We start from the raw sequence: 72,089 nt of genomic DNA on the forward strand, positions 1-72,089 counted from the left end.
AGTTTACAATGATCAGACCTGAGGGTCTCTTTGGAAATATATGGGCGCACAGATGACTTGAATTTAAGATCAATTAGTTTTGAAGACCAATTAGTTGACATATAAAGTTTGAATTATTTATTATATTTTGATTATTTTGTTAAAATAATGCAACATTTCTACAATAACATAGAACATCCATACAGGGCAGGGTAAAAGTAGGTTTACAGTTGTGAGTACGTGAAACACAGAGTTTATTCTTATATTATTATTTACTGATTATTAAATTATTTTCCATATGAACAACTGTGAACCTACTTTTGTCCCACCATGTATATGACTACTGCAATTAATTAGTTACATTTATTTTTCTTTTATAACTTATATTTTAAAAGTATATATCTCTCTCTGATATACATAGTGCATATTTCCCTTTCATAGAGTGAAATATTTTACAAATATTTTCTATATTCTTGCTTATTTACTATAGGTATTATAGAAAGGTGGGAGCAATCCTGAAGCAAAAAGACCACTAAAAGAGAATTTATAAAATACTTCTCTGAAAATCTGTATAAACTAGGAACTGAATGAGTGAAAGTTTTTTTCAAGCAAGAAATCAAGTGTAGCCCAATATAAAAGATATAAATCCAGGCTGTGCCAGCAATTCTAAAGGTTGTTGAGTAAATATTAATAACAATGCTGAATCAAAGAAACAAAATAAATTGAAAATAGAGAAGGAAGCAGAATAAACAGGAATATACATATGGGTTTGCACCATTGTTTTTCACTTTCCGATCACGCTCCTATATACCTGAGGTTGTATCAACTACATTCTTGGTGGGACAGAACTAAGAAATCTTTTCTAGGTATTATTTTTCTTAGGAATATATGTGTGGAGGGAATGGGTTGGAGTAGAACTAGATATTTCAAAAGAGAATGTCTAAACGTAGGACAAGCATGAAGACCCATGGTAATTCAGGGATTTTATTTGATGGAATCCTGGGAACCAATCTATTCATAAACACACAATAACAATGTTATGTATTAAGGGTTTCTTAAAAGTTATTTAAGAGATCATCTTGGCATTTCTTCCACATCCCCATTCCCATTAGACTTAGTTTTCCAGTGAGTAAATAAAACCAATGAGGTCTGGGAGAATTTTCCGAGATCCCAGGAATAATTAGCTGTACATCTGCACTGGAATTCATTTCTCCTGCCCACCCTGCAGTTCCTTAGAGGATTTCAGAACTCCCCCAAACCCTGTATGAATTCTATTCATTTGGGAACTTTTTCAGCTCTTGAAATCAACCCAGGTCTGAACTGTCTTCAAAGCCATCACCATTCAGCAGATTCCCCAGCAATCGGGAAAGCACCTGGGGGATCCCCAGTGTCACACAATCATATAAGTGGTTTGGAAACGTGCTTTAATGAGGTGTTTGTCCCATGGGAAAAAGAAAGGCTTGACTCTAATTAAAGTTGAAGCCAATGTATTCTCTTTTTTTTTTTTGCAGTTTCATTTAAAGATGATTAGAGGATGTCTTCTCAGTTATAAAAGCTGCATGACTACGCATTTAGACAAAATTCAGGCAGAATTTGCAATACTAATAATATGTACCATACAAGTGTTATGGACATCTATATTTTACTTGGTGAGGAGAGTGTTCTCAAAAAGTTTTAGTGTTGGCAGAAACTCATGGATTCCAAATTTATCAAATTACTAGAATTTGAATTCTAAAAACCAAACCGCTGAGTTGCTGTAATAGATGAGAAGTCGTTGTTAAAAGCTCATTTGAGAAAGTCTCTCCCATTGAAGTGGAAGCTTGGGCTGTGCAAATGTACAAAAGTATTTATTTGAATCTCTTGCACGGCTTCAAATTTACCCCAGCAATGGCTTTAGGAAGCTGTATTATGCCAGAGCTAAAGGCAATTTCAAGATAATTAATTCAAAAGTTTTAAAATCACTTCTATCTTTAGACACTGCTATGCTTGTAAAATATTTTCCTCTGGAACTAGCAGCCCCCTTTTCATACTGATGTGAACATTAGTAATAATTAAAATGTATCCCATTCTAGCAAATCTAGGTCTTCAGTTATATCTTCCTTATATTATGAAAGACACTTTCAATTTTATTATTGAAAAAAAAGAAGAAAAAAAGCTCAAGAGAGTGTCTAATTATCATACAAGTAATTTTACTAGATTAATATCAGTCTCATGCCAATTCTGTGATTCTGAACTCCATGAAGTATCTAGGCCAATCCTAACTCTTCTCTAAGTATCACTACTAAAGTATCCAACATAAATGGACAGATATGTACTTGTAAAGATTTTATGAAATAATAGTCAGTCTCAACAGATAATTTATCACAAACAATGCTCAATCAACTGAGCCACCCACCCAGGGTCAATGCTATGCTTATGACTTTAGATAATAGGCTTTTCAGATACAGAATAAACAGTATGATTTTTAAATGATAAATTTTAAAATAATTAAAAGAAGTAATAAGATAAAATTTTAAGATCACTAGGCTGATTTCTATAAATGAAGCTAAATTAACTATATATATTTTTTTAAAATGATGTCACTGAATATATTAGTTAAGGCTTAATTGGTAGAGCAAATATGATTAACGATAAATAGAAATTTGTTACAGGAAATGAGTATTACAAATATGGGAGATGCTAGGGAAGTAAAGTCGAGAGATTGATGTATAATGAGAGAAGTATTAGATTAGATAGATTCCCAAAACACCCAAAGCCCTGAGGATAATTTACTATGGTATCTACAAAAGAGTACATGTTTATAGGAATGTAAAAACCCATGAAATCTATTATGTTTCATTTCTATCTGATATCATAAAATAGCATTCCATACATACTAATAATGGAAAGCATATTAATAACAATACCTTAATACTGAGAGCACTCTGCTATTTTCTCATTTTGACTTACTCTAAGTATAAAGTATTAGCAACCACAAGGAGTGATTCCCTCAGTTCTACAGTCTCACTTCAAACCCAGAATATTAATACCATGGTATTCTGATAATAATTCCTTCAGAAGTATCATCTATAACAAGAAGATTGATAAAATAAACTCAAGCAAAAAACTAAATGAATTAAAATAGGCTAAAAGAATACATGATTATGTGACTTATAAATAAAATTAAATATATCTTATTAACTAGCATTTGTCACAGCAAAAAATATTGAAGAGTATGAAATTTTATTAGCAACAGCAAGCAATATTATTCTATTTAGGTATATACTTCATGAGACTGGATTAGGAGAAATGAAGAAAGTTACAAATGCTCATAGAAAATCCTATATAAATAAAGAGCTAATATGCTAATTAGACTGGATGGTGGAATGTGCTTCTGGAATGACCTTCCGGAATGATCAGTGGGTGGGAGGCAGGGCTGCGGGCCACTCCTCCCTCCCTGAGCACCTTGCACAAATTTCATGCACCAGACCTCTAGTTTCAATTGTTTAAATCAGGAAAGCAGTAGAAAGGACTATTATTATGGTTTGTCATGTTAAAAGGTTAATTTCTTAGCTAGAAATACTAATTGTTATGGAAATATCTGATCTTGCCAAGTTAATTTATAAATTTAACATATTTCAACTTGAAATTCCAACAGAATTTAAATAAATTATATAAAATATTTCTAAAATCCATAAGGAGATATATGCAGGCAAGAATATTAAGTTTTATTCTGAAGGCAAACAGAACTACTAGATTGGAGAAAGGAAGTTAGAAGTGATGAAGCAAATGCAGCCTACCTCATATTATGATCTATTTTAAATATTTAAAATCAAATCATGTCATGTCAATAGAGAAATAAAGGTCAATGAAAAAAAGTTGTGAGTTTATGAACAGACACTAGTTTTGATAATTTTTAGCAAGTCATGAGTAAATTTTGAAAATATAGCAAATAATAAGTAAATTATGAAAAGAATCAAAATACATCCTATAAGAAAACCCTGAGAGTAGTATAAGGAAAAATACATATATTAAACTACAAATATGTGTAAAGAGGAGATGAAATTTTTTAAAAGTTAAAAACTCAAATGACAGAACAAAGAGATTATAATATATCTTACCTTGCTGAAGAAACAGAAACTAAGTAAAACAACTGATTGAAGAACGTCCAATGTATATTTTTCAACTTCCTTAAAGCAAAAAGAATATCTTAGTTAGCTTGACCAAAGCCTTGGGGTTATATATGTGTATATGTATAGGTATATGTATATATGAAAATATATAATTATATGTTATACTATCTCTAATAATAAAAGCATAATATGCTAATTAGACTGGACAGCCAAACGACCTTCCAACATCATTCCGGATGAAGCCGCAGAGGTGGGGGCCAAGGCAGAGGCAGTTAGGGGCAAGCAGGCCATCAGGCCAGCAGTTAGGGGTGATCAGATAGGCAGGCAGAATGGTTAGGGGCAATCAGGCAGGCAGGAAAGTAGGTGAGCGATTAGAAGCCAGCAGTCCCAGATTGCAAGAGAGTACAGGCTGGGCTGAGAGCCCCCCACCCCTGTGCAAGAATTTCGTGCACTGGGCCTCTTGTATATTATATTGAGAAACCACTCAGGAAGAAGAATGTAACAGTAAATGTCACTGCACAAATTTTCAAAGACAAATTAAATATTAGAATAATGAAAAGCTTTTTGAAAGGGTATTCTCATTTTAAGTAATCATTAGACCATTTTTGAAGGCCTCAATACTTTTTGAGGGAAACATAGCTATGGGAAGTCCTCTATGAGCCATACTATTGGGGGTAATAATGAGCAGATGGCTTGATAAAGCTAGCCAAATTCGAAGTGAAATGCAGTGTGGGGGGTGATACGATGTCCTGATTAGACATTTATAAGAGCTCAATATTGTAGTGCCAGTGACAAAGCATTTTAAATCAGGAACATGATATGTGAGAAACAGGTAGATGTATGGCCATGAGTGCAATATATCTCAGTATTTCCACTCTTTATTTTATAAAACATACTCATTGTGCAGTTGTCAAGTGTGGAAAGTGTTGAGTACCACACAATATGTCTTTAATTCTACAAATGTGCGTACACTGTATAAACAGATCTCTGTAAAGGTACCTATGATGGACTTTTAATTCCACATCTTTCCAATATAGATGAGTTAACATTACTGTGGAAACTTTAACTTTGAAATTTCCTGACTCTTTTATGCTTAATTCCTGAACGCTAATGTCCCAGTACCAGATCTGAATGACTATACATTATGGATATTTCTATCTGCTCAAGATGTTTCTAGAATGTAACATTTAACATTCTAAAAAATATAATGGAGGTGGAAGAGGCAAAAAAAAAAAAAAAGAAGAAGAAGAAACAATAAGAATCTGTTCTGTTGATTGGCAGCAGATCTCTTTAACTGTTGGATGAGAATGTGAAAAGGAATCAACACCCACAGCAGTGACAGAAGGTGGTGTAGTGACAGAAAATTAATGATTATATATGTAAAATGTGTGAAAAGACCTCAGATTGTGGAGAAAATGTCCAAATGATTCAACTTGCTAATAACTGAGATAATAATACAAAACTTCATACTAATAAGCTTTCCCTGCCTTAAAGCAAAGCGAAAAATGCCTTTGGCGATCATTAATATGCACATAAAAACAGCTGCCAGGATGAGGCATGATGCTGAAGGCTGTTATGCAGGGTAATTTCTGAAATATCACAGTGCCCACCTCATGGAGGATTTAGCCTAAGCAACTCCATGTGGAGGTGCCCACATGTGGACACAAATGCTGCTTGTGTTCTGCTTAATTGTTTAAACCAGGAAAGTGGTAGAAAGGACTATTATTATGGTTTGTCATGTTTATAAGAAAACCTCATGTTTGGAAACTGGTGGCTCATTGGAAACATTATATTTTTAACAACTGAGGCTCATAAGAGTTCACCTTGACCCTAATCAGGGCCTTGGAGGGATCCTAGAAAAGACAACATACATGATAACTGACACCATTTATATGGTTTGATGATACCAGTGGGGGCTCCCTGGCTCTCATTTGCCCAACTGCTCATCTTAGTACTGGACACCTTTCCTCCTTCTTCCAGTCTTGCATGTTCAATCTGCACATGTCATTTCCATCTCTCTAATCATCATGCAAATGAAGAGGAAAACTTGAACGGGCATCTCAGAGCAAGGAGCATGTGTCTTAGGGTTCAGTTTCCCCAAGTTATTGATGTGAAAGGAACATACTTATTCTTAAAACTTATTCATAATTTAAAAAATATATATATATATTTTAATTTTCCTTAAGCCTGATTCCTGGCTTTAGTAAGAATATAATTTTTAATGAAAAAACAAAAAGAGTGTGTGTGCTTGTGGGTATGTGTGTGCTGCATTCCAGTGAATTAAATGAGTTTTCAAACATTGAAAACTCTTGACAGTAAGTTCTAATAAGGAACTTTAGAATCTATTTTGTTCAAGTGGAATAAATAATTGCTGAATTTTATCACTAAATCTGCCTTAGGCACCAAAAGAGAAGTGTCTTGATTTAAAAGTATATTATTTTAGTTATTATCACCATATAAATTGTTGTTGAAGATACTGGGCTCACAACTATAAACAGAAATACAGGCTGACATCCTTTGCCACTATAGACTTAAATCACCCAAGGAAAAAACTATAGAATGCATGAACACATATTGATAACTGACTATATATTCTCCCCAAACAAAATAGTGAAGCAGGCAATAAATACTTGTTGTGTCCCCTCCCACTCTCTTTGGATGTCACCTTTCCCTTCATATATTCCAGACTCCTAGTTGCCTAGTGACAGCTTCCCCCCATTGCTTCCCTGGCACAGCTCTAGGAGACCCCTAGAGTCTACTTAGGAAGGTTTAGCAACACCATGGAACAGAAAATAAATAAATAAAATAGAACAAAAAAGAACAGAATAATTAGACAAGAAGAGAAAGAGACAACTTCATTTTTATCCATCATCCCATTCCCCAAGCCAACACTGTTCAGCACCAAGAAGAAACTTCCTAGCTAGAGAGAGGTTCTCTCTCTCAGAAAAGAAGAGCAGGATGAGCAACCAGCTTCTGCACCCTTAGTGGGACTCTGCACAAAGGCCCCAATTTGATTTCACCCCACACAGATGGGCAAAGCTCATACACCGAACCAGCTTGCACAAGGGAGAAAAGCAAAGGCTATTACTAGCAGACATGCAGCATGAGTGATTGCACTTCATAGACACCTGCTCTTCAGACAACCTCATACGACTTTGCCACTGATGAAGCCAACAGCTAGCACTTAGCACCATGGACTCCAATAAATCTCACCAGCATGGGCCATCACTGACCCCAGCTGCCTGAGGCCCTCCCCACCCCAGGACCAGTGCGGAGCCTCACTTGCAGCCACCAGCTCAGGCAACTGCAGCCATGCAAGCACAAGACATCAGCCTGGGCCACCTCAGAGCTGACCTCTACCACCTTGTCCATGCTTAGGGCCGACTCCCCTTCCAGCTGTGCAACTACATGCCACTGACCTGATGCCTGTCATCAGCCTCCACTATAGCGCACATGCACAGAGGGGAGGATGCAGCCATGGGTAAGCACATCAGTAGCTGGGCCCTCCACAATGACTTACAGATAAAATCAGGCTCTGCATTGTATCACTGTCCAGCACCACCACACTAATCTGTAGCTCGTCCTCCCCAACTGTGCACGTATACACATATCTCCAGATACGATGCTGACTTACAAGGAAGAGTGTCATAAGCAATGGAGGAAACAACACATAGTAAGTTTAGTGTGTATTTTCCATAAGTGAATTGTGGGGAATTTTGTTCTGCTGACAGCCTGCTTTGCAATGTTTCTGGACTCTCTCAAAAGGAGGCTTAGAAAAGCCTGCAATAGTGCTGATATGCAGTGAACAATGCATGAATTTTTATTGGCTGTTGTTCCCAAAATAGAAATTGACAAATGTCTTGCTAGAGAAGATACCTAGTATATCTCCAGGTAACGGCCTTCAGATGCGCATGAGGCACTGGCCTTGGGAAAGGGTTCCAAGTGGTATGGCAACAGAAAAAATCCAGAAATCCAAACAGGCAAACCTTATAATAGGTCTTGAAATCCAATGAAAGATAGAATTTGCATTGACTATAACCACTATCCAGTCATTTTAAACACACATCCTCCCAACCTTATCTACAAATGGCAACCCGTACAATTTTGACTATTACATCATTCTGTAGTTATGTTTTATGTCTGGCTTCACTAAAAGAGATGCCTGAATTTACCTTTGAAGTTAGAAAATGTCCTGAGCCCTATAGATTATTTGCTGGAATTTGGCAAAGGTCCGGAATACTTATATTTTTCCAATATTAAAATACATTTAACTACCCAGCCCCCACTTATTTTGTGGTCCCAAGTGTAATTTCTGGCATTTCACCATACACATCACTAGCTACCAGCAATCTGGTTTCCTTTTTTCTTAAAATGTCTTCGGCATTTCAGCACTTGGTTTGTTTGCTATCCACAGGCCGACTGATCTCCACATGTGAACTGATACCGAACTGATACCGTAAGTCCCCCTCCAGGAAGAAGAATTAAATTCAGGAAGTTGGGACTGACAAGGGGAAGAGGCAAAGCATTTCTGATGACGTATCACTCCTCTGGGTAAGGAAATGTGTAGGCACGTCTGCAGATTTCTGTGTGCGTGGAAAAAGAATTGTTTTGTGCAAGATGTTTACTTGGCATGCAGAGGAAATATAATTCCAAAAAAAAGTAAGTAAATGTTGCAGACATTTGCAAATATTTGGATTTTGATTTAACCTTTCTAACACACTCTCTAAAGGCAAAACTTAGTTGAACTGGACTTGGTTTATGCACATTTCAAGTCATAAAACAACAACTGAAAACTACTAGTTTCATATTAAGATTATGAAAATAAACTTACACTGATGAAACCATTTAACTAAGTTTGGGCCAAGTTTGATGAAAGCTTTCCAAACATTTGTGAAGCTTTTTACAACCTTCCTTCCATGTGGGATCAGTAGTAAATCCAGATACCAGGGGCAGCTTTTCAAATAGATCTCAGACATAACAAGAACTGTCAGTGCTGCACTGGAATCATTAACTGTGCACCATCCCTGCCCACATCTACCAACGGCTTCCTCGCACGCTTGTGGTCACTGCATCCCCTCCTACTGCAGAGTACCTTCCCACCCCAATATACCCATCTGCCTTTTGTAAGTATATTGCGTTTCCTGTGAAATGAATCTGAAAGAATTAGAGCAGATCAAGGACATTTTTTTGGCTTTAGCTAGTCTACTATTTTTGTTCCCTCATGATTTGTTTTTTCAGGTATAGGAATAGAAAGAATATTGAATTCAGATTCAAAACCCCTATAGACCATAAAATAAATTATTTATAAATAATAATGACTGTCAATAACTTTGTGACAAGGAATGTGGCTAATAGTCTTGGGTTTTTAATATGATGCTTTGTAAACATAAGAACTCAGGGATATATGGAAAAAAATAGGTTTTATTTAGAAAATGGGTTCAAAAGTAGGTTTCCACCCACTTAATTGAAGGCTTGTAGATATCCACTGCATTAGCAGGAGAAAGATTCTGAGAATAAATGTATTGGGTTCAGGAGGAGGGTACCAGACTCACTGTGGATGAAGTCACGGGCATGGGCTGTGATACCAGTGGCAAGGGTGCCATGCAGCGGTCATCTCTGCCCGAGATAATGCTGGTTCCAGCTCTCACAGCCTCCGATTCGCTTACTCCTCTCTTCTAAATTATTTCTATCACCGAGGAAATAAGCCTATTCTTATTTTCACAGCTGGGGAAATTACTGTCAAAGTATATTTTGAAAGTTATAAAGTACCCCTTGTACCCCTTCTTAAATGGACTTTTAGTGATACTGTTTATACTTGAATAGAAGAGTGAACTGGTTGTAAAAAGTAAAAGAACAGAGGAATAAAAGGCTTTGCCAATACATGTGCTCAGATATTACTTGCAATTTCCATAATAAAAAGTAAGTTTCTTCCACAACAATTTAAACATGGGCCTGCTAAGTGAAACTATTTTTCATCTTGCTATAGCGGGCAGTTTGTCTAAGCAAGGAAAGTGGAATAAGGTCATTGAGAATAACTCATTGTAAAAAAATCTGCATCTTTTACTAAAGTCTTAACCTTGACTAATACGTGGGTATTTATTAAAGGATTTTGGCAGATTCCTAATAATATGGAGTTCTTAAGCCTCACGTTGAAAAAGACTGAATAAGAAGAAAAATGTATTCCTTGAAAATAATATTAACCAAAACATTAATCTTGATACTAATATAATAGTAACACTAGTAAGAGCTCATATTTACCACTTTCTTATGTTGTTGTGCTAACTGATTTACATGTATGAATTTATTTATTGCTCACAATAGCCTTAATATGTTTTATTATTATCATAATTTAAGATGGAGTAAATAATGTATCTGAGATCATTCACTGGCTGAGTTCATGATTCAAACACAGAACGCTGACCCTATGATGTCTTAAACTGGGAAGACACAGAAGAGTCACAGCAAGAGAAATGTTTCATATTTATATCTGACAAGCTCTTTATTAGGTCAGCACTGAAATAAGACACAAAATTGTGAAACTCGTGAATTTTGCTTTATTCCTTCTTTCAAGAATTTTTGTTGAATGCCTACACATGTTAGACTCTAAGACAGGTGCTACAGATACAAGATGGGAAAAGATACAAGAACCCACCTTGCACAGAATCTACAGTCTTGTCTGCTTCTGGGCACAGATGTTAAACTGAGACCTATGCAGATAAGGAACATTATAGTAACTATAATATGTAGACTATGGTATAAATAATATTCTTAAACTACACAAAAATTACAATTTAATGACCTTATGTTAATGCAGAAAAGAATGCACAAAAGTCACAAAAGCTTGCACCTGCACAGCTGGCTAACATTTTCTAATTGCAAGACATGTCAGGATACTAGGAAGAAGCAACTGGGATTCCATTGAAGGAAGCATAAATGAAAGGCAAACAGAGATACAGACAGCAAATGAACAGTCTAGGCTGTTGGTTCAGTCAACGCCTGAACTAAGTGATGTTCCTCCGGTAAGGTGAAGACAGTTATGGAGTTGCTGAGTTCTTAATCTTTCACTCCATTGGATTCTGTTGTAAACAATACCTGGTTGATATATCTCTCCTCTACCAACTTCAGGTGGGGAGCTTCTTATATACACATAATTCAATCACAAATAGCAATAACTGAAGATTAGAAAATGGGGTTTCTGCTCTTGCAGCTTAAGTAACATGGTTTGGGAAGCATTAAAAAGTCATTTCTATATTGAGGAATTTGCAATTTTAGTTGTAATATCGTGGTACTAACATGTTACAAATACTTGCTTTATCAGTGTCTCTAATACAGAAGTAAAAATGTCCATGCAATCTTCCAAGTCATGTAAATACTCATAGTTGTCATGAATGAACCTGGTTTGACAGAGTAGACCCTAAAAATGGTGGTAATACAGACACAGTTTAATGCATGTCTATCTTTCTCATTGGAACAGAATTTTGAGTTAGAAAAATAAATGTAGCAAGGATGATTTTTGGACACATACTGACTGGACCATAAATTAGTTTTCTTTCTTAGCTTTTCCATCCATGATCATTCATGGCATGTCATTCACTGGCACCGTGTTCAGTGACCCACAGCTAACCTTTGCCAAAGAGGCTTAGAGAACTCTCTCTTTTCCTTTGGGAAAATCAGAGGTCAGCTGAGAGATTGCTTTGGTAATAAAGAGTTAAAGGTCCCTTAGCCTAACCTCCTGAGGGATTACATACTTCCACTCAAAGCAGTCTATATGTTCACTTTACCAAAGTGTGCAGAAAGGACAACATCTGACCAGAAAGCACCCCATCCCACGGTTATAACCCATCCCCTCCCATTGCACTGAATGCCCTCTGCAGCCTGCGACCTGTCGAGGCTGAGGAGCAGCCTTGCTTCTTAAGAACCCAGTCTGCACAAATAGAATGTGAAAGCTGGCTGATGCGGAGTGTAAATCTCCATTTTAGCCCACCAAGACAACACCGTAACTCTGCCAAGTCTCAAAATCCCAAGCAGACCTAGGAGATGAGTAGAAATATAAATTGAAGCTCCTTCATGTTTAAGCTCTTTCCTTTATGGTTCTTATTCCCACAGATGGATTGAATTTTTACTATTGGGGAAGAACATTCTTTCTTAGAAACATACTCATGTAACAAAGTGCAAGTCCCATTTCTCCTTCATTTGCTCTTTGGGGCTTCTACGTATAGTCCACCGCCCTCTCTGAATCTGAATTTAGCCAATCTGTTCACTTGGGTAAGTTTGGGTTCCAGGAACACCAGGGGGCTCTTTGGCCTCGTGTTTACCTTTAAGGTCAAAGCTATGGAAAGCCTGTCACACAGCTTCTTCCTGAACATGTTGGCTCACTTATTTCAAGGGTTCCATATTCCCTGGGAAGTTGTTCTTTCCAAAGTCAATTTTAAGGTTAAGCAAATATTAGTGCATCTAGCAGTATGTCCCATGTGCTTCCTTTGATTTCTTTTACATGCAAAATCCTAAGACAGCGTCATAAGTGCTTTAGAGAAAAGTTACTCTGTACTTCTAAAAGCCAATTTTCCTTTTAGATATATTTGTTCACGTGCCAAGGTGAATGAATATTAAAGATGCATTCAGAAAACTGTAACTGATGAGAGCATAATCCTCGTGTGTTGTGTCCCTAGAAAACACTAATGTAAAGAATGGAAGCTCTAAATCTCTCAATCTCTCATTTTCTACATATTACATGCACACACATAAAAATAATTATAATTGCTTATAAAAACAGAAGACTATAGAATTCTTAACTATCCATTTTTAATTCTATCGGAATCTCTATGGTGCTTCAGTCCATGAACCTGGTTTGTCTGACTTCTAACCTGCATTTCGGGCAACTAGACCCTTTTCTTTTCTTTGACAAAAAGAGACTGATTATCTTATTTAGAGAAAAAGAGTTTTCTTTACTAAAAGCTAGTCCAAGCTTTATTTTAAAATATTGTCAAAATTGTCGCATCTTGAAGTTTCCAAAGAAATTATTTTATACGGAATAGTACTTAGCAATTCTAAACCATGAAGAATGCTACTTGTAACAGTGCAGACTTTACTTCCTATGGTAAACAGCTTTTTAGAGGATTATAAAGATCTACATACAGGGTATGGCAAAAGTAGGTTTACAGCTGTCAGTATGTGAAACAGTGCTTATTCTTATATTATTAATTATTGTATTATTTTCCATACAAACAACTGTAAACCTACTTTTGCCACACCCTGTACATATATAGATATATGGTTAGATATATGTACATAGAATATATTGATATATGGAGACATAAATGTATATATCTAATATGCCAGTATATCTGTATTATTAAAGCACACCTTTCTATAACTTTAATTTATACTTTAATAAACATGTATAGATCATTAGATGAATTTATACTAAATATTTTAGCACAATACATATTTCATAATATTTCTACACACAGAAGACAGCTGAAAATCTAAATGTTTTTAATTTTTAAAGTTAGATAACTTAGTTTCTCTTTCTTTTTTTGCTGATTTTAGAGAGAGGGAGAGGGAGAGAGAGAGAAACATTGACTTGTTGCTCCACTTACTTACGCATTAATTGGTTGATTCTTATATGTGCCCTGACAGGAGATTACACCTGCAACCTTGGCATGTGGGGACGACACTTTAACCACCTGGGCTACCCTGCAAGGGCCTACTTTAATGTCTTTATACTGCTATTCATTGACATGCACTTGGCATTCCTGGCTGCATTTACTAGTGCTATATTTTGAAATGGTATTACTCTTCTCTTCTTTATATTAAAAAAGTACCCGCCCTACATGTTTGCTGAAGGCCCCAAACTAGATACTAGTTGGGAAAGAAATCAGTAAGTTATCATGCTCAAAACAACCTTAGGTAATTTCATTAGTCACCTATAATATTTAGCAAACATCTCATATCTAATTTTTAAATTATGTTTACTTCCATTTTTCTCATTATTTCCTGAATCACTTTTTCATGATAGACATTTCCAAAGCATTGAAACATTTGCAAAGTAGTGCTTGATTGTACATTTTACAGCCAAAATGTTGGCTTAAACATATTTTATATACAAAGTAACAAAATGCAAGTTTTAATGCCAGTAAATAAGTTGTATGTGTATGTGATCTTGAAGGAAGATGAAAGAAAACTTACAGAAAGAGCTATGGATGCATGGACTCAAGTAAATGATTTTGACTGAATCCCGTGGAAGAGGCTGCTTCAGGGTCCTCACGGGCTTTCCCAATGAACAGGGGTTGTGTTTCTCAGGTAAATGCACTCACTGACCAGTCATCTCTTAATTTCCCCAAAGGTCACACTGCAGAGGACAGGCCTGAGCAGTCTGGAAGGTAGAATTGCTTATACAATTCATCTATCAGCACAGGAGTTTGGGGTGTAAGACCAAGCTAGACTTTGGTTGTGCTCTGTGAATAGGAATAAAATTCCTCTGCTACTGGTAGCGGTAAGCCAAGAGTCAGCTTTCCTTATGTTGCTTCCTAAAATTCCTCAGGCCAGGCCACGTTTTCATCATTTCCTCTTGCAGTAAGCCCTGCAATGTCATGCCTGAGGGTAAAAATGAGAAACACACTGATTAATTTGTTTACCTTTCCTCAACTTTTCTCCCAAGTTAATGACTCAAGTTAGTCCCATGCAAAATGCCCAATCAATCAAGTCTCTTTTTTGTTTTACTTTTTTTTCTATTGCATAACAAAATATTAAATGTTAAGATTTTTACATGAGTATATATTATTTTGAGCTTTTATGAGGCCATGAGTGAGGAAATTCAAATTTATGATTCCTTCAGGAAGCACAAGCTGGCTGTATGCGGACAACCCATATGTACCAGAACAGTTTCTGTATAAAGAGTCTTCGGAGACTCACTTATTTATGGTTTGGAAAATGCCAGAACAAACCCTTGTGCTAAAATGGCAGCCACAATTTTTTTGTTTTAATCATCATCATCAACAAAATATTTGTTCACTCTCTAAAACAGTTGGAATGCGATCCATTTCAGAACGAAGGTCAAGGTTGAGGACTATTATGATGAAAGGAGCTACTTATTGGTATTAGGTCATTTCATCTGGGGTGGTGATTAGTGTGCTAACCCGGATCTGTCATTGCCTGAACAAATCTCAAAAACAGAGAGCCAACACAAGGGCCTTGCCTACGAAGAACCATTACTCACTTGTGTTCCGGTCATGGATGTAAAGCCTCACAAAGTGTCTGCCCTCTCACCGTTTTTGATGAGATACACAGAATAAATGATTTCTCAGGTTCCTTCCTTCCTCCTCAGCTCAGTTGACTATTTTGCAGGTTTGCATCCTGTATAAGAGTCTATTTCAATACTTCCTATTTTGGATGCTGCTTGGTGTACATGGTGCTAACTTGACCTGCTGTGAGTCATATTTTCCAGATGGGCAGCTGTGAAGGGCTGGTGTTCTGGTTAGCCTCACCTTGGTGTCCCTGACACTATGAACAGTGACCTTATCACTTGAAGTAAGCTCAGGAAGATGAGGTCCTCATGAATTTGTGAAGCTTTTTCCAAGCCTTCTGAGTTCACCCCTCCTCTTTCACTGTTTAGTGCTCTGTCCTATCAAAACACATTTTCATGAAAAGATCTGGTTTACTCATTAAATTGTGATTTATACAGCATGGTGTGTTGTCATTCCCAGGTGCATGTGAATTTTAACCCCATACATGGTGTCTTAAATCAAAGGGATGACTCTTATAATTAACTTTAATAATTTATGGTCTCTGTGAGCAGGTGAGAGATGAATTTAAGAAGTTAGGAAGTGGGTTTCTCTTTAACCCCTGAGACCACATATTAATAGATGCTTACTCCAACTCAGCGATAATGACTATTTAGGCATCAAATCATTCACACCTTTTTTTCTATCTCTGTTATGGACATATAGAAATTTTTGCCTAGGATCTCAAAAGAGGTGATGACGGGGATTAGAGTTTTATATAACAGTCAAGTCAGAGGAAGCAGAAGGGCTGGATCCCAAATTTGAATCCGGGCCTAATGCCTTGGAGTTTTAAAATTCCCATGCTTCACCTAAAAAGAAAAAAAAATTCTAGATGTTTTCATGCTCCTTAGTCTCCAATTTCCCCCATTAATAAGAAATAGAAAGACATAAAACTTTAGGTGAATATCCATTCCCAGGGAGGCCCCCTGCTGGGTCCCTTTTCTGCTTGAATGACCAAGTAGAATAGCACAGAAGGGGATCATTTAAATTGGATGTTGTAGAGAGTTACAAATTCCAGGTATTAATTTGTTGCTCTTTCAATGAGTCTGTCTCTGAAATAGCTGAATAAAGGAATCAGAAGGGCTTCACCACCCATGGAACACTGCCCTCACTCTGTAAGTCTTCAGAGACAGAGGGGCTCCTATGGGTCGGACACTCTAGAGTTATAAAAAGCAACAGCATTGTCTGTGGCAAAAGCAATGAAACAGGACATGTTAGGAAGAGCCCTTGTAGATCTGATCCAAGGCATTCTTATCTGAATGCCTCCACTCCACAGGCAGAACTGGGAATCTAATTTTTACAAAAGGAAACTGAGTTGTCTAATTAAGAAAATCCCAGTAATGTCAGTACAGGGATGATGTCCAGTGCAGGGACTTTTGAATCAACAGCACCTCATGCCCATATAACCTATGTCAAAATCAGTCATCACCAGCTACTGGCTCTGTGACCAGGGGTTAGCCATGTGACAACCTATAGATACAACTTTCTGCATCACAAAATGGTGATAATAATGAATTTACCTACGTTATAGGGTGGTGGTGATAATTAAATGAGGTGCTATTTGAAAACTTCCTATCAAATTTTAAATGTTCAACACTATTCTTGTTGGTGCTGTTATTTTATAGTCCTTATCTCCAAAGGTAAAATAATGTCAGAATGCCACCCATCAACTGTTTTGAAGAAGAGAGATGAGATGAAGAGAAAGTAAAACATTTATTTCTGTGCTCACAAGGGTAAACACAAAGCTGTGTCATTAGTTCAAGTTGAAGCTAAGCCTGCTCCAGATTTCTCCACCTTTGAATGTTGAAACCATACTTGACTTTGGCATCAGGCAATGTCATTTAATATGTTCAGACATCCCTGCATGCCTTTAAGCATGCACTGTGTATTATTTTATGATGTTTGAGTTGGACTCGCACTTTCTGGGTACACGTATTTGTGTGTTTTTTCAGATTCTTGTGAAAAGCTGGAGGAACCTGTTTCCAATTTCATGACCGTTTATCACTAATCCAAAATGACTGCAGCGATGCCTACAGACCTACACACAGGAAGCTCTGAGAATTGGATTCATCATATATTTGCCCAGAAGCTCTGTTAAACCAGTTTTATGCTTATATAGCTGAAGGTGACAGTCTGTGGGAAAGCAGACGGCAGTATACTGAGCTACGGAATGGAAAAAAATCTTAATTTATTGAACACAACAGAAGATAAAGGACTAGTGATGTCGGTGCTTTCAAGAATTGTTTGATCACTTGAACACTTACTGTCTCTTTAAGTTTCTAATATTCTCTTTATAATCACCCTCAGCTGTAGTTTTCATTCATGAACAGATTTAATAGAAAGAAAGAAAGCCAAACCATGGTTTTCACTTGGGAGAGTTCTCTTAATCAGACATAAAGTGCACTTTTCCTGGAAAATCTTCAAACTGGTTTGAAAATATTGCAGCTGTGAAGTAATTAAGGTATTTGAAGTTTTTCAAGCAATTTGCATGAAAATAATCACAAGTGTCATACTTACCACTTAAAAGCAGCCTGTAGCATCCTGAAAGATCCCTCCTTAAAAAAAACACACAGAGATATCTGGCATAAGTCTATATGAATGATGCTTTATTTAAAGCACCTCATTTAAAAATTTAACTCAATAACTTAATATTAAATGTATTCTTCATTGATGTTATTTTTTTATTATTTCTTTATTGATTTCAGAGAGGAAGGGAGAAGGAGAGAGAGAGATAGAAACATCAATGATAAGAGGGAATCATTGATTGGCTGCCTCCTGCACACCCCACACTGGGATCGAGCCCGCAACCCAGGCATGTGCCCTTGGCTTGAACAGAACCTGGGCCCCTTCAGTCCACAGGCTGACGCCCTATCCACTGGGCCAACCCGGCTAGGGCTCATTGATGTTATTTTGCAAGTAATTTTATCTTCAGGTTCTTAAGGTCTATGATAACATACCTTTAATAACTTAGCTTTCTAAATGTAAGAATAGCATTCATACAAATATATTCATAGTAGCATTATGTGAAGTGGCTAATTTGGAAAGAATCAAATGAAACTATAGAAAAGAGTTGATAAAAATATAGTGCCTACATTCATTGGAAAACTATGTACTTGATAAAAAGTTTGTACAAAATAGACAACAAAAATACTTATCCTACAAGGACAATTGAAACACAATTTACAAGTTTTACACTATGATAAATATTTGCATTTAAAATTTAAAGAACTTCATTCAAATACTAGTCCTGTGGTAGAACTATAGCCTGACCATCTAATTCCCCTACTTAAAATGTTTCTATGTCATTCTATTTGTCCTAAAACAAACTATCACTATTCTTCCCTCATTCTCTAAACTCTGATCACATTGACATTCCATCAAGGTTTCCTCCTTGCTTCAAATATTCCATTTCAATGTCCTTTCTGCATATGGAATGCCTACTCCACTCCAACTGACCCTGATCTTCCTGAGCAGTTAACTTCTAAGAACTCTCAAATACCAGTTAACTTCATTCTTGTGGAAGCCTTTTCTAAATCAACTTGGGAGACAACATTCCCCTGGTATAGCCTCATGTCCCCTTGAAATTCACTTTCATGCCCCCTTTGACAATTTCAATTAATTATTTGGGTAAGTACTTAATGCTTCCCTCCCATAGTAGAACACATACCCAATTAGATCAGAGACATTATCGCTTGCTACCACTTAGAGTATCTGACATACAATTGGTACTCAGTTGGTACTCAACTATTATTTTTTTGGGTTTGACTACAGTTGTGCTTTTGGTAATGGCGAATTGGCTCATATCAAACAAACCCTCCCATAAAAGACATGATATGAACACTGAACAAAATATATATTTACACACACACACACACACACGGAGGCAAACAAGATTCTCCTGTTGACAACTTTTCTCCTGAGGGAAATTTCAGTCCCCACTGTAAAGGCCATATCTTTGAGAGAGGTCTGACCTTGAGGAACCAGAGGAAAGACGTCAGGGCTCCTAGAGCAGCAGCCAAGTGCAGGGGAAGTCCCAGGAGAGAGCAGCAGAGGCTGAGCCCACAGGTTGTGCCGGTCGGTGAACCGAGCACACACTGGCAGCCTGGACACCTCCCAGCTAAGGTGGGAGAACGGAGTGCCTGTTTCCACTGCTGCCTGCTGCACAAGAGCAGAAGGTGGAACTGAAGTTCAGCCAGGTTAACTGCTTGTCTGCTTAAACAAAAATTCAGCTCTATTTTGGTCTGGGATTTATATTCACTATAAAAATATCTCTGAAAAAGCAGGATTTATGTTGATACCCCAGGGATATGTAGGAGTTGAGAGGAGACTAAATAATATTTCTTTCAGAGAAAAGAAAAGCACATGTGAATGTTCAAGACTGGGAAAGCCTGGCATGTTTGGTGACACAAAAACCAACATGGCTGATGCATACTGAGAGAAGTAGGGGGAAAGGCATATGTGATGAGGTACATGGGGCAAACAATGTGGGGCCTTATTCGTCATGTTATTCTTACTTTATTCCAAGTACTTCCAAAGCCTTCTAAGGCATTTTTAAAGATTTTAATTGATTTTTAGGCAGAGGGGAAGAGAGAGAGAGAGAGAAATATTGATGTGAGATTGAAATATCATTTGGCTGCCTCCCTTTTGCCTCGTACTGGGGATGGACCCAGAAACCTTTCAGTGCATGGGAGCCACAATGGCCAGAGCTTCAAGGGTTTTAAGCTCAGATTCTGTTTTAAATGGTCATTCTGGGTACAATTTGAAAAAGCATTGCTGGAGGTAAAAGTGGATAAAGACATCCCCAAATCTCTCTATATACTTTCCAGCTGTCATTGGAGGGGTGGGAGTTAGTAAGGTAGAGTAGAATGTAAAAACTTTCACTCAGGTTTCTGGCCTGAATACTCAAGATATACACATACACACACTTGTACACACATATATTCACATAAAAGATTAGGAGGAGCATAAAATAATAAGTTGCACTGAAGTAAGCTGTTAAAGAAGCAATCATTTCCCTCTTAAGTTTGAAAAGAATATGTAATAATGTCTAGTAAATAAAAGCCTTTTATGATTTTAATGACACCTAATTGTAACTTCATGTGCATAATAATTAGAAGTTTGAGCTCTGGAGACACTTTTTCCTGGCTTTAATTCTCAGGCCTGCCATTCACTCCTTGTAAAACCTGGTATATGTAGGAAACTCCTTGTACCTCAGTTATCTCATCTGTGAACTGGGGATAGTAATGGTATCTAGGTTGAGAGAATTAAACAAACACACACTAACATGGCAAAGACTAGCCAGATGATGGCCAGCCCTATTCTTTCTTCCTAGATTCTCGAGATGACATCGGCTAGCTTCCCTTCATTTAGGTTGGAATGACACCACTGTGTTCCTGCCAGAGGCATGTGATTCAAAGACCTTGCAGGTCTTGGCATAAAACATTTGGCATCGTCTGTCCTCTCAGTTTGCTTGCTGACCATTTTAAACAGAGTTGGAAAGAGACAATATCTTTGATCACCAGGTAAAAGGATGTCTCCTAAAAATCCAATTAAACTTCCACATGAATGAGAAATACACCTATATTTAAGCCACTGAGATCTGAAGGTGTTTTTTCAGCACTAGCAATGATTTCCCTAAGCAATGCTGCAGCACGGAGAGCAGCATCTAGCTAGCTAAGACATAGTGAGAGTTCAACAATTGCTAGCATTGAAAATACTGTTGGGCCTCCAGGGATGCAAATGTCAGAAAATATATTGCCTATGGAAATGATGCTCCAAATATCTAAAATAAGATTCCTTAATTCTGAAAACAAATTTCACCTTAAAGCCAAGCATGGAGAACATGTTCTGTGTTAACCTATCATCTCAGTAGCAGAGTACATTTATTGCGACAGGTTTGAACCATATTTAGAGAGGTAAGCTGACAAGCTAGTATTGCTAGATAAATCATTGTATTGCCTCTAGCCGTTTGACCCATGCTCTGTGCCACTTCACCTGTAATGAGGATTATCCTCAATTCAGAAACACTCCAGGTGCCACCTTTCTTCTCGGCATTATTACCAATTCACTCACTAATTTTTTTCTTTCTTCAGGTAGAAGGAATATGGTTTTCATATATTTATATAAGCAATGACAATGGTATTATTGCATGCATATAGGTTAGCTATATAAGACAATATACCAAACATTGAAAACTTTGCTTATTTGTATCATACATGGTGTTCCAAAAAATGTATACACACTTTAACAGCTGATGGTTCAATTTTGGAAATGAAATGCATTTTAATAAGCACTGCCTGTATAATTAAAGAGTGTGTATACATCTTTGGGACACCCTGTATTTGTACAATACATATTATGGTAGAGCACTAGCTATCTAAAAACAAAAATGTTTATTCCACTTGGTATCATCTAACGTCTTCCAAACTGATATGTAAATTTTGAGAGAGGGTAGGGGAGAGAAAGAAATATAGAAACATTGATTGTGCAACTTATTTATGCATTCATTGGTTGATTCTTGTATGTGTCTTGACCGAGGATTGAACCAGCAACCTTGGCGTATGGGGACAATGCTCTAACCAAGTGAGCTACTGGCCAGGACAGCACTATATAAATTTTAAATAAACATCTTGAGCAGAAACTTTCAGCTAGAGCAGAGCTATACAGATACTCATATTTTTTCCATATGGAAAGAAATTATCTGCTTTACAGCCATTTTACTGTTCATTGCAGAGGGTTATGTGAAGCAGACTGCATTGAAATTTTTTATTTCCATTAAAAAACCAAACCTGGATACTTTTTTCTACAGAAGCTGCATATAGATTTAACACATTCACTGAACCCTGTTACAGGCATTTTTTAACCAGAGCCAATAACAGTGGACCTCTCTTAATCGCTCACTAAGTACATTGTGTGTGTTAACACAGACACACAGAAGCCGGAAAGGAAATTGCCCCCAGCTGTCCATGACCTTGATACTCAGATATCCATGCTCCCCTATCCTTTCCCAAAGCAGGGGTGCATGAAACGCTTCTAGCCTTCATGTGTTTTTATTCTTTTGCATGGGAACATCCAAACCAGTAACACAATCATATAGTGATATTCAGGTAATCACTGACTTCCTCATTGAATGGCATCCCTCCTAGTGTTATAGTATTTCCACTGCAGTCTAGGTCTTTTGCTCCCAGCTGAACATGTTGGATGTATTCAAGCACAAGGGGAAATGATCCTGGGTAATTCTACTTCAAAATATCCAAGTTAAGCATTTTTTAATGACATCCCATTACCTCACTTTGTTTTTGTTTTCCAATGCTAAGGCAAATCTTCACAAAAAATATATAAAAAATTAAAAAAACCGCCGAAACCGGTTTGGCTCAGTGGATAGAGCGTCGGCCTGCGGACTGAAGGGTCCCAGGTTCGATTCTGGTCAAGGGCATGTACCTGGGTTGCGGGCACATCCCCAGTAGGAGATGTGCAGGAGGCAGCTGATCGATGTTTCTCTTTCATCGATGTTTCTAACTCTCTATCTCTCTCCCCTCCTCTCTGTAAAAAATCAATAAAATATATATTTAAAAAAAAAAAATTAAAAAAACCAACCAACCAACCTCAGGACCAGAACTGAATTTCCTTTATCTTTTTATCAAATGTTCACCTTGTGCACTGTATAAAACTACAAATACCATTCATTTATTTTCCTTCTTATTGAGCATGAATGTTTCCCATTTGGGGGCACTATGTTGGCCACAAAGAAATACAGCCCAGCTGATGTGGCTCAATGGTTGAGCATTGACTTATAAACTTGGAGGTCATGGTTCAATTCCCAGTCAGGGCACCTGCCCAGGTTGCGGGCTCCATCCATAGTAGGGAGTGTGTAGGAGGCAGTTCATCAGTGATTCTCATCATTGATGTTTCTCTCTCTCTCTCTCCCCCTCTCCCTTCTTCTCTGAAATCAATACACACACACACACACACACTGAGTGTCCAGATTATTATGACCACGTGACATTTGTAGGCAAATTAACTATAAGTTTGCACTGAAGTTGCTAGAGGGCCAGATCATTATAAACAGGGAAGCAGGTAGTTTACCATGACAGTAGAAGTGATTTTTTTCTGAAGATATGGGTAAACAATGCAATTTAACAGCCTTTAAATGTGGGATATATTTGAACGTGAGTGGCCAGATTATTATGACCAGCCCATCAGTACTTCGTTGGGCCACATTTGCCTTCAACACTGCAGCGATTCTTCTTGGCAGTGACTCCATGAGATGTTGAAAGGTGATGTGAGGAATCTGACACCATGCCTGATGAATAGCACTGTCCAGTTCTGTGAGATTTGATGGATGTGGAACCAGCTGCCTAATGGCTCTTTTAACTTCGTCCCACAAATGCTCAATTGGATTGAGATCTGGTGATTGTGGAGGACACCTAAGCAAGGTAAAGTCTCCCTCATGTTCTTGAAACCACTCCTGCACAATACGAGTACCGTGGCATGGCGCATTGTCTTGTTGGAAGAAGCCATCTCCATTGGGATACGCCATCAACATGATAGGATGAACTTGATCAGCAATGATACTTAGGTATGTTGGACTATTCAGACATTGTTCCACACGAATTAAGGGGCCCAAATCATGCCAGGAAAACATGCCCCAAACCATAACACTGCCCCAACCAGCTTGAAGGGTTTTACTCATGCATGTGGGGGTGCATGCTTTCATGCTGTTTCTGCCAAATTCTTACTCTGCCATCTGCTGGCAGATGGAAACATGATTCATCAGACCACATGACTTTTTTCCAATGCTCGACTGTCCAATCCTTGTGTTCCTTGCGAATTGGAGACGTTTTTATCTTGGTAACTGCAGACAGCACAGGTGTTCAAACAGGCCTTCGGCTTCCATATCCCATACGATGCAGTGTATGGCTAATTTGCCTACAAACATCAGGTGGTCATAATAATCTGGCCACTCACATTCAAATATATCCCACATTCAAAGGCTGTTAAATCGCTTTGCTTACCCATATCTTCAGAAAAAAAAAAAATCACTTCTACTGTCGTGGTAAACAACCTGTTTCCCTATTTATAATGGTCTGGCCCTATAATGGTCTGGCAACTTCAGCATGAAATTATAGCTAATTTGCCTACAAACATCAGGTAGTCATAATAATCTGGCCACTCTGTGTGTGTGTGTGTGTGTGTGTATGCACACACACACACATACATACACTAGAGGGGCCCGGTGCACAAAATTTGTGCACTCGTGGGGGGGGGGGGGGCGGGTTCCCTCAGCCTGGCCTGTGCCCTCTCACAGTCTGGGAGCCCTTGTGGGAAGTCTGACTCTGGGAAGCAGGCCTAAAATGGCAGACATTCTTAGCACTGTCGCAGAGGCAGGAGAGGCTCCTACCACTGGCGCTGAGCTCACCAGCCGTAAGTCCAGCTTCTGGCTGAGCGGTGCTCCCCTGTGGGAGTGTACTGACCACCAGGGGGCAGCTCCTGCATTGAGTGTCTGCCCCCTGGTGGTCACTGCGCATCATAGCGAACAGTTGTTCTGCCAGTCGGTCAATTTGCATATTAGCCTTTTATTATATAGGATATGTGTGTATATATATACATATATATGTATATATATGTATATATATGTATATATATATGTATATATATATGTGTATATATATGTATATATAGAATTACAATGCTAGAAAGGGTAGCATTGAGTTCAGCTTTTGTGTTTTTACACATGAGGACACTGGCTGTGAGAGCTGAAAATGGTTCTCTCAAAGTCACAGAGCAGACAGGCAGGAACAGTCACAGAACTCAGATGCCAGGCTCCTGGTTCCATGCTCTTTGCTATACTCTGTAGCTGCAGAAAAAAATACAAATTTACACACACACACAACTATCTACACCCTGGGCTGTCTGCACTGTTTTTTTCATACATAAAATCACCTACTTTGTAGGAGTATACTTGTTCCTCCTAGATAGTTCCCAAAGTAAAATATTTTGCACACTGTAGAAATATTTATATCCTCAGATGGCTTCATATCCATGAATATAAGAGCATTACCTATAGCATTATTGAAGAATGACTGAGTTTTATTTCTCTCAGTAACACAAAAGCATCCCAAAATTTAGATTCCAGACTGAGAATATGGGACTGGAAAAAATTGTTAGATTCCCTGGAGCTAAGTCACTTCATTTTATGTATTAAAAAATAAAAATTGAGGTCATGAAAACTTAAGTGACTTGCACATGATCATACACTTGTTACCTAAATTGGGCCTGACAAATGACTCTTCCAAAGTATTCATGTAACATAGGTCTCTTGGACCTTAATCCAAAGATTATGCCTCTGTGGAGGGATAATCGTTGCACATCCCCCACTCCCATAGAGAAAACATGAGAATGAGTATAATTATTCAAGTGGAATTTAATCAAGTCTTAATCAGTTTTTAACTGAAGAAAATTAACTAGTTTCAGATGTTTGACCCTTTTGGCTTATTATACCATGACTTCTCTGAATGTTTTGTTACATTCATATTTTTCTGACAATTAGCAGAACTTCTAGAGTTCCATGATATATGACATTTTAGGAATGCATGAAATACATAGTGACACACACACACATACAAAAACTTAAGGGCCTGAAATTATATGAATTATATGCACACACACATATACACTGCAATTTCAAGAATGGAATTTGATTTTCTTCTAATATGAGGAGTATATTAATCTCCTTGAATAATAATGATGATGATAATGGAGACGGAAAAGATGGCTGAAAAGTAACCCTAGAGTAGGACTGTTTGTTTGTTTTTATTAACTTTCCCAAAACAGATTGAGAGAAGTATGATCTGCTTATAATATAAATTATTTAATATCAATTACTTAAGATGTTTCTTAAAAAAAATTATATGAGCAAATATGCTTCACATTATATCAACTTTTTTGGAAATCACTATAGTGGGTTAGAATATCTGGGAAATCTTGCATTATTAATAATGATGAGTAAAAATTCTGTTTAATTCTTTTTTTAACTGTTTCCTCAAACATATTTTTACCACAGAATGTTCTTCTTTTCTTCATCATTAAACATAAAATTGTGCTGTGGAAACTGTGATTGAGGGAGTACATGGCCAATGTTACTGAATAAAAGTGTAATACACCTGGGATGATGTCAAATCTAGGAAAGATTAATTTTATAAAGAATATTTATCAAGTTTCTAACTTTTCTCTAAATCCTATAAGACATGAAAATAATTGTCAATTAGAGTTAGTCAAATGTCTGATAGGTTGAATTCTTAACCCGTATGCAATGAAAATAAAACATCTCAACTTAAATAGTCAGAATAAAGATTAGATGAAAGAAGTGAAAGTGTTCATTTATTGAATTTCATTTGATTATCAGTTTATTATTAAGGAACTCAATAATATTTGAAGTGGCACATGACAACTTATTACACTTCAAGGAGAATTGCAGGCATGGATTTGATTTAGATCTTAACTAGCTGTATAGATTCAGATCCTAGTAAAATAATTTCTTAATGAGTCAATTTTACCATTTTATGTAACAATGCTAAATTCTGTGAAATTATAAAGAAATCATTATAAAGAGTTAAAATTTCAAACATACTATGTATATTTCCAGATCAACTGTATGTATTAAATTGAAAGTATCTCAAGTCTTCTACGTTCAAAGCAGTAGAAAGATGAGGAAAACAATCTTAATAAATGTTGACACTATCCAAAATTTATTGTACATGAGGTGGGATAGGTGCCACAACCTTTCTTTGTTTTTCATCAGACATGTTTTAATATCACTCTAAATAGTGTATTGAATTTTTGCCTTCCCCAAACATTAGAAAAACAGAAATATTTTTTTAAAGAAACATAACAATTGTCATTCATTGAAGTTTAATACTTCAATATTAATATTTAATAATATATAGGGGGAAAACAGACAATACCTTCTTTCTAGAGAAGTAAAATGTTCTAAAGCTATTGCATTTATATTTTAAAAGTCAATTACTGAGTTTTGGAAATGGAAAAGTTAGCTTATAGTATTTTATCAATATTATTTAAAGATCTTGGAAAAGCTACAAATGTCGTTAATTCCTCCTGAAATTTTCTCACTTAGCTGCAATAACATAGAGTCTTGGATTTTTATATTTTAACTATTGCCAGATCCCTAATCGATTCCTCCCTTCTACTCTAAATTTTACCAAATCTTTGGGGACTAGATATGGCTCGAATCTTGTAAATGTCTTTACATGTACTACATTACTCTTTCACAGCTTTATATTTTTTATCCTTTAAGTCTGGGTAGGGAGACTGAATTCTGAGAAACACAAAGCAACTGTATGAACCTGGCATGATATTAACAAGAATACGGAGCTAGTCACAACTCCTTAAGTGACGATATCGCTCAGCTCAGTGGCACAGGGCCTAGGTCTTTGGCCTCAAAATCATTTTCAATATGTCAATAGATCAAACGTCCCTATGTGTGCTGATTTTAATAAAACGGCAAAAATGACAGCTTTTTAATGAAAGACCTTATAAAACACTCTTGTTATAACATGTGATTATTGATACTGGCACTCAGATTTTGTTTTTTACGTGTATCTGTTCTTCCAAACATCATGAAACTCAAAGATTGTGAAAAATCTTTACAAATATAGGCTGAAATTACATAATTGTGTTTTGCTTACTTTGAATTAACAAAAATATTACATTGACTATTTTAAAGAGAAATGGAAAAATTCAAAGCAAGTAAAACTCAAAGGTTTTTTATTCTTGCATTAAGTCATTTGCCAGGATTAATGACTCATGAGATATTTTAAAATATAAAATACTATAAGCCACCCTTGCAAAATGTGCAATTCTTCCATTGTTTCTCAGATCACTATTCCTTTTTGGTTCCTGTGAAGATAAGTTGGGGCAATCTTTCTGAGAAACATTAATGTAGTAAAACAATTATTCAGTTTTGATAATTACCATATTATCATGATGTAGTAATTGTTGCTCTCCCAGAGATAAAGTGAGAACTCAACAGCAATAAGCTCTCTATTCATAATACAGTGTTCATATATTTATGCATATATACACAGACATATATACCATATTCATATATATATACATATATATATGAGCCACTACATATAGATATCACACAGAAATATGTAATACTTGTACATCCTTTAGATTGTTTTGAGACTCCGTTTGTTGTTTTACAAAGTTCATTTACCTCCTATCACGTCAAGTTGATAATATTCAATGCAGTCTTTTTGGGGACAGAAATGGGAAAGGGCTGGGAAGAGAGAGGCTGATGCCTTGCCTGTGATCTCAGAATTACTACAATAGCAAGGTTCATCCTGTAATTAGTGAAAGGGTCTGGTTTATAGCCAATAGACCCACATTGGAGTACTGCTCTACCACCGACAAACTGTGTAACCCTAAGAAATCATTTAGCCTCCTTGATCTTAATTTACTATTGTAAGAAATAAAGCCTTTGTGAAAAAGTATATTGGAAACAGAGCTTCCTAGTCACATGTTTTATTGTTTTGATTGCTAAGGCTTGATACTATTTTCAGAGACAATAATTTCAGAGGCAGCAGCTATCTCATCTTAAAAATTTTTAGTGAATCACTAAAAGCCAGAAATTCACCAAAAGCTCATGCTCTGTTAGTCATAAAAAATGTCTCAGTCTATGAATTACATATGAGAATACAGTTGGAGTTGGGTGCAGTATGTGGAGTTCAGTGTTCTGCTACTTGGGAGGCAATGTGATTGTGATTCAAGTGTTCTGGGTGGCCTTGACTCACGCCATAGACTATTCTGTTTAACTCTTGGGGAAGTGCAGTTAACAGACATTTATTGAGCATTTAATATAAAAAGAACACTGACCTGAAGACTGAACTTTGCACAAGATCTACTATCATTCGCTTGAGGAATTTATAATATTTTTAATATAAAAATCTATATGAAGGTAGCCTTCCACACATTCATTCATTGACTTATTTTTTCAGCAAATATTTCTTGAGAATCTTTCACATACCAGATGCTTGGAAAATAAGAATGAGAAAGGCATGCCCCTTCCCTCAAGAACATGCAGTCTCACAGGGAACCTAGCAGGTCATGTAAAAAAGGTAGGGAGCAAGAAAAGGCATTTATATGGGAGGGATCATTTAGCGAAAGCTTGGAACTACAAAGTCTTTTCCAAATCTAACATATTCTAACATCCTTATTTTAATGATACTTTTAGCTTCTTTAATTTTTTAATCCAAATTCCAAATAAAGTTTATGGTAAGCTGCTGTACTCTCTCAGACCAGGTCTGTACTGTATGTATATAAAAAGTAACAACAACAAAGAAGGCATCAATTTAATTACTCTTGTTTCTTATGAATTTTCTTTCTAATTTTAAGATATTGTTTTTCTGATTATAAAATAATATATGCACACTATAAATACAAAGAAAAATAAAAGCATATAAATATGAAAGTAGCTATCATTCATATATTAAGTCCCTAGAAATAACTGCTATACATATTTTGATATATATCCTTTCAATCACACACACACACACATTGCTGAACTGGAATGATTGTGTCAGCTGGTCTAGACATAAGGTACATGGCCTAGACATAAGGAAAACCATTTTTATAATCAAAGAATAATATAGTAAAATGTCTCCTCCCTTCTGCCCAAACCTTCTGATTAATACTATATTTAAAAAGTAACAAAGGAAAAGGTACTAATTTTTTCTCTCACCCCCAACATGATTCAAAGGGAGGGACACCTACACTAATCTCTAGAGAGCTGCACTATACATCATATGGCCCAGCTTCCTGAACAGTTGATCATGATTTAATTGGGCCCCGTTTTGGGTTTTTTTTTTCTAGCCCAACAAAAATTGCAGAGATTTCCATCAGATATCTCTAGTGAGTAAGTTTATATACAAAAGTATTTTGTTTTATGATCTGTAATAAGCATATTTGGCACATTTACTAAGTTTATAAACCCTAGTCCTTTTTTGAGAGAGTCTAGATTTAAACTAAAAGGCTCCACATAAACAGTGAAAAACATAACGCACTGGTCAATGTCAATGAATAAAATAATTTTCACTAATTTCCCAAAGTTGTCTTTTCCTAGTGATGCACAAATAAAGAAGACAAAGTAATGTTTTGTGAAAATTTAGCATAAAAGAAAGCTCATGAGCATGCATTTAACCTGAACATCCTGGAGGAAGGACAAGGAGGAGGAGAGAAGATAAGAGAATAAAAGATTATTGCTGTCAAGATGTCTCTTTCCAAAAATAGATAGGTTTTAAGGCATACAAGACCAGGACTTTAATCCCTATCAGCCCAAAATACAATGGGGTAACATTTCTCAAATAAAACATACAAAGCATATTAAAAGGTATCAATCATTTTTTAAGGAATTTTTAATAATCTACTTTCAGAAAATTACATGTATACATATATTTAAAGGATATATACTTTTAAGAATTATTCAAGTATATATATGCACTGTATATATGTGTGTGGTATAGAGGTATATATAAATATATGCAATATCCTACATAATAAAAGGCTAATATGCAAATTGACTGAACAACAGAATGACTGGTCGCTATGATGTGCACTGACACCAGGGGGCAGAAGCTAAACTAGTTAGTTACCAACTTAAATTGTTTAAAAACGCTTCTCAGAAAGTCCACAACTGATAATATATTCCCTAAATAACCCTTCCTAATTATAGGTTTTAAATCGCAATACAATCCTATATAATAATAGACAAACATGGTAATTGCCCGTACCTCTGCTACGCCTCCCATGGGCTAATCAGTGTGATATGCAAATTAACTGCCAACAAAGCTAATTTGCGTGCTTCAGGGGGGCGGGACAGCATGAACTGCCAGCGTGCCACCATCCAGGGCAGGCCAGCCTCCCGGGACCCCACTAGCGGGTCCCGGGCGGCAAGGCACACCCACCCCAGAAGCCCCAGAAACCCGCCTGCCTTGCTGCCTTGCCGCCCCGGGACCCGATTGGCAGATCCCGGGGCGGCAAGGCACTCCCACCCCTGAAGCCCCAGCAGCTGGCCTGCCTTGCTTCCCCGGGACCTCATCAGCGGGTCCCGGGCAGCAAGGCAGGCCTGCCCCAGAAGCCCCAGCAGCTGCCTGATATGGTAGTAACTCTATCAGTAAGCACTCTGAAAGTCAGTGGCATAAATGCACCAATTAAAAGACAGATTATGACGGTGAATCAAAAACAAAACCCACTTTAAATATAAAGACACATATAGATTAAAAGTAAATGAATTAAGCTGCAGCCTGTTTTGCTCAGTGGATAGAACATTAGCCCGTGGACTGAAGGGTCCCAGGTTCGATTCCAGTCAAGGGCATGTACCTCAGTTGCTGGCTTGATCCCCAGTCCCTATCAAAGCATGTGCAGGAGGCAACCAATCCATGTGTCTCTCCCTTTCCCTTCACTCTCTCTAAAATTCAATGGAAAAATATCCTTGGTGAAGATTAACAAAAACAAAGTAAATGGATTAAGTAACATTAAAGAGATTTCCAAATTTTGTTAGTTGTATAATGGTTATGTTTAAATTATTAACAACTAAGAAATTGGGTGAAGGGTACATATAACATGCTGTAGTATTTTATAGGTCTTTTTACATGTATGAGATTATTTCAAATTAAAATATTAAAAAGTTAAAAATTAATAAAATATTAATTGAAATGTATCTGCATTACATGAAAAATCTCCTAATTGCTTCTAGCATAATTTATTAAATTGTGCTAAAATTTACAAGGATTCAATTAAAAAGTATCTTAATTCTAAATGATATAATAGAAAATATGTAATAGTGCAGTTATAAGCACTTATCTGAAAATAAAAATTTGAAGAAGTGAATTTAAAGAAGGGATTAGCCAAAGAAAATATATGCACAACCCATGGACACAGACAACAGTATGGTGATGACAAGAGAGAAGTGGGGGGCAAGAGCTGGGTAGAGGGGGCAAAAGGGGGGAAATAGGGACATCCTATATAATAATAATAAAAGGCTAATATGCACATTGACTGAATGGCAGAATGACCGGTTGCTATGATGTGCACTGGCCACCAGGGGGAAGACACTCAATGAAGGAGCTGCCCCTTGGTGGTCAGTGCACTTCCATATGGGGAGTGCCACTCAGCCAGAAGCTGGCTCATGGCTGGCCAGCGCAGTGGTGGTGGCAGGAACCTCTCCCACCTCCGTGGCAGCACTAAGAATGTCCAACTAACAGTTTAGACCCGATCCCTTGGGGGCCTAAGCCTTTAGGACATCCCCCGAGGGCTCCCTGGCTGCCAGAAGGATGTCTGACTGCAAGTTTAGGCCTGATCCCCTGGAGAGTGGGCCTAAGTCGATAGGTGGACATCCCCCAAGGGGTCCTGGACTGTGAATGGGCGCAGGCCGGGCTGAGGGACTTCCCCCACCCCCACCGAGTGCACAAATTTTTGTGCACCGGGCCTCTAGTCCTATACAATAAAAATTCAGGAAAATAAACTAAAAAAGGCAAGAAACACAGTGCACTACTTTGGAGATGTTAATACATTTATGTGCCTTTATCTCTGATTATGACATAATCCAGAAGTATTGAGTATTATACAGATGGCCAAATTTTTAGATGCTATGCCCTAATGCAAAGGAAATGTGTTTTCCATACTAAACAACAGCATTCAGATACACCAAGCCATATTTCCAGATACCCTTTACCAGCACACCACTTTGGCTTTGCATTAAAACAAAATTTACTCAGAGGCCCCACAAATGATAGCTCCCCAGTGTCTAATTATTGCTTCACAATTCAAGGAAATATCTACTTATGGAAAGGCATTGGGCCAGTCACAAGTCCAAGAAATAGCCTTTGAAAATTCAGTCCTATATTTTATTAGTTTTCCTATAAAAACATCCAGCAAGACACTATATGTGGGTTAAAAAGTCAGTGTTGTATGCAAAAAAATGTAAGTCAGAACAGCTATGAACATAAAACTCAATGTCAATACTTCTAGTATATGTGTTTATACATACATATAAATAGGTAACTATATCTAATAGATTTGTTGGGAATGTATAAAAATAAATATATGGATGTGGCTTCTAGTTTTTGACAAAGAACTAGCTTGAGTTGCTGCATCCCTCAAAAATCAATCAGAGAGAGATATCAATATTAAACAATCATGAAGGCAGCATACATCTAAGGAACTAATTTTAGAAACTGTAAGAATCCACTTGAAAACAAGTCTAACTTAGCACTTGAGAGGGGAAAAAATGCAGACTGGCAGATCTCAGAGGGAGGGGACTGAATAAAATAAGGTGAAGAGATTAGCCGAAGAACACATATGCATAGCCCATGTACACACACAACAGTGCAGTGATGGCTAGAAGTGGGGTTGGCAGGGGTTAGTGGAGAATAAATAAAAATAAAATCATAGACATTTAACATACCACTCAGTAAACAGTTGAACAAGTGGGTAATAAAGCAGTAAATACAGGGTGTCCCGGTGCCCCTTAAAAATGTATACACACTTTAACAGCTGATAGTTCAATTTTGAAAATGAAATGTATTTTAATAAACACTGCCTTTATAATTATTCAAAATGTATTTATACATTTTTGGGATGCCCTATATGTAGAATAAATAGTGTGATCAATACACTTTACCTAATTGACAGATAACCTAATGAAGAAAAAGTATATGTTCATTTCAAATGCATATAGATATATAATAAAATTGAATATACACTAAATCACAATTCTAATCTTAAAAAAATCATTATACTTAAATAACACAGAATATGCTCAAACCACCATGGAATTCAACTAGAAAATTAGAAAATCAGAAAACCCCCATACACTTAGAAAGTAAGTGAAGGCAGTTCTTAGAGTGGAAGCCTAGATTACCAATCTGAAGTCTTGCTCTACTTTAACTGCAGCCCAACATGTTTGATATGTTGAACTTTCACTTTCATTCAGTTAATATATATTTCTTCTTTTAATTTCACTGGGGCTTCCACTTTGATCCATGTGTCTTTCTAATCTTCAACTATCCAGGTATTTTTCACGTATATTTCTATTAATGGTTTCTAATAAAATTCAGGTATCAGCTATGAAAATACTCTGTGTCCTTTTTGTTCTTTTAAATTTAAGATACATTTTATGGCCCAGAATGTGACTTATCTTGGTGAGAGTTCTATGTGCATTTGAAAATAATGTGTATTCTGTTTCCTTGGGTGTACACCTTTCTGTAAATGTCAGTTAGGTCAGTGGGTTGATGGGGTTGTTCAAGTCCTCTATTGTACTTACTAGTTTTCTATATACCCATTCTATCAATTAATGAGAGTAGGGTGTTGAAGTCTCGGACTACAATGGCACTTTATTTTCAGTTCTGTCTTTTCTTTGAATATATTTTGAAATTCTGTTGTTACATTCCAACTGCATAAGAGTGTTATGTCTTCTTAAAAATTTGATGCCTTTATGATTATATAATTACCATATTTATTCATGGCAATATACTTTATTCTAAAATCCAGTTTTACTTTGGTTAAGGCTTGCCTAGCATATCTTTTGCCATACTTTAACTTTTATCCTATTTTTATCTTCATATTTTAAGATAATTTCCTATACATATCATGCAGTTTGGTCTGTTATAATTTTACTCCAATCTGACATAATTTATATGCTTAGGCTACTAACACTTAATATCATTACTAATATGGTTGATTAAAATCTACTACTGGATAGATATTTTCTATTCATTCTATATGTTCTTTTTTCCTTTTGTATTAACTGAGCAATATTTACAATTCCACTTTATAACCTCTATTTACTTATCATTCTCTTTAAGAAACTTTAGTGGTTGACATAGGCCTTGTAATATACATATGTAATCAGAATTCACCTTCCAATAATATTTACACTGCTCTATATTTTGTGTAAGGACCTAAATAAAATTTAAGCCTTTGTTATAGAATATGCTTCTTGCAGTAAGTTCCCTCTTTGTCTATGTGAAAATGCATCCCTTCCCCAATTTCTGAATGATCTTTTCCCTGGGCATAGAATTCTGGGTTAATGGAATACATTTATATATGTTTTTTTTATTCCAGCACTTTATAAATGTCACTTCATTGCCTTCTAGCCTGCATACCTTCAGGAAAATAGAAAGTCATTGATTTTAAATAAGACCTGGATCAATGGGCCAAAAACTGAGTGTTTAGTTGATGATGTATGAAAACTGGTTCACTAAATTAGGGAAAATAAAAATGAATTTATATTCCATTGCATATAAAAAGGCATATCCCAAAAGAATCAAAGCTCTAATTATAAAAGATCTGTCTACAAAGTTAAGAGAGGTTAACAAAAGGTAACAGAGATGAATAGCACATGAATTCTATAACATCTAATAGACAGAGGCTTGGGGTCAGCAAAAGAACACGATGGACATCCTATATAATAAAGAGCTAATACGCAAATAGTCATCACACCCTCACACCATCACACCGTAATGGCTCAGACACTCAACACTGGGGAGAGAGAAATGGGGACCAGCCAGGCACAAATGAGCTCACAAGAGAGGAAAAGGGACCAGCCAGGAACAAATGAGCTCACAAGAGAGGAATGGAGACCAGCCAGGCTGTGGCCAAGGGGAGGAACAAGCTGCCCACCCTGTGGTCTTGGGTGCCAGTGGCTGTGCCAGTGGCCGGGGAAAGAGGCAAGCTGCCTGCCCCATGGTCCTGGGCACCAATGGCTGTGCTTGAGCCTGCAGCCCGGGAGACGAAGAAGTCGCCCGCCCCGTGGTCCTGGGTGCCAGCGCCTGCGCCTGTGGCCCGGGAGAGGGACAAGCTGTACTCCCATGGTCCCAGGCACCTGCGGCTGCGACCTGGGCAATGCCGCCTGCCCACAGTCCCCTGCAGCTGCGGCCAGCCCTGGAGAAGCCGGCCCACATCCTGGGTGCCTGTGGCTGGCTAGAGGGAGGGAAGCCCGGGTCCTGGGTGTGGGGCAAGGCAGATGCAGTTAGGGGCGATCAGGCCAGCAGAGGAGCAGTTAGGGGTGATCAGGCAGACAGGCAGAGGTGGTTAGCGCTGATCAGGCAGGCAGAGGTGGTTAGGGGCAATCAGGCAGGCAGGCAGGCAAGCAGTTAGGAGCCAGCAGTCTTGGATTGCGAGAGGCAGTCAGACATCCCCCAAGGGGTACCAGACTGGAGAGGGTGCAAGCCGGGCTGATAGACATCCCCTCCCCCCTGCATAAATTTCGTGCACCTGGCCTCTAGTAGTTAATAAACACCTTGTTTATTACTCACAGAAAACATTTGCAACATATATGAAACCAACAAAGGTCTAATCCCTATAGCTAGACTATACAAAGAACCCTTCCTAATCCTCAAGAAAAACTCAGCAAGTCAAAGTAAGAAAAAAATAGGCAAAGGATGTAAACAAGCATTTAACAACAACAAAAAAGACTCACAAAAGAAGGCCACTAAAACAAAGGCATAATAATTTGTAGTTCTCATTAGAATAATAGGAAATGGTAGAGTAGGGAAATGTTAGACAACCAGAAAATGCAGGTGCTGCTGGAGAAGTGGAGAAATGAAAATTCTCCTGAACTGCTTGCTTGTGGGAATTGCAACTTGCCCGGCCATCTGAAGAGCAATGTGTCAACTTCATGTTAAATTCAGTGTAGGTACATGCTACCTACAACCTAAATAAAGTCATTCCTGAGTTGCATATCCCAGAGCAATTCTGGAACAAGTATGAGAAAATATATATGAATGTTCACCCCAGTGTCATTTTTAGAATTGACTTGAATGCAATCCAGGGAGGAATGGGCAATCAAATGTGGCCCATGAACACTATGTAATACTGTGCAGCAGTTAGCAAAAAAGACTAGATCTAAACACAGAGACATGAATAGGTTTTATAACATGGAAAATAAATAGAATGGGCTTATAATGTAGCAGCATGTATGTAAATTAAATGTATATGCACATGAAACAAAATCACAGGCAAATAAATTATGCATACCAAATGTATCAGTATGATTACTATGGAGACAAAGAAATGTAAGTGGAGAAGTTGTTAAAATAGAAGGAAGGAATGAAAGAAGAAAGAACTGACAAAAGAAGGGCGGAAATGATGGAGGGCCTTACATAAATCTCAAATGATAGTATCCTAAGGATTTGGGACTAATCAAATACACCATCACAAGTCTAAAAGTAAATTATTAGAATGATTAATAAATACTTATTTAAGTAGGACTATAGATAAATGAGAGGTAGATCTATACATGCACCTAGTTACATAGGTAGGTAGGTAGATGAGAGAAAGAGAGAGATATGGACAGATGGATAGTAGGTAATTGATATAAACAGATGATAGAAAAGAAAATATATATATATGAAAGAAAACCTTCCTTGAAATTAAATACACAAGTTTAAGGCAGAATATTAAAAAGTGGTGAATTCTGACATTTCTTCTTGACATTTTCTAAAATGTAAAATTTATTTGATCTATACATATATTTACCTAGAACAATATGGGCTGATTTCTACTACAAAGGTCTGTGAATGTGTTTTCTCAAAATAAAGGTGACTTTTCTCCTTTACAACATTCCTATATTCCATCCTATGTTCCACAATCCATTTCTTGGGCAACTGGCTACAGCTTTGCCTACAAGTTGCTAAGTCACTAGCACAAATTCCTCCTTGGATAAACACCAGTCATTTCAAAGAACTGCCTGACAATTTATGTTTTGTAAACATAATGAAAGCAATAAAAAAAATCCAATAACTGAATCTACATGTATTATCTCAGGTGGTCGTTACAATAGCCCACTAAAATAGAAAGGCTATATGTTTATTATGAATATACTATTTATCACCAATTTATTTATGAATAGGATTATTATGGTATTTATAAGAAATGACTACTTTCTTATACTATATTATTCTTTCCCTCTTCCATGTTGCACAAATACACAATTATCAAATATAGACATTATAAATACCTCATAAAGGTTCATTATAAGTGAATATAATATTCATATGGTGGTGTAAAAAATTCAAATTCACAAATAAAAATCCTTTTCTTCTTAATAACAAAGTGCAAATTTAACAAAACTGTTGGATTATCCTGATGAGATTGCTTTTACAATGACTGGTCCAATTAATACTACTTGTATCTTCTTTCAATGTGTTTTGTTCCTATCTCTTTCTGGGCTGAATAAAACAGAATGATCCAATTTGAGCTGCATGCCTATTTAGCTAAATGAGAATATTCAGTGGTCTAGTTAATCTTGAGCCATTGTAAGGCCTCAAATAGAATGAGGTAATATATTCTATCCTTACTAGCTCAGCCCTCCTCCCTTTTTTTTTTCCCTAAGAAGAAAGGTTTATGTTGTGGGAGAAGCAGAAGGTCGTAGGTCATAACCACACAGCATGGGGAAACAGGGGCCGACCAGCCATCTCTATGTGAATTTACAATCCTATCTGTGCAGGTCACTGCCAGCATTGAGGGAGACAGGGGCCCAGAGTTTGGGCAGGAACCTCACTTTTTACTTCAGCCAAGTGAGGGAAAAAAGGAATAGCCCTATAACCAATACCACAACAAGGAATCTCTGCTATTTCAGTAGTCTTTCTACCGTGCAGATGCACAATCCTTGACCAGTCAACAGGCTTTCAATGGTCATGTCATCTCCCTTCAAATCTCTTTCAAACTGTTACAGATAGAGCCTGGGTCCTGCCTCCTCTCTTCCTCCCCCCTCCACATACCTTTATCCTTGATGAAAGCTACTTTATCGCGTTCCTTAGTCAAGGGACAGTGCTTTCAGGGGGAAAACATTGGGTTGTATATATGCATTTGATCAAAAACGTTTGAAATGTGCACAAAAGCAGCCAAGTCAGAAAAAGAAAAGGACCCCTGCATCAAGATGTCAAAGCCATAAAAGAGCTAGTTAGTTGTAAAAGTTCTGGCGGACGAAACGGCTAAGTTAAACAAAGCACAATTACAGCTATCCTGTCCTTTCTCCCATTCCTTTCTCTCTATCAATGCATATAAAACTCACTAATTAGCATTGCATCATTGTCCTGAATTCTGAGTTCACTTCATTTTCTGGACAGTCCTGCTTTTGTGTCTGCCAACATAGGACGAAAACTCATTTTTATAGAACTCTTGCATTTTTCAAAGTATTTCACCCATTCTTCTTCCAAGCATGTGCATTTTTTTCTATGAATAAACAGAGAAAAATACACATTATGAACCCTAACACATTATTCTTTCTCAGATAATTCACTGAGTGTTTTAAAATTAGAAATATCCAAATACATTCAGAGACTTCTTTGAATAACATAATGGGAAGACTTTTCATAAATTCTAACTTAAATACAAGCTTAAGGTGGCATTATTCAACATTCTCCAGGATTAAAACAAGTAAACAAACAAACAAGAGACAATAACAGCTTAGCTGATTTGTTCAGGAAATGCCCTAAGATTATGCCGGATTGTCTACCATTCCATTCTTACCATTGACAGCCAGTAGCAGTGGGCAGGATAGCATGCCAGTTCTAAGGCAACCAGAAAGCATAAAAATCTGGGCAGGGTAGCAGTGATTAAACACACTAAAATCTAAGTCGGAAAATACCAGAGTGCAATGTAAGGTGTGATAGAATAAGGTGATGCACATAGTCCACACACAAAAAACAAAACCCACAAAAAAACCCATCTGGCCTTGATAGGAAAACAAAGCGCAGAAGTAGCTTCCGGGCAGCAACCTTGAGAGCTGAGGCCTGTCATTGAGGCAACTACATCTCAGTGGCTGTTAGACTCCTCTTCCTTCTGAAAGGATGCTGAATGACTGTGTCCTGAAGCCTCCTTGAAACAGGGTAGATGGGTGATAAGAGAATGGGTTTGGAAAGTTCTCTAGAGGGATTTCTCTAAAAAGAGAAATTAATCTTCTAGTATGATCTCCAATGTTGTAAGTAATTGGAAAAAATAGAATGCGCAAAAATTTTATAACACTTGGAGATAAAGGACATGAAATCTGCGCATGAAATAAGTATATGCCCAAGATTATCTATCTATCAATCTATCTCTAAAATGAATGCTAATTAAGATAGTTTTTTTGATAAGAAAATCAGCAAATTCAAGGGAAAAATAGCTCAAAAATACAAAATTATGTGACTTTTATTTTATTTTGTGAGGGGTTTTTTTAATAACATTAGCTCATGTCATTTAATAGCTGAAAAAGACATATTGAACCAGTATACAAAAATTGGTTCTATTCTTCTCCTGGTTTTATTCATGAAGATTTGATAGTATCTCTAGTATCATAATGTGACATTCACATGTATATCCATTTTCTATGTAGTGTTCTCCTCCCCCCCCCCAAGCATGTAAAGCATTTTTTAAATCAAAGTATAGTTGTCATACAATATTATATTAGGTTCAGATGTACATCAGAGTGATTTGACATTTAAATACCTTACGAAGTTATCACCAGAAGTAGTCTAGTATCCATCTATCACCATATAGAGTTACTATGATATTACTGACTATATTATCTATGCTGTACGTTACATCCTGTGACTACCTTATGCTATAAGTTTGGCATTTTCATTGTTTTTAGTGTGTATTAATAAGCACTACAAACAAGTGCATTTTCAAAATATATTAATATAATGTTTCCTTTGTTCATTTGTGATAACAAATGTTAACACCTTTTGATGTGCTACTTGGTAAGTATTAGTTTTTCCTTCTCTATTCAATTTTTTTATAAAACTCTTGTTTTGCTTTCAGGGAACACAATATCAATAAGATCTATTTTTATTTCATTATTAAATATTAGAATGGCTGACTCTTCCTCAGGGCTGCCTACAGAGGTGGCAGCCAGGTCCTCATTGGCTCTGTGGCTGCTTCAGACCCCTTGTGAAGCCCAAGATCGCCTTGAGGAGGACCAAGAAGTTCATCCGACACCAGCCAGACCAATATGTCAAAATTAAGCAGAGCTGGTGGAAACCTGGAGGCATTGACAATGGGGTTCACAGAAGATTCAAGGACAGATCTTGATGCCCAAACCTGGTTACGGGAGCAACTAGAACACAAAGCACATGCTGCCCAGTGACTTTCGGAAGTTCCTGGTCCACAGTGCCAAGGAGTTTGACGTGCTGCTGATGTGCAACAAATCTCCTCCCTGTGCTGAGACTGTTCACAATGTCTCCTCAAAGAACCGCAAAGCGATTGTGCAAAGAGCAGCCCAGCTGCTATCAGTCACCAATCCCAATGCCAGGCTGCACAGAAAGAAAATGAATAGACAGCTTGCGTACACTTGTGTTAATAAACCATAAAATTCTGCCATCTGGCATTTCAAAAAAAATGGTTGGACATTTGGCTAATTACTACGAATGTAAAATTTTTGCCTCTTAAAATATTAGATTGTCAATCCATTTATTATTCTGTAACTGAAGAAAAATAATGTATCAATATTTTAATGTCATTTTATCCAGTCTAAAATTGAAAGTTCTAAAGGACTTGGATTATATAAATGGTCCTAGGAATGAAGATTTTGGATTAATCATTTATAACAAAATTATTTTTATTAAAATATTTAAAATCACAATTGCCTTCTCTCACATTTGAGTAACCACGGTCAGGTAAGTCCTTTGGAATCCTGGGTTCTGACAGTGTCTCTGGGTTATCATTTGTCTCATTTTATAATTTTTTTTTCTAAAAGTGAGAGGCTTATGCATATTAACTAATAATGTCTGCCATAAAAACTTTTTTTTCAAAACTGCATCTCCTTATTAAAAAAGAATGTCATACCTGTGAATGTAGAAACACATGTAAATGTATGCATGATCATCCTTATCAATATTTAGAGACAGAATGATTTATTCCCTGGACAGTTGGTTTCTAGATAGGAAGGAATTTTCACTTATACAAATTCTAACTATATGTAATATATCATAACCTCTTATATGCCACTACAACTCTAGTCAGGTTTCTTCTAGTTATGTTCTAGTGGTCCAATAGACTTTTCAGGCACCAAACAGTTGGTTTCATTCCAGAACCATAAAAATATCCCATAAATAGTGATAAGATAGCCCTGATGGGTTTGGCTCAGTGGATAGAGCATCAGCCTGCAGACTGAAGGGTCCCAGGTTCGATTCCAGTCAAGGGCATGTACCTTGGTTGCAGGCACATCCCAGGTGGGGGCTGTGCAGGAGGCAGCTAATCGATGTTTCTCTCTCATTGATGTTTCTAACTCTCTGTCCCTCTCCCTTCCTCTCTGTAAAAAATCAATAAAATATATTTTAAAAAATAGTGATAAGATATACAGATTATATACCCTTGATATGGGAATGGCACTTGACCTCTGTAGTATCCCCAAACCCATAACCCAGACTCATCATGAGAAAAACATCAGAGAGATCCTAAACAACACCTTACCAGTAATTCTCAACCTGGGAAATATTTTTAATGTTTCCTAATCTGCTCAATGAAAAAAAAAATGATGCCATTTATTACCTGTACTTCTTTGAGCACATACATCCAAAAATTGAAATACTGATTCTCCCAGTCCCTTGTACATTGTAGGAGTTGAAACTTGTTGTATGGAAAAATGGATAAGCTGCTGCTTAATGCTTCTGAAGGAGTCTGTATTTAGTGTTCATTTGGTTTCTCTTTTCATGTCACACCTGAACATTTCCAGGCCCTTGAAGAAGCAGCCATTGGGGGAGGGGTTGCTGCTGTTGATTCTAAAAGTTGTAAATTTTGTTCCTTTTTAATGGTAGCTGTGATATTTGGAACACTTTCTTCTAAACATCAAATGTTTTATATCTATTTGGATAGTTACAGGCCATTCGAAATACCAGAATGCAAAATACTTTGCTTAAAATCATGCACACACATTAAAAAAATCCCATAAACAAAATTTTCCAGTTTTAAACATAACACAACACAAACAATACCACATATGGGGGGAAATGGGACGAGCTTTGCCAATGCCTGGGGCCTTTGGCAATACTGATGCTTGGTGCAATCTTTTGAAGAATTCCACAGCCTGTGGCAAACTGTTCCCCTGCATGTTCCAGCCAGAGACACAGCTGTACTGTACTGATGGGTCACTGGGAATACACGTAAGTCTGAACCGAGCATTGCAAAACTGATGCTTCTCACTCCTCTTCTGACTTGCTAAAAAAACTTTCAAATATCCTCTTATAAAAGAGATGCTATAAAGATGAGTAAAATCTTTTCTGCAAAGTATGTGGAGATTCTGGGCAAAACCAATGGATGAATACAGCACTAAAGTCACCAACAATTCACTTGCCAGATCCCATTATCATATTTATAACTTCTATTTGACATAACTGTTCATAACTTCCCACCAGCATAAACATGAACTAGTCATTTGCTTTTCATTACTATGAAACAAAGCTTAAATTTTGTGCTAACATTTATATATTCATGATAACAGTAATGGGTTTTTTCATTAAACATGCCCTGAAGAACTCAGTCACTTTGGCAATTTCCAAAAGTTGCAGGTGGCTAGCTTTCTCTAGAACTTAATGGAAAACCTATTCATTTGTGATGCATTGTATGTGAACACAACAACAAACAAAAAATCAATGTTTAATATGCATTGGGGAGAATTTGTAAAAGAGAGAAAATGAAAACATTTCCAAGAGTTAAGGTAAAAATTATCTCTTTCGACCCAATGAAAACGCTATTAATGGTTTTATAGTTTCAGCAAAGACACATCCTACATAGCTGTTGCTGCTTTTTTTCTTCCTTAGCTTGAAGAAAAGCCAAAGAAAATCTAGAATCCAAGGCCTATCTTTGTTATATAAAAAAGTATATCTTTTAGCTTAATGCCTTGAGGATTCTGTGTCAGAGGTAAATGCCCTGTCCAGGTGGATGCTGAAGGAACAAATGTGAAAAGTTGTGCTCAGTTTTTGTCTCTCTCAAATAAAGGGGCAGGAAAATCACAAGAGACTTTCTTAGAAGTCCAGGAGATAAATGATGACTTGGACCAAGGTGCCATAGAATTGAAGATGACGAATGTGATCATTTTTTAAAAATACATTTAGGGTTATATAATTCTTGAAGATAGTGATGATAGAACCTGCTGATACATTTTATATGGTTATATTAAAATGACAATAAGCAAAGATGGCTCCTAGGATTTTTTTCCCCAGAGCAACAGATAGTGCCACCATTTACTAAAATATGGAAGACTGGGGGAATAATAGGTTTACCAATGGGCATCAGAGTTCTATCTGAGTTGTATAAAATATTTATTAGATACCTAATGGAAATGCAGAAAAGGAAATAAGAGATGTAAATTTGGTGGGGTTGTGAGGACTATGAGATAAATTTGAGAATCATCAACATATAGATATGATGTAAAGCCTTACCCACATTAAAATCATGTTGTAAAGAGAGAATAAAAGAAGACCACGTTAAAAGCCTTTAACATTTAGAGATGGAGGCAAAATACCAGCAACGAAGATTAAGAAAGTATAACCAAGGAACTTATCTACCAAAGCCTACTTTCTAGATGAAATTCAATTTTTCTTCTAAAAAGGGACCTATGGGGCTTGTATCTCAGATGAATGCTGATGACACAGGCAATGAATTCTAGTGTAATTACATGGATCCTAAGACATCCCAATTGGTATCAGTGAATAATATAAAGATCTGTACAAATTTGCAAAAATTACCAAAGGGGTAATCACCAACTGGTTCCCAAACTTATAAAAATTAATTGAAGTATAAAGTACATTTATTAAATATTTAAAGTTCACTTAAGTGTACATATTGATAATTGTCTATACATATGAAAATATATTTTTCTGACATCAAATTGCGTGCTTCTCTAATGCCAATTCAATTCAATTCTGACATCAACTCCTGGAGTTAGCACAGACCCTACAGGGTAAGGGATCAGTCCCACAAGACTGGCCCCACTTCTGCCAGCAATCTCCAGCAGGAGGTGAGAGGGGAGAGACACCCATACCTCTGACCAACGAGCTATAAGTCAGGAATTCCCACAAACCCATCCTCAGGTTCCATAATTTGCCAGAATGACTCAGAACTCAGAAAAAAACACTTTATATTTACTAATTTATTAAAAAGGATACAACTCAGGAATAGGCAAATGGAAAAGATGCATAGAGCAAGGTATGGGGGAGGTAGGCAAGTACAGAGCATTCCCGCTCAGAGCATGTCAATCTTGATGTGTTCATCAATTCAGAAACTCCCCAAAACCTAACATTTAGGACTTTCATGGAGGTTTCATTATAGAGGTAGGGTTGATAACGTTACTGCTTATTGATTACTAACCTCAACTCTAGTCCCTCTCCCCTCCCTGAAGGTCAAGAATGGAGCTAAAAGTTCTAATCCACTAACTAGGCTTTGTCTTTCTGGTGAAGAACCCTGTCCTAAAGCTATGTGCAGGTTCCACATACCAGCCATCCCATTAGCATACAAAAGACACTCCTCACTCAGAAGATTCCAAGAATTTTAGAAGTTCTGTGCCAGGAACAACAGGAAATGCCTTATTTATTTATTTACTTATTTAGATTGATTTTTAGAGAGAGAGGATGGGAGAGAAAGAGAGATAAACATCGATCATCTGATCAGCTGCCTTCTGCATGCCTCCTACCAGGGATTGAGCCCATAAACCCGGCATGTGCCCTGACTGGGAATCAAACCAGCAACCTTTCAGTGCAAGGGAACCAACTGTGCCACACCAGCCAAGGCAAATATTTATTTTTTTAATACTAAAACATATATACACCCTTGAAGCAAAACTCAGAACAAGATACAGAATATTTTGGGAATTTGCTTCCCTAATGTGTTGACAACACTTTAAGGCTCCAACATCAACAATCCTTGCAAACCTTCCAAGGATTCCCCCAGCGGAGCCAGACTGAGATTCTAGTGACATCTCAAAGTTAAACTTGTGACAGGTTTGATCTATGGAACATCCTATAAAACATATTGAATATCCAAAAGATTTTTAATTGTCTATATTCATCAGGACAAAGAGAATGGAGGGAGAGATTTCTGAATCTGAGTTCATCGTTTTTTAGGAAACAATGTATTCTACATAATTATCAGAGCAGTGTGAAACAACACTTATCAACCAAAGATTACATCATTATCTTTTCAAGACAAATTATCAATGTAAAAAGACATATCATGTTTTCATGTTTTTTCCCCAAAGTCATCTAGAATATTATATATAATCAGATTCCCCAACCACCTTCTCCATTAGCCTTTAGAAAAAAAAAAAAAAGTGAGGCTCCAATTTGCCCTCAGACATTCTCTCCAACTGGCTAAACCTTGAGAGAAAAAGATTATTTTCTAGTGAGCCTTACCTTCCCTCCACAAACCCCACTGTGACTCTGAACAGTAGAAAATAGTGTGACATCTGAGGATCCTAAAATTTGGAGAAAAATGTTTCCATCAATCTTGGCCCTTTGGTTCTCTATTACGATAATGTCTATCTCTCCTTTTCTTCTGATACATTCTCTGCCCTTTGTTTTGGCTGCTCTGTGATTTGAGTTGTAATCTCAGACTACTTCTGCCAAGGTCCAATGCCCTCTGACTTCTGATTGGGTTCAGCCAATGCAACTTTTGATAGAATATAAAAGAACAAGGGTTTGGAATAGTCACGAAGGTCCCTTAAATGGCTTGAGTTTTCATAGGCTCTAGCGACCCTGTTTCCTTGTATTGACATTTTAGTCCTAGTTGTCATAATGGTTTTCAGCCTATGCTACTTCCTTGGTGTCTCAATAGCTCTTATTTGTTCCCTTTGACCTTCCCACACCACTTTATTTTTATTTACAGTTTACAGTCAGGTTTCTTTTCTATTAGTTTTGACAATCAGATACTTTACAAAGTGATCCCCCAGATACTTCCAGTGCCCACCTGCCACCATACATAATTATTGGACTATTATTGTCTATACCCCCTATGCTGTATTTTAAATCCTGGTGACTATTTAGTAACTACCAATTTATTTCTTTATCCCTTCATCTTTTTCACCCAGTTTCCAAACTCACCTCCCCTCTGGCAACCATTGGTCTGTTCTCTGTGTCTATGAGTCTGTTTCTGTTTTGTTGTTTAATTTATATTTTTCTTTAGATTCCACATATAAGTGAAATCATATGGTATTTGTCTTTCTCTGACTAACATAATTCACTTAGCATAATACCCTCTAGGTCCATCCATGCTGTCACAAATGGTAAGATTTCACTCTTGTCTATGGCCAAGTAATATTCCACTGTGTAAATGTACCACCACATTTTTATCCACTTGTCTATTGATGGGCACTTGGGTTGTTTTCATATTTTGATTATTGCAAATAATGTTGAAATGAACATAGGGGTGCACATATTCTTTTGAATTAGTGTTTTGAGTTTCTGGCTAAATGTACCTTATATTTCCTGTCATGACCTGACTAATAAAGTCCTTTAGCCTGCATTTAATTATTTTCAAATTTCTTATGTAACAACATAAGGAGGAATGTTAATGAATCCTGAAACCTAAATAAAATATCATTTATTAAGAGTCCCTTAATATGTTCCCTTACATCATTGGCTCTCAGAGTGTTCTCTATCGAACTATACCCAAAGGCTCATGGGACCTGTAACTCATTCTGCTTCTCATTCTCAAAATCATATCTCACTCATGAGTAAGGAAACCTTTTCTCCATCCTTGTAGCTTCTCCTTTAACTTATCCTTCCTTACTGTGCTGTGTTCTCCCCTTCATGGCCCTAATTAGTGAGGGCAGTCTGTGGTTGACTTTTCGGGCTTCTTGGTTTCTATCCCACGGGAAGCATAAACTTAGAAAAAACTGCTTTCAATTAGTAAAACTACTATGGACAGAATCTCTTAGATCCAGCACTCTCTTGCAACAATTCCCACTACCTTTCTGATCCTGACAATTGCCTTTGGAAACTTCCTTTCTAGTTCTATTTACTGTTCAAAATGTTTTGCCCTCTCACAGGTTCTACATGCTTGAGCAATATTTCATTCCCTTTTATGTTAAGAACCATCATATGTTGACTTCTTGTCTAATTAATGCATCACACCTAGTGATGGTGAATGCAATTTGCATGTGGGCAAAAGATCTTCCCATCAATTTTCAGTATTCCTTATAGATGTTCCAAATATTACAGCAATCTGACTTCGTGTTAAAATTCCAGGCTGTTCAATGCAGGGGTAAGAACCTTTCTTTATAGACAATAGTCACTGAATTATTTCATCTAGAAATTCACTGTGGGGATAATTATTATAAATTCAAATAATAAGGTATAGTGCAAACTCTCTGATGGAAACATGCATTTTTGCCTGGTGGGTGTGGCTCAGTTGGTTGAGTATCATGCCATGCACGAAGAGGTTGTTGGTTCAATTCCCAATCAGGGCACATGCCCAGGTTGTGGGCTTTATCTCCACTAGGGGGCATGCAGGAGGCAGCCAATCAATATTTCTCTCATACAGATGTTTCTCTTTCTCTCTCTTCCTCTCTCTCTAAAAACTCAAAATGTAATTTTTTTAAAAAAAGAAAAAGAAATGCATTTTTAACTTTAGCTCATATCCTCTCATCTAACTTCTGGGTTCAGCACATCCATATTTTTTCCCTATCAGAAGTTACTTCTTCTTCTATACCTCTGCGTATCTTGGACTGACTTCTAGTCTTGGACATCATTCCAATGACATTCTGGTGATATGATGCAGTATATCTAGCTTGTTTCTACAGTGTAAGTTAAATTAGGCATGCCAGACAAACAGACTAATAATTCAAAACCCTGAAAGGTAGCCCTCACATACAGTTAGTGCTAGAAATTCTGGAAAGATATACAGGTGCAGTTCTATCCAAGGGTGGGGGGATAGCAATCCTAACATACGTGGATCGTAAACAGAAAATTCACACCTGAAAGATGTGCACCTCAGCTTTCATAGTCTAGATAATGATTTAACAGACACCTTTGGAGGTTGATGTTGCTTGGGGTTCTGATGGACATAAACAAATAGTGGGATAGAGATTCTGGCTGTTTTCATCTACACAGAAGCTAAGTTTGAGTGTTGGTTTTGTGTGTGTGTGTGTTTTGGTGGGTTTTTTGGTTGTTTTGCTTTGCTGCATACTGTTATTGGAGTTCATTTTAATGATAAATATACATTGGTGAAAAATATGTTTTTAATATAACTCCTCCTAGGCTTCTTCCTTCTTCCCATTAAAATTCTATCAGATTATTAGTAATGTACCCAGGAATTCATGATGACATTTTCTTTCCTATTGCACTTATATTCTAAAACAAATTGCTGCTAAGTAAGAATAAATAAATAGAAAATAAATGTGTTTCTTATAACTGAAACAGACCCTTTTCTTAGTATCCAAAAATGATAAGCCAGACCCAATATGGAGGGGGAAACAGAGCTACAGTGTAAGTAACTAAAAATGAAATAAAAAAGAAATACTGATCAAACACAGGGTCCATTTGCTTTCAAGGGTCAAAGCTCTTTGGAATGTGTGTCCGCACAAGTTGAATCTAAATTTCCAGTCCGAAAGAGGTAGGGCAGAAAGAGGTAGCCCAGCCATCTGCAATGCAGATAAGTCAAAGATGGATGTGGGCCAACACTGAGCCTAATTTCAATGATTCCATGAGTCAAGATTTTATTATTTCCAATTTTCTTTTGATTATTTTTTCCAAAGAAACCTGAAAGACAGCTGGCTATGCATATGAGATTGGTATGGATTAACTCTTGCTATTCAATGTAGGGTGCAATAGCATATCATGCAGATGATGCCAATAGAGAAAAGAGCAATAGAAAGAGAACTTTTCATCAAGGCAAGAGTTTTGCCTCAGGTACTGGACTAACAAGTAATGGATCTCACTTGTGTTTAAATGACATTTTGCTTTTTTATAAAGAATGACTGTCTTATAAGGCTGACATTTCTAAGAATATGAAGTGCATTATATATTTTAGAAAAATCTAATTATAACATATTCATGCTTAAACAAACTCATAGCTTTTCATTCACTAATTATTTTCCACTAGTTGTTTGCTGTATTGAAACATAATTTTATTTTTTCCACATAATTGCTCTACCAACTGTCTTAAAAGAAAGAAACCAAGAAGTAACAGTGAAATTAAAGCTCTATTCCAAATTAGTTGGCCAATGATGGCTTGAAAGGGGTCTTGTAATTATTATTTTTTAATTATGTTTAAGAACCCTTTTGGGAACTCTTTAAGCAACTTAACACTGAATTCGTTTTTATTTATTCATTATCAAGATCTTGAGGATCTTGTTTTAATAGTTTCCATGGTTAGAAGAGATAGCAGAACCAGAATTTGGGGTCTGTTTCATGTACTATTGATCTCTGGGTATATGAAGAGTTTATCCTATCAATTTTCCAGCTATAAGCCTAGGTTTAATAATATTAGCTACCATTTGTTGAGTACCCACTATGTGAAAAGCTCTGTTATAAATGCTTATTTAATCCTTACAACAAACCTAGGATATTACTACTATTGTCATACACATTTTATAGGTAAGAAAATTGAAGGTATAGAAAGGTTCTTAGCTAATAAGTGTATAACCAGCACATACAATCAGGTAATCTTGTCTAGGACAGTAAACCACTATCATCTCTAAATACATCAAATCCTGTATATATAAAACTGTTGTTACAGCTAAGGTTTTCTAGGGTATTCAAATATAACTAATAAATGTAAGAAGATAAACTTTAGCATTTAGTTGGTTTTTCTGAAAAAGTATGAGTTGTCTTTTAGCCATCTCCTTATATTGCATAATCCCAGTTGGAAAAGTATGCGTTACACTGTACCAACACAGAAATACAGTAAATAGAACCATTTAACCATATTGTATTCAGGAGAAACTAAAGCATTTAAGTGCCAAGAATTTCCCGTCATACAGTTTGCTTCATACTAGCCTCTGTAAGCTGTCTTGTCCATTGAAAAAGTGTCCTCTGTAGTGAATAGAAAATATTTTTGCAGATGTTCAGTGGTATTCATAAATTCCTGCAAACACCCACAAATTTTCCCGTGAGACTCGGCTAATTTTCACTTCATAGATCTGTGAGTTATTTTAAAATAAAAGAAGCATGTCAGGAAATCTTGGGTTGTCTGGTTCCTTCCTTCTTGGCTCCTGGTATTTTACCTCTTATTCCGTTTTGACATATTTTTCTGTGAAAGAAATATGTGTATATTCAATTAATTTATTCAACATTTCCTTAAGAAAAAAATTTCAACACATAAGGAAGTTAAAGGAATTCTAGGGGAAATTCACTGCCTAGTGTCTTCCATTAACATCTACATTGGTTTCATCACTTATCTTTTTATCTGTCTATCCATCCACATCCACCAATATTTTATTTTTTGATGCAAAGTAAATTTCAGATATATGTAGCTTGCCTTTAATTATTTCAACATACATATAGTTAACTATAATTTAATATTGTTTATAATATTTTTAATTTTTATGTAAAATTTACATTCAATAAATTCAGAAATCTGAATTGTATATTTACTAATTTTGACAATACATACATCTGTGTATTCCAAACTCCTATTAAGATAGAGATCATGATCATTGCCCCATATTCAATATTTTTTTTGTTAATCCTCACCCAAGGATATTTTTCTATTGATTTTTAGAGAGAATGGAAGGGAGTGGGAGACAGAGAGAGAGAGAGACATCTATGTGAGAGAGACACATCAATTGGTTGCCTCCCACATGTTCCCCAACTGCCGGGGTCCAACCCCAGCAGGTCCAGGGGTTCCCAAAGGCGTAGACGGAGTCGGCGACGAAGGAAGGACACGGAGACAGTGTTCAGTTGATCAGCAGCCTAGCCAGGATCTCCAGCCAGGATCTCCAGCCAAGTTCTGGTCTGGATCTCCAGAGAGGTTCTGCTGTTTATTGTCTTGTTACATCCGTATTTATACCAGTTGATTTTAATCCTGTCAATTTCTATTACAAAGGTTAGGGCGTTTCTTATCTCCATTCCAGGGAGTAAAGATTATGTAGCTTAAGCATGATTGTTTGTAGTTAAAGTGATTAACTACCCACCAGGCACTTAGTTAAAGAGTTTATCCCCTCCCTGACTTCAGGGAAAAATCCCTACCTGGGGAAACAACCTTTCTCAGAGAGGTGACCTTGGTTAAAACACACAGCTCTAAGGGGAGCAAACATATTAAGAACAGTATGCTATATACGCCAGGTCCCTTGAAACATATGCTGTGCAGATGTTTCTTTCCTGCAGCGACTGTGTCAAGCAGCAAGGATGGACCGGCTTCCAGCACCCAACCAGAGCCAGAGAACAGAATCAAACCCTGGGCCCTCTAGTTCACTGGCCAATGCTCTATCCACTAAACCAAACCAGCTAGGGCTTCAATCATTTTTAAAAATAATTTTAATCATATTATTTTATTTGTTTTGTAAGATCTATAACTAATAAATCTTAAGTAGTTTACTAGTATTATCCTCTTATGTCAATTTCATAATATTGTGCCTAATTAGTTTGAGAATTATCTTAAGAATCCTATAGTTTCTTACACAGAAAGTTGTCCAAAGAAGTAGGAAGGCTATGTTTATTGCTTGGAGGCAGTTTCCAGATTACAGAACAGGGAGAGAGAAACCAAATGTGGCCAAGTGGTCTCACTGATCAGAGCAAACAGATCAGACAAAAGCGAGTAGGATTTGTGTGCCAAGAGAAGAGAAAGCTACAGAGATGGTGAGAGCACTAGAAGTCTGTGTGGGAGGCGGGAGGCGGGAGGCATCCCCTCAAGCATTTGGTGGAGTACTAACCTTCACATGCATAAGAGAAAATGACCCAAGGTTGGGAAAAGAACCACTGAAATGATAATAAGGTGAATAATCTAGGAGTTCAACAGAGTAAAGAGTAACCTGTTTTTCTACCAGTCAGAAGAGAAAGATGTTAAATACATGGAGTGTGAAGTAGGGTTCTCAGAAGGGTATCATCTTAATACCCCAGCTAAATCAGCCTCAGACTAAAAGGCTATTCTAGGCTCATCTTAGCAAAGCTAAAAGACAAATAATGAAAGGATCAAACTTATGCCAAGTAATTTAATTACCTTCCAGGAAAAGAAGTCTAAAATTATTTAAATAAATAAGTAAAATCCAGTACCTAACATCTTAAATTTACAATGTTTGGCATGTAATTAAAAAGTATTCATGCACAGGAGAACCAAGATGGCGGCATAGGTTAACGCCGGAGTTTGCTGCTTTGAACAACTACTTCAAAAGTGAAACCAAAAAACGGAAGGGACATCACCCAGAACCACAGGATCGCTGGCTGAGTGGAAGTCCTACAACTAGGAGGAAAGAGAAACGCATACGGACACTCAGAGGAGGCGCAGTGCTGAAGTCAAATTCTGAGGTGCGGAGTGCGTGGAGCAGGCTGGCGGTGGAGGGCGCGGTTGGCGTTTTCAAACGGGAGGGAGTCGCAGACTCTGAGCTCCAGATCCGGGCGAGTCTTTAGGGACCCAGACTCAAACGGGAGAAGCGGGACTGTCTGGCTTCGGTCAGAGCGAGTGCAGCTTTCTCTCCGAGGTTTGCAGCGGGTGCTGGGACTCAGAGAGGCAGAGCCCCTGGGGACAGGACTGAGAGCCGCCATAACTGCTCTCTCCGGCCCACCCTGTTGATCCTGTGCGACCAGCCCTGCCCAAGCCCTGCACAGAGGAATTTGCCAGATAGCCTCAGGCAAAGGCTAGATTAGCACCTCCATAGAGGACAGAAGTTCTCTCACTGCTGACACAGCTGATTCTCATAGCCACTTGGCCTGGAGGTCAAACCCTCCCTGGAATTAGCTACAACAATCAAGATTTAACTATAAGACTGTGAACAAAGACCACTAGGGGGTGCACCAAGGAAGCATAACAAAATGCGGAGACAAAGAAACAGGACAAAATTGTCAATGGAAGATATAGAGTTCAGAACCACACTTTTAAGGTCTCTCAAGAACTGTTTAGAAGCCGCCGATAAACTTAATGAGATCTACAAGAAAACTAATGAGACCCTCGATCTTATATTGGGGAACCAACTAGAAATTAAGCATACACGGACTGAAATAACGAATATTATACAGACTCCCGACAGCAGACCAGAGGAGCGCAAGAATCAAGTCAAGGATTTGAAATGCGAGGAAGCAAAAAACACCCAACCGGAAAAGCAAAATGAAAAAAGAATCCAAAAATGCGAGGATAGTGTAAGGAGCCTCTAGGACAGCTTCAAGCGTACCAACATCAGAATTATAGGGGTGCCAGAAGATGAGAGAGAGCAAGATATTGAAAACCTATTTGAAGAAATAATGACAGAAAACTTCCCCCACCTGGTGAAAGAAATGGACTTACAGGTCCAAGAAGCGCGGAGAACCCCAAACAAAAGGAATCCAAAGAGGACCACACCAAGACACATCATAATTAAAATGCCCAGAGCAAAAGATAAAGAGAGAATCTTAAAAACAGCAAGAGAAAGAAACTCAGTTACCTACAAGGGAATACCCATACGACTGTCAGCTGATTTCGCAACAGAAACTTTGCAGGCCAGAAGGGAGTGGCAAGAAATATTCAAAGTGATGAATACCAAGAACCTACAACCAAGATTACTTTATCCAGCAAAGCTATCATTCAGAATTGAAGGTCAGATAAAGAGCTTCACAGATAAGGAAAAGCTAAAGGAGTTCATCACCACCAAACCAGGATTATATGAAATGCTGAAAGGTATCCTTTAAGAAGAGGAAGAGGAAGAAAAAGGTAAAGATACAAATTATGAACAACAAATATGCATCTATCAACAAGTGAATCTAAGAATCAAGTGAATAAATAATCTGATGAACAGAATGAACTGGTGATTATAATAGAATCAGGGACATAGAAAGGGAATGGACTGACTATTCTTGGGGGGGAAAGGGGTGTGGGAGATGCAGGAAGAGACTGGACAAAAATCGTGCACCTATGGATGAGCACAGTGGGTGGGGAGTGAGGGCGGAGGGTGGGGCGGGAACTGGGAGGAGGGGAGTTATGGGGGGAAAAAAAGAGGAACAAATGTAATAATCTGAACAATAAAGATTTAATTAAAAAAAAAAAAGTATTCATGCACAGAAACATATCTGAGAGGAATAACTCAATCAATCAAAACAAAACCAGAAGTGAAAAAAGTGATGGAAATAAGAGAAAAAGACAACAGAACAGCTATTACAAATATGTTCCATATAATCAAAAACTTTGAAGAAATTGAACATGATAAAAGAAATAAAATAAATTTTAAAATGATCCAAATCAAACTCATGGAGATGAAAAATACCTTCTGTGAAAAATATATTGGATATGATTAAAAGTAGATTAGACATTGCAGGAAAAAATCAGTAAACCTAAGTACATAACCATAGCAACTATCTATATATACAAAAGCCAAATGACCAGAACGGCAGAATGACTGGAATGACCAGAATGACCAGTCGTTATGAGGCACACTGCGGCAGTCAACCGACCTGATGGGGGCCCCGATCGGTCCCTCCCACAGCCCCTCCCCCTATTCGGCCCAGCCCTTGATTGCTCCCCAATTGGGGGCTGGGCCGGCCAGCCAACCACCTACAGCTCCTCCCGCTGGCCAGACTTGTCCCTAATTGGTCCTCCACCCCAATCAGGGGCAGGGCCGGCCAACTTCCCACCACCCCCCTCAGCAGGCTCAGCACCCAATCACACCCCGAACCCGGATTGGGACAGGGCCGGCTGGCCAAACTCTCAAGGCTCCTCCCCACTGCCGACCCAGCCCCAACTGTCCCCCATCGGGGTGGGCCAACCGGATCCCACCCCTGCACAAATTCGTGCCCTGGGCCTCTAGTTCAAAATAATGCCCAGAGAGGATAAAAAGGTTGAATAGAAAATGAACAGTGAATCAGACCTATGGGTCAGTGTCAAGTATAATGCAATTAATGTCTGTAATTGAACAAGAATGAAAAAAAAATTGATGAAAAAATTTATTGATGCGAAGAAAAGTCTAAACCTTAAGTTTCAAAAGGCACAACAAAATCTAGGCAGAATACACTCAGAGGAACGAACCAATTCTAAGGCATTTCATAAATCACTAAAAACCAACATTTTATTTGTTTGTTTTCATTGCTGTTACTAAATTATTTTCTTTGCAGGGATATTTCTCAGAAGAAATATGCACTTGACAGTTGTAGCAATATCAATAACTAGTAGTAGGAAGCTTCTGAAATGACCCCCAATGACCTCTGCCTCCTTATGTAATCTCTGTGCTCTGAGTTTGGCTGTACCTAGTGACTCTTCTAAGGATTACAATATAGCAAAAGTGATGGGATGCCACTTTTGAGATACGGTTAAAAAATCACCAGGATCTCCTTCTCCCTCTCCCTCTTCCTCCCCCCTCCCCTTTCCCCTCAGGAAAATGTCACTATATTGTAAATAGTCCTATGAGGAAATTCACATTGATGCCTCAGGACAAGAGTCTGTAAGGAGCTGAGGACTGCCAGTAGCCGAGCAGACACCTTGAGAGCAGTCTCATGAGAGACCCTGAGACAGAGGCAGTCAGCTAAGCCATACTATTTCCTAACCCACAGAGATGTTGACATAATAAAGGCTGATGTTCTCTTTAGCTATGTTGCAGGGAAAAGTTGTAAAGAGGCAACAGATAACTAATGCAAAAGACAAGGGAGCTGTGTTATGTGACTGTGGCAAATCAGCTAGGCTCTGTGGCTGGCTGGTGATTAACCTCTGATGCCAAAATCTTGGCTGGTCTGACTCAAAAGTAATTTTGAAATTAAAAAAAAAAAAATTTAAATCATTTTGAGTAAATTTAGAAATTACCTCAATTACTAACTTTCAGAAGACATAAGAAAAAATATTAGTTAAACCGTTCATATTAAATATTTGACTATCGCATGTCTATCATTGAAAAGTAAAATTTTTTTATATGCATTTTATTGTTTTTAGAATATTACATTTGAAAAATAAAATGGGGCACAAATAACATTCTTATATTCATCAATAGCTCTTCAACTTCAGCTATAATAGACTCTAACCCCAATGCCACATTGGATTAAAATCTTTTCCTCAAGATTTATTGGATGCTAGAAGTGAATTACGGTGCTCTGTTCAACCTCACTTGTCTGTGCTTCCCTCAGTCATGGATCCTGGTTTTTATTCATTGCAAGCATCACGTTCCATGCTCCATGTATTTCTGGTGTGCTCACCTTTATGGAGGTACAACCTCACTACAAGTAGTTGTATCATGATGAATGAGGAAAGTCCTTCAGCATTTGCTTTTCTCATACCATCTCTACCCCTGGTAGTAGTAGCACATGCAAAAATTTCATACAAGAGGCCCGAATCCAATAGATGTACTATTTTCCAAGAGGACTGTAATTGTCAAAATTGATTTAAAAATCAAAACAAAAAACTGAAAAATAACAAAAAACCCTGAAAGTTGAAAGTGGTTTTAATTTTAAAACATTTACTTTAAGTATTTTGTTGTAAAACAAAACCTATCAGGTTCTGGCATAAATGCAATTTTTCTACCAAGCAAATGCCAAAAGGAGGCTTCTTTGTATGGGACTGCCATCTAGTGGGCAGTGCTGTGGGGCGGGCTAACAATAGTGGTAAAGCTGGTTAGGGGTTGGTGAGCAGAGCCAATTTTACCCACACACATTAATGGAGTAGCTGCCATGGGCATGGCACTTTTCTATAAGCAGGGGAATGTTTTTGAAATGATTAAAATGAAAAACTTGGTCCCTGAATTCAAATATTCGCTGTTTTTTAAAATATATTTTTTTGATCTCAGAGAGGAAGGGAGAGGGATAGAGAGATAGAAACATCAATGATGAGAGAGAATCACTGATTGGCAGCCTCCAACATACCCCACACTAGGGATCCAGCCCGCAACCATAGGCATGTGCCCTGACTGGGAATGGAACCGTGACCTCCGGGTTCATAGGTAGACGCTCAATCACTGAGCCACGCCAGCCGGGCCAAATATTCACTGTTTGATCTAGAAATTTAAAACCACAACCTGCCAAATAATCCCTCTTAACCTCAATGAGTCAACATTGTTTTAAAGGTACTATTATATATTCCAAAAGCCTCTTGCTTTCTACACTTTATCCCCTCCTCTTATCACCCAGTCAGCTATGAATTTAAAAGAAATTGTGAAAGAATAAATGAAGAGTTGTTTTGAACCAAATCAGCGATTTAAAGAATCAATGTGTAATGTAAACACTATTAATATCATAAATTCTACAGTATCTTTTGTCAATGACTAGCGAATTTCCTCAAGAAAAGTTAGTTTTTCCTATGCAAAAATAATCAGTTGTGACATTTATTGTGTAGGCTTGAAATTCATTTTGTCTATGGAGTTTAAATGATTTTTAAAGAAAACTCAAATAAAACTCCCCTGTATGAAAATTTATAAACCTTGTAAATTTAGTAAGCACTAAAAGGTGAAGTAAGTGTGTAAATGAATTCATTATAGACAATAATAATGCTAAAAAGCCATTAAAAAGTTGATGTTTAAGCAATATTTTACAGAAAGCAATATCACCAGTGGTTTTTGTAATAGCTTGCTAAAATTTAAAAAAATTGAGACATAAGACATCTATTTAAAAATTAACCTTGCCCTAACCAGTTTGGCTCAATGGATAGAGCGTCGGCCTGCAGACTGAAGGGTCCCAGGTTCGATTCCGGTCAAGGGCACGTACCTTGGTTGTGGGCACTTCCCCAGTAGGGGCTGTGCAGGAGGCAGCTGATCAATGTTTCTCTCTCATTGATGTTTCTGACTCTCTATCCCTCTCCCTTCCTCTCTGTAAAAAATCAATAAAATATATTTAAAAAAATAAAAATTAAAATTAACCTAATTATTAAAACAGTATGACATTCTTTGTTCATTTTTATATTTGTGTAGAATGTTTTGACTAGTGATTGCAATAAAATTTAAATAAGAAAGAAATATCTCTCAAAAATGAAAATGAGAACACTTAGCACATTCAAGATAAATAACTATAAAATATTATAATTACTCACAAGATTATAATGCTATATTTCTGAGGAAGTCATGAGAAAAACTTAATTTCTAATATTTTTTCATATCACAGTTAACTAAAAATAATAGTTACAATTTGTGTTGTGCTTTGTAGTTCATAAAATGATTTTACAAACCTTATTTCAGTCATAACTGCAAGCAGATATTTTTTTAATTAAATCTTTACTGTTGAAAATATTACATATGTCCCTCCCCTTTTGACACATTAGATACTCATATTTAACAAGATGGTAGACCAGCACTTTTTTAGTCAACTATCTATAAAATGGTTGTGACATTTTAAGTTACTAGAAGATGTGATTAATCTTCCTTTTTTTAGTGTCATTAATGCATTTACTGCAGCATCAGAGGGAAAAATCTAACTCTATTTGTAAGTGCAATTTTCTATTACATATTTGACAGAAAATCATGCTTTACTGTCCTAAACAATATATTGTACAGCAGAGGAAAACTAGCTTGGGGATGATTTACTTCTTTTTTTATTGATTTCAGAGAGGAAGGGAGAAGGAGAGAGACATAGAAACATCAATGATGAGAGAAAATCATTGATTGGCTGCCTCCTGCACTGGGGATAGAGCCCGTAGCTTGCGGATGTGCCCTTGACTGGAATCAGTCTGCAGGCCGACGCTCAATCCACTGAGCCCAATCGGCTGATTTACTTCTTACTGAAAACTCCTAGGTCATTATATGTGCTAAAGGATTTTCAGAAATACATTTCACCTAAATTTTCTGAAATACTTTTTTGATCCCAAACTTCTTAGGCCTTTCCTTTGAAAGACTTCTTGTTTGCCATTCAAGTGCATGCATCGTTAAATCCAGTTCATAAATTAGCAACAATTTTCTACCATATGCCTACATTTGTTTTGTTTGTTTGTTTGTTAGGTTTGAGTATGCTGAGTTTATTTTGTTTTCCCAGTTCTCTCCATGTTCAGCATTAATTTTAGCTGGCACATAATCCTGGAGTGTTTTTCTAGGACACAACCAGTTCGTGTTTCCTCATCACTGAACACTAGAAGCACTACAAGTTTTACAGAAACACTGTAACTCTGGCCAGTGTACTCAGTGGTTAGAGCATTAACCATGTGCCCTGAAGGACTGTAGGTTCCATTTTTGGTCAAGGGAACCTCCTAGGTTGCAGGTTCAATCCCCAGGCCTGGTCAGGTGTGGGAGGTAACCAATCAATGTGTCTCTCATATGGATCTCTCCCTCTCCCTCTCCCCGTCTCTCTCCAAATGTCTCTGTCTCTGTCTCTCTGTCTCTCTGTCTCTCTCTTCCTCCCCACCCTTCCTCTCTCTCTCTTAAAATCAGTGGAAAAAATATCCTCTGATAAGGATTAAAAAAACAAAGGGAAACATTGTACAAGGCTTTAGTTGGTGTTTAAGTCCTCTCAGATATCAATATAGTAACAATACTGCAGTGATTTTTGTCATTTAAATCATCTTGGCCAAGTGTAATCAAGCTAAATAAGTTCGGTGACTGAGACATTCTCACCGTGTGTGTGGCCTGTCGTAAGTCACTTTTTTCTGTTCTAGTCAAAGCTCCCTCATTTACAAATAGAAGATAATAAACTAGCATAGGACTTGTATGAGATAATGTTGAAATTATGTTTAAATGCATATAATAAATCATAAGAGAATATATAAAATGTACCCCTACAACATAAATTTTAATAAGATGAACCATGTATCTTTTAGATAATTTTAGCACTTATGCACACACAAATATTAATTTAATCAGCTTGTGTTACCATTCAAGAATAAGTTTTAAACAAAAGGAAGAAACATAATAATATTTGAAAATAGTTTTGATATTTGCATTATCATTTTGGGGAGTTTCAAGTTTATATGTTGTGTTGCTTTTTGTGGTTCTTTTGAATTAGCCTTAAAATATAATTTTTTTCTTTTTAAGAGTAAAGCATTCCTTTCTTCTTGCTTAAAAACGATGGTCCAGTTTGAAAGTAAAGATTATACAGCAGACTCTTCATTTAAACCTTATGTAAAGAAATAAAACCTTTATGTCCACACATTTTGAGCTCCTACCTTCATGCATTTACAGTGTGTTACATTTCCCAGCTTTCTCATATTTAATGTTTTACAGCCTGTTCTCCAGATTCAGGTAGTAAAAGGTTAGAAGGTACCTTTAAACAGACAGAAGGGCTGCAGAAACATATTTTAATTAAAAATAGCTTGGAATAGAAATGTTGCCAGTTTCAAAATAGATTACACCAACAGCTAATGAGCAAAGAAATCTGATCTGTTTTCCAGTGAAGCCTGATGTAGTATGTATGTGCTATTGCAGAGTGATCTAAAAATGGCTGCTTTGAATTTTGCCAAATGGAGCCAAAGTCATCTGGTCACAGATTAGCAGTTTTTCATTTAAATTGAAAACAATGGGTCTGGCCAGCGTGGCTCAGTGGTTGAGTGAGGACAGTTCGATTCCCGGTCAGGACACATGCCTCGGTTGCAGGCTTGATCCCCAGTGTGGGGCGTGAAGAAGGCAGCCAATCAATGATTCTCATCATTCATGTTTCCATCTCTCTCTCCCTTCCTTTCTGGAATCAATAAACATATGTTCTTATTCCATCAAAACTCCACCTAACACTTCTGCCTAATACATAGTCCTTTTAAAACTATTAAATAGCTGAATACAATATTAATATAAAATTATGTTACATTTATTAGATTTAGGTTAAATAGAGTAAGTCATTCACTAACTCAACTAACATGAGCAAAAATTTGGGTGTCTATGTGGCCTGTGTAGTAGCTAGATGTAATATAGGTTTTTGCAAACTCATGAATATGACCTGACAATATTGCATAACACAATCTTTTGTGAAATGACATTAAAAAATAATGGGATTTACTTGGACATAACATCCAAGGAGACTGAGTACCTACTGTAGAGGTTTGATATTTACATTTATATTTTAATCTGAATGAACATCAATTATGCATGTGGCTTGTGCAGCATCAAACTTAATTGAAGAATGTGTATAATTTATTAACATAACCTTTACATTTTTCAAATGACCAATATCCTCAATAATGTAATCCACTCTTCAAGAAGCATAAGACTTTCTTTTATTTAAAAACATTGTTACATCTATATCATCTGGCAAGGGAAATTCAGTTCTGTTCTTTATGTAGGACGCTATATTTTTTCAAATAATTAACACCAGAAACATTCTGGGAAACAATTATATTGCTTCAGTTTACCTTCTACTATGTGAGCATTTTTAATCTTTACCTTTAATTATTGCAATTGTGTCTTCTAAAACAGTGCCTTTTAGTGTGTTAAAATCTATATTTGAGTTCAGGTTTGAAAATATATGTTTAATAATACAGTTTAGAATTTTTATAAAAGGTTTCTCAGTAATGTGCTCCTACATACAGAAGCACATACAGAAACACATATTCTTTATTGTTGAAATACATTTGATGGAATATGAATATTTTGCATTCATATTCATCAGACTACTATGCTTATGCATAAGTGTTAATTCTGGAGAAGTAGATTCTATATTCAATAATAAGTGCATATCTTACATTTAAAAGCGAATATCTTATTCATAAAATCTCACCTGAAAATTGGTCTTTAATGAATTTTCTATAATATATTTTTCTGTGATGATGAAAATTATCTGTATCTGTACTATCTAATATAGTAGCCACCAACCACACATAGATAATTAGGACTTGAAATATGTCTAGTGTGATTTTCAGTCATTTGCCAATTGGGATTTAATCCTTTCCAGAAAAAATGCTTGATGGAAAAAAAAAACAAACATCAAAAATATCACTTAGCCAATTATCTAGTTTTCCATGTATTAAAAACAAGTAATAATAATATTTACTTATTTGTTTGCCTTCTGTATACATTTCAAACACTTTCCCCAAGTCCATTCTTGAGCAGTAAATATAAGGTCATTTTTCTCTTAGGGATTGGCCCTCTTGGTGATTCCATGGTTATGTCCTATGGTGGGGCTTGTTCACATAGTTTGACAAACTCTTGTCATAAACATTGAGATTTATTAACCAGCAACTTTTCATGTAGCTGCTATGATGGGTATGAGTTGATTGATTATCTCATTGTAACCTTAAGACACATGAGGTGATCTTGGTAAATCCTGGAACCATGGTTCAAACCAATATCATGACTCCTACTTCTTGCCAAATTCACAGCACTTAGGTAGTTTTAACACAGTATGTAATGTGTTGGCCATACACCACTGGGGTAATATCATTATATAGTTTTCTATTTTTTAGCAAAACATTTCTAAGAATAAGTCATAGTAGAAGGGAAGCAACAACATGGCATGGTAAAAAACCACAATATAATTTGCCATAATGACCCATGATTTGATTTAAATGATAAAATAGAAAAGCTTGGTCTACGGAAGTTTTACAATTTTATCATTGCTATATGGTAACAGGGTGATTGCAAGGACCATATTTATCATTCAAGGGATAAGTACACAAATATAATAGGATTGAATGTAGATGGTGACGATTAAAAAAAAAAAGTGTCTGTTGGGTTAGGGTGGAACTAAAGAGATAGAAATAAGGAATCAAGGAACAAAAGGAACCGATGCATTATACTGCCAGTCATGGCAACACTTGGAACTTTAAGAAGACATTTTGCCAGAACTTACAACTCCCCTAAGGAGAGATGTTTATCGATCAGCTGATTAAACAATAAAGCCATGAAGACACGTGGTGGAGAAAAGCCAGCTCCCAACTCAAGGCGTTCAGACATAAAAAATAAAGGATTCCTAAAAACTGTTTTTGAAATATTTTAGTTATATCCATAGTTTTGTTTTCTTAGTTGCACTCTGAAAATTGCATCGGGATTTTCAGTTTCATCCGCTACTGGATACAATGATGTCCTGCTGGGTCACAGCGCAAACAAGTGATAAAGGTCTTTGGGATTTCACAGGCAAAGCCAGGACCCACTTAGGTATCCAAGCAGTGGGCAAAAATTTAACTGAAAGAAGAAAACAAAAAGAATATACATTCAGGTGAAATGTTCAGCACACCTTATTTTTGTTTAAAGATCTCAAGACTCCTTAATGTCTGCAGAGTAGCTTCATGTTATGTTCCATCACTGACAGAAATGAGTCTTCAAAAGAACAAATTATTCATAAAATCACATTTAATTGTATGTTAATCTATGGCTTCTACAACATCTCATCTTTCCTTTGAGTACCAGGCACATGTGAGAAAATCAAATGCAAGTCATTATTTAAATAACAACACATACATTATTCATTATCATCTTCTTAACTATTATGCATAACATTATTTCATGGGCCAATTATATTTCCGCTTGTCTTTTAGATTCACACATACTTAAATCCTCGCAAAGACATTTTAACACATATGGCAATCTGTCTACTGTAGTTAGGGTATTTCCAGGCCTAGAGAAATTTAATATTTTAAAATTAAAATTTCTATCATAAGATTCTGCAATGTTTTTAGACAGGATATTTATTGATCTAAAAGATAATAAGTATGAGTGAGGCAATTATAGGAATTCTGATAAATTCAGTCAAATTTCAAATACAAGTATGGGATCTAACTGGCCAGTCAAGTGTGTGTGTGTGTGTGTGTGTGTTTTCTCAGTTATGAAAAGTTAACAGGGAACTTTAAGAGTAAACATTAAGGCATTAACTCTGTTCTGATTCAGTTTAGGCCGGCAAACTATCTTTCCATCTGTATTTCTTCAATGAATTTCCATGGGCTTATCTACCGGCACCTTTAGACTTTTAAACACTGAATTTATAATAGCACACACAATAATGTCAGATGTTTTACCTTCAGTAGAATGAGCCTGGAAAAGTGAATTTCTGATACTATAACTTGGAATGGGAGAAGTAAGTATTCTTAGAATTATATGATTTTATATTGAAAGCATCCAAGGATACAGATATTAAACTGAAAAATCTGTTTATGAGTTCACAATTACTGTATCAATTGCTGTACACTCACACACATAAAACTCTGAATAGAAAATGAGTGAAGTTAATTTAGACAAATAGTCACTTGTCATGAAGTCATGAAGTCATAAAGACAGAAGGCCACATAAATACCCCTCTGCAGCAGGCCATGTATAATTACTGTGTTTCTCCTCTAGAAGTAATTATGAACATTAAAGCAATGTTCATCACTATCCTGATTTTTTCTTGTCAGTGCAGCCCCTATATTTGTTGATTAATGTCATCAAACTCCTTTAAAAAATGAATTTCAATTATTAAGTTTTGCATTAAACATGCATCTTATTATGAAAAGGATTTATTGCTACATTAAAAAATACTAAGTAATGCATACATGCTCATAGGTCTACCTTATATAATATAGCAAGAATGACAATAGCAAGAATACTACAAGTAGCCTTTGTAAGCTTGACAGAACTGCTCAGCACCTTTTACCAAACACATTTCATATATGCTTAACCTGTAATCTCCCACAATTCCCAAACACACTGACTACTGGCATGCTGACAGCTCATGACCTCTTAGCAAGGGCACGTCTTCATATTCTCAGGGGAGACCTTCCCACTACGTCTTTTAGAAAGGAAAAGCCGAGTGTCTTGGCAGCCCAGATCCTTTCCACTAGATCCTTAGTTACTGGCTCTGCTGGCTTCTTCTCCAGGCATCTGGATGGGATGGCTCCGCGCTTGACCATACTCTTCATCTCCACCTACATCCTCCATACGATCCTCAGTCTCAAGACCAGAGGCCATTTGAATGACCACAAAGGCCTTGCCATGGCAGTAACCCTGTGCTGGAGGGGACTGAGGAGTGAGATGGCATCCAGATTGTTGATGTCTCACCTTGGGTCACTATGGACTAAAAGTCTACCAGGCCACTTCCAGTCTGTTTGCTAATGTTCCTACAACAGCACAAATCCCAAACCACCTCAACCTGTCAGACGCCCTCCTCTCTTCAACCCACTGCCAAGGGGCTTCCCTGGGGCTGCCCACTTCCTTCCAACCCACCAACAGTGTACATATTTTCATAAATATTAGATAAATTCCTAGGCTCAATCATCGTTGAGGACAGAGGACATTAGTTCTAGGAATGCCTTTCCCCTTAGTTACCTTTGTCCATCCAACATCACATCTTGTTGATTATAAATGCTTTCGTTTGTTTGTTGTTTGTTTGTTTTGACAGCAAATGCTTTCTCCCCACACTTTCTGGGGCTCTCTACAGCGGCAAGGAGTTCAATGTTCCCTGCATTTGGGGGTATGTAGAAGTACTATCAAAGTGTTCATCCTGCTTGGCTATCAATATGTGACACATTTGATGTGCTAAAAATTATAAGCAGTAAGGCCCTAGCCATTTTGGCTCAGTGGATAGAGCACCAGCCTGCAGACTGAAGGGTCTTGGGTTCGATTCCAGTCAAGGGCACATACCCGGGTTGCAGGCTTGATTCCCAGTAGGGGGCATGCAGGTGGCAGCCAATCAATGATTCTCTCTCATCACTGATGTTTCTATTTCTCTCTCCCTGTCCCTTCCTCTCTGAAATCAATAAAAAAATATATTTTTTAAATGAAATAAGCAGTAAGAACTACAATTAGGTTGACTTTTGTGGAAGGAAACAATGTACATGGCAGGACTGGATGTGATGCCTGGGTTTCTGTCATTCTCCCACCAGGAGTGCCTAGGAGGTGTCTGGGGTGCTCAGTTGTCTCTTTCCTAATAAAATCAAGACAGGTCATCAAACAAACAAGTAACACCTCCCACCACCACTGGGGACCAGGAGTTAGTTGCCTCTCGACATGTATAGCTGGGAGCACTTCATTTTAACAGCAAGCATTCTGCCTTCTTTTTGAAAGACAGGTTTACTTTGTATCTATAAAGACTTATGAGTGAAAAGCGGCTGGTCAACTTAGATATTTAACTATATATTAAAATAAGAATTCTGTTTACTTTCCACTATCACATATTACCAATTGAAACTATAACCAAAGCTCAAAGGACAAGGTTGGAGTTGGTAAACTCATCCCAACTGCTCTTAATACAAATTCTGACTTTGTTAAAACTAGAAAATGTAGGAATGATAAACTAAGTAGAATACCAGGATAATCAGAAAAAATAGGGACTAGCACGGCCAACACAAGCCAAGTTACCACATGCACATAACATCTGGCATCTGTCTGACAAAAATCCAGGACTTTCGGCTTTCTATAGGCACATAAAATAGTTCTCATTAATGAAAACTGATTTTCACTATCTTTCCTAATGCCCCAAAGAAAAAATATGCAAATATATTAAATAAATGGTTTAAAATACACAATTTGAGTCAATGTAACTAAGAAATGGGAACAAGCCTAAATAGCCAACTTAATGTCCAACCATTGTAATGGATGGTTAGATGGATGGATGGATCTACAGATGGACAGTCTGAGGAACAGATTAAACACCAATGATAAATAAGTTGTCACTCTGTTTAAAATGACCCAGGTATAGAACATGAACTGTCCCGAAAGGTCAGGCCCATGAAGACTACAGGTAGACTATCTGGCCACTTCCAATATTAGCCAGGATTGCACAACGCTTTTCTGTTTAACACAGCCCCAAAGCAAAGTCTGTCGTTTCCTAGAAGATACACCAGTTAAGAATATCATTTTGAATGTCCTAGTGTTGCAAGGAATCTGTTACATTTAAAAGAAAAAGTTATTTTCATCGAATCCCTCCAGCCGGAGATCTGTGCTGCATCAGAGCGGCCGGCCACACTTGGGAGTGCGGACAGCTCTCTGCGGTCTCTGGCAGCAGCCTGTGAATCTGAGCTGAAGGGGGATTGTTTTAAAACCAGCTTTCCCTTTATTTTTGTTGTTGTTTCTCCAAATGCTCATTTTGCAGCAGCATCTGCTATCTGGGCTCCGATGGTCCGAACAGATGTGCCATTACCTCATGTGATGAGCAAGGCCTGGAACAAAGCGCCCGCTCCGCCTTGCCAGGTAGCCCTGGACGCTTTGTTTCAACCCAACTGTAAAAACAGCCAGAGTCCACCAGGGGATGGGAACTAATGAGAGGCAACTTCTCTGAAAACCTGGTGAGCACCGTAATCGACTGCGAGTCCCCAGTTTTAGTCGTATTTCCATTTCAGCAAAATGTGGTTTTGACACAGCTTTTGAATTATCACTGAATTTATCAAGCCCGTTTTACTTGATGTTAATGCTCTTGGGGAAGCAAATAAGGAGATGACTGCAATGTTTCTAAATGCATAGTGAGTGTGAAGTGTGAGCAGTCAAACTGTGGTGTCTCCCGGCTTTGTGTCCTGTGGCATAAAGCAAGCAAACAAGCCAGGGCCATAAACACATATACTGGTCCCAGGAAGAAATTCTATACTAACGGTGCTGCCTTTAGTCTTTATGGAATGCTCTTCTCTTCCAGAGGAGGGCACAGTGCATGAATTCATGATAATTTCTCTAACTGTTAATAATTTTGATAACTTAAACTAACTGTTGAGGAAATCATCTACTCCCACCACCATTCTCTCCTGTCTGGCTGCAAGCCTTTCCCGCCGAGTTGCCCAATGTACCGGGAAGGTAAACCTACTTGCTCATCCTTTGGAAGCAGAGGAGCTGAACTTGAGCAATATGAGAAAATGGTTTGCTCTCTGCAGGCAGTGGACCATGTGGTTTAGATACATTTTCTCATTTAAACTTTATGCAACCTCAGGTATATATTACTATCCAAATTTTACTAATGCAGAAACTACCACTTCCCATCTAGAAGTTGGCAAAGAAATATTAAAATTCAGTTATATGTAATTCCAAATTGCATTTCTGTCTGCCATGCCATCAACCAGGCAAATAACTTTGGGCATTATTAGTGACAACCTCTGAGACTCAATTTTTTCCTCCATAAACTGTTTTTTTTCTAGACTGAATGAAAAGGCAAACATGCACACAGACACGTGCACACACAGGCAAAAAGTACAGGCTCACATGCCTGCATACACTCACATTGATTAGCACAGAGCCTGGAGCATAATGAATGATCAATATACAACTATAGCTAATTTCATTTTTATAGTATTTTTAAATTCTTAAAAACTATTAACCACTTATTATTTATTCATCCTGACAAAAGGTTATCTGGATTTAAAATAAGTGGCCTAGAAAGAGCATTCTCTTCCACAAAGAATACCTTAATGAAAGTTTCTCTGGCTACTTGGATATTGAGTACACGAGCTTTGGGGACTAGGGGCCCCTGTAGGGGGCCCACTGGATACATCACCATATGGCCGTCACACTGGCCTTCACACTGGCCTTCACACAGGCCTTCACACCGGGACAGTGCCAACAGTGGCCTTAGGCACTGAGGCCCCTTCTGCACATGTTAACAGAGGTTGTATGGTTGATGGTACAGTGGGTAACTTACTTTCTACTTGGTTTCTCTATCCTGGTGGTTTAGATCATGGGCTCTAAAGCAATTTGGTTGCTGTATAATCTTGAACAAGTTATTTAACCATGCTAATCTGGAACCCCTGTTTTATAACTTGATGAAAAAAATCACTTGCCCATAAAAAAATATCTAGCATTCTAATACCTCAAATATACCAGTATTCAATAAATGTTAGCTATTATTTTTGTTTACTAATATTGCTATCACTACTGATAATAATACATGATATGTGCTTTTATTCCAATGATATCTCTTCCTCTTACAGCTGTGGGAATTTCAAAGCAGGTCAAATACTTATAATCATCAATTTAAAATTGCCTACAAAGAGAAATGAAGATTTCTTATTGTGGCAGATATAATTTAGACAAAATTGTAATGTTTTAAAATTATACATCCCGTGGCAAAAGGCAGAGTCAAAGGCCTGAACGTTACTGGAGGCAACAGACAAAAGACCATAATAGCACACATATTCAATAACGAGAATTACAGTTATTGTGTGTGCACATTTTTCCCTCCAGGTGGCCAGGAATGGGAAGGTAGGAAGGAAGTCAGGAAGGCAGAAATAAACTTATTTTTTTTTCTTTATATTTCTTTGCTGCATGTTTGACAAGCATTTTGAATGATTTGCAGCTGTATCTTCTAGAAATTTAGAGCTAGGTATCTGAATAATGACTCCATTTAAGATGGTCATTTTAATAAAATATGACATAACTGAAGCCCAAGGAATTAATTGTTTTTTTCCAAAGTTATTTGTTTAGGAGATGGAAAGGCAAAGAAAGAAACACTTAGCAGGGTGAAAAGTTTTGTAGTGAGTCAAATTTTTTAAGTGACTTTCAAAGTCATATGTTGATGTCTGTGATCTCATTATCAGTGTAAAGGGTGACACACATAACCGGTTTAAATGTAAACTGTGATACACTGCTGAGATTTTTGAAGTTAAATTGAGATAATACAGTGTTTTCCAAATTGAGCTAATATGAACTTTTTTTATTGCTAATAATTCCATTCAATGCAGAGAATGGTGTGAAGCCAATGTTTTGGGTTTTTTTGTTTTGTTTTGTAGTGTCTCTGAGTAGGTTTTCTTCCACAGATAGTAACTATAGATATTCTCAAAATTTGTCAGAGGCCAGCAGGCAATTTTATACTTCAAAAAGATTTTTATTTAAAGGAAAAAAAACAACCAAGATAATCTCTCCTCTCCCCACCACCCCCCTAATAACTACACCCAGTTATTCTTGTTTGAGCCAAGTGGTGTGCGGAATTATGAACATGGAGCATCATTACAATTTCTAAAGATGATTGTCTTAAATGAAGCAAATTATATGAAGCCCTTGTTTTTCTTCATCATGGTATGCAAAGAAAAAACTGTCAGCCCCCTCAAGAATAAATAAGAGAATTAACAAATAGTTTTTACAAAGAATCCTAATATAAAGAAATGGTGCCACACCCTAGCTGGTTTGGATCAGTGGATAGAGTGTCGGCCTGTGGACTGAAGGGTCCTGGCTTTGATTCCGGTCAAGGGCACATGCCAGGGTTGTGGGCTCAATCCCCAGTGGGGGGCATGCAGGAGGCAGCCAATCAATGATTCCCTCTCATCATTGATGTTTCTTTTTTTTTTTTTTTATTTATTTTTTTTTATTGCTTAAAGTATTACAAAGGGTATTACATATGTGTCCATTTTATCCCCCCGCCCTAGCCAGTCCCCTAGCCTCCCCTATCCCCCAATGTCTTCTCATTGATGTTTCTATCTCTCTCTCCCTCTCCCTTCCTCTCTGAAATCAATAAAAAATAAAATAAATGGTGCCACCAATTTCTATTTCATAATGAATGTTGTTTGATTTGGTTTTGCATTTAAATCACACCCTGATAGTTAGAGATAGAGACACAAAGGTGTGGGATTTGTCATTTCAACAAAGAGGGCATTTTGTCACTCAGTTTCTGTAATCAAGATTGATAGCCTCTATGTTGGTTCACTCATTGTAAGCTTTTCCCTTAATGCAGTAATAAAAACATAATGATTTAATGTATGTATTTATATTTGTATAAGTACAAAATTCCTCTCCCTCTAAGGATTACACAAAATTTCAAAACTTATTTCCGTCATGGATCTTGTTCATTATGAGCAAAATATGTAAAGCAGAAACTTGTACTCAATTCGAAAC

Source organism: Myotis myotis, unplaced genomic scaffold (assembly GCF_014108235.1).
Source record: "Myotis myotis isolate mMyoMyo1 unplaced genomic scaffold, mMyoMyo1.p scaffold_m19_p_6, whole genome shotgun sequence".
Lineage (NCBI taxonomy): Eukaryota > Metazoa > Chordata > Mammalia > Chiroptera > Vespertilionidae > Myotis > Myotis myotis.